At 38.7% G+C, this 65,656-nt stretch overlaps 1 protein-coding gene across 1 annotated transcript; it reads right to left on the bottom strand.

The window, feature by feature from the left end:
- Window positions 1-5,575: 5,575 nt before the first annotated feature.
- smg1 (SMG1 nonsense mediated mRNA decay associated PI3K related kinase) lies at window positions 5,576-54,217 on the bottom strand. Its single transcript, XM_088344828.1, has 64 exons — window positions 54,010-54,217; window positions 52,409-52,554; window positions 51,537-51,689; window positions 51,291-51,427; window positions 51,140-51,198; window positions 48,708-48,921; window positions 48,367-48,492; window positions 48,213-48,285; window positions 47,443-47,540; window positions 47,197-47,370; window positions 45,304-45,525; window positions 42,334-42,435; window positions 40,209-40,499; window positions 39,443-39,573; window positions 38,721-38,882; window positions 37,143-37,261; window positions 36,966-37,053; window positions 36,672-36,773; window positions 35,315-35,455; window positions 34,816-35,042; window positions 32,615-32,814; window positions 32,349-32,510; window positions 30,675-30,829; window positions 30,381-30,514; window positions 29,815-30,126; window positions 29,536-29,677; window positions 29,272-29,422; window positions 28,373-28,493; window positions 27,267-27,512; window positions 26,894-27,045; window positions 26,648-26,783; window positions 25,438-25,582; window positions 25,135-25,273; window positions 24,437-24,655; window positions 24,020-24,200; window positions 23,721-23,882; window positions 23,411-23,634; window positions 23,165-23,319; window positions 22,838-23,060; window positions 22,498-22,744; window positions 21,357-21,586; window positions 20,052-20,297; window positions 19,825-19,963; window positions 19,615-19,724; window positions 19,080-19,298; window positions 18,801-18,994; window positions 18,540-18,712; window positions 17,982-18,261; window positions 17,632-17,904; window positions 17,280-17,514; window positions 16,897-17,108; window positions 16,639-16,795; window positions 16,340-16,529; window positions 15,974-16,251; window positions 15,569-15,778; window positions 15,223-15,360; window positions 14,328-14,480; window positions 14,050-14,229; window positions 12,560-12,787; window positions 12,266-12,477; window positions 12,092-12,192; window positions 11,843-12,016; window positions 11,255-11,361; window positions 5,576-7,091 (listed from the first exon to the last, which is right to left on the bottom strand). The coding sequence occupies exons 1-64, from the start codon at window positions 54,084-54,086 to the stop codon at window positions 7,014-7,016; spliced, it is 10,965 nt and encodes a 3,654-aa protein (XP_088200954.1). The 5' UTR covers window positions 54,087-54,217; the 3' UTR covers window positions 5,576-7,013.
- Between the last annotated feature and the right edge of the window lie 11,439 nt (window positions 54,218-65,656).

Below are 65,656 nucleotides of genomic sequence, written 5' to 3'. Positions count from 1 at the left end.
TGAGAAGGAATGCTGGCCTCTCAAACATAGAAGAAATTGTATTAGAGGGAAACCTCTGTGGCCTATTTCTCTCAAGATCATGGGTGTTACCAACCCATTTCTGGGGTACTCTGGTCATATCCCTTGAGAGGGGTGACTGACAGCAAGCCAAACACATACACAAAAACAAAGAGAATAAAAAAGGGGGAAAAAAAGCAAAAAACACAAACACAAATTTTTGGGACCATGGCCAACCCAAACGCCCAAACACCTCGGCACCCAAGTTGGTCATGCTTCCGTCCCTCCAGTTGAAACTGGACACAAGAAAGCGGCCATGTCACCCGGGTCAGGGTGACACAAAACACTCTTCTGTTCAACAGCAGGGCCCGACAGCTTTCACTGGTTTACCCCTGCCACATCATACAGGTGCCCTGTTCTAAACATCCCACTATCCATTCACAACACCTCTCCACTCATTAATATCACCAACAAGAGCTCTAGCGTCCAATACATTGAGACCTCTTTCCTGCAGTGCACTCATAACACCATCCTTCCACGTCAATCGTGGCCTTCCTCTTGGTCTTCTTCCATTTACTTCTGCACCAAAATTAAAGCATTTTAAATACTTTCTATTTCTTAATAAAGGACAGGATAGTGTAAATACGATACAAAATGCTAGATATATATACACAAAAAGGAAAACAAAACAAAAATGTGAACAACGGAGCATCACAAATTTAAATTTTCATCTTTAAATCAAAAACTGAAATCCTCTCCACGGGTTCAAAGTCTTATTTATTGATTTTTTTTAAAACAACCAATCAGATAATCAAATCAGCTAAATCCATTCAATTAACAATAAATGACACTTAATTTTAAAATACATTAAAATAATCAAGGTAACTTTAATAAACGATAAAGTAATAATACTATAAATCAAAGAAATACATTTAAGCACGAGTACTATTTCTAAAGCCACAGTACTTTTTTTTATCAGGCTCTGTTGGCAGAATTGTGCGTGTCTGTGTGTGTGTTTGTGTGGAAAAAAAGAGGGGGAGGGGAAAAAATTGAGGGGTGGGGAGGAAAAAAAAGGTCATGTTTTGGGGGAGTCCCCAATAATAATAACATTATACTCTAAATGAAATCATAATTTAGAAAAAAATCGATTATTATCCTAAATCAATGTAGCATTTATTTTTGTGACTCACTAATTAAAATCTTGGACTTTTTTTTTCTACTAAGCAACTGTTACATTAACTTCAAACATCTCAAAATGTTCATTAAAGTATTGATTATCCAGTGTGACAACCAAACTATGGAGTACAAGAATAAACTTAACATTTGTCATGTAAAACACAATATAAGAAAAACACAGGGAACATAAATTAAAAAATTTACAGATGTACAAAAAATTGAATACAAAACGATTTCAACCTTTTTTTATACTCCACAAATATAAAGTCGATAACACAAAATCCTAGAAAAAGAATGAAGTAAAGTGTAAACTGCACTGTCCGCCACTGAGACAGACAGACGTGTACTTTACATGGAGGGGATTTAAGTGACGGCTTCAATGTAGCCTAATGAGGAAGAGTATATTTTCTTTTTGACAAATATACTCAAGTAAAAAGTATAGGGATTTAAAAATACTCCTTAAGTACAGAATGTCCCAAACCTTTTGAAGTAAATGCAATAGAGTAAATGTAACTAATTTCTACCCACCCGAGTCCAGATGACAAAGAAAAAGTATTAGATATTATCTATTAACAATACTCATTTCCATCCAGTCACTTATGACTGAGAAACCCTATCACAATGAACCCGGCTTTGAACAGGTACATTGTATTTTGATTTTCTTGTTTTTACTTTCAGATTCCCAAATTGCCATTGTGAACTGTAGAACAAATAAACTCTTATTTCCAGTCTTCAATCTTAGCATCTCAGAGTTATTTTTAAAATCAAAACAAGTGGAATTTTCCAAATTGGCAGAAGAGAGAGTGGGAAAGGTGAGATGGCACAACATTCATTTGGACAGGTAACTTAAAATTAGTTTTACCTGGTTATATCAGTATTAGAAATTATTTTCCCCCCATTTTATTAACACTCCACTTATTGAAACATGAATATTTTGTTTGTTTGTACATGATTCAATTGTTTGTTTGTTTGTACATGATTCAAATTGAATCTTTTCTTCCGGCGCCGTCACGAATGGCAGCCACTCCAGCAGCTCCCGTGTTATTTTCGATTGTTCTCGATTGTTCTCAGCTCAGGGATGCTGCTGGAAATGTGAATTTCCCTTCGGGGATGAACAAAGTATCTATCTATCTATCTATCTATTTTACTCACAGTACCACCTTGCACTGGCCAAATTTTTCCTGTAGTACAAAGCAGCTTGATTAAAAATAGTGTGATGACGAGATTAAATCTGATGCCTGTTCCTTTGTCATCCACAATTCTATAGGGCTATTGGTTTGGATTCTGCCCTCTCACCTTCGTATTCCGGGATTGATTTCCGTTACATCCAAAGCTGAGCAAATGTGGTCATCAATAATTCTCGACTGATCAATCATTGCTAAATTATTTTTCCATAAAACTTTGGTAGAAAGCATTCTCACACTGAGTTTTTTTGGGGTAAAAAAATTGTGTGTACTGTACAGAGTTGGGTAGTAACGAATTAAATTTACTCTGTTACATTTACTTCAGTAAGTTTTGGGATATTTTGTACTTCTGGGAGTATTTTTGAATCAATATACTTTTTCTTGAGTAGATTTTTGAAGAAGAAACTGTACTCTTACTCCATTACATTAGGCTACAATGAAGCCATCACCCAAACACGTAAGCAAGTGTCTCTCCGTCTCTGCTAAGGATCATATTTATTGTCAGAGACCTCGTTTCTTTTTTTCGATTCGACCAGTGACTCAAACAACCACCAGGTGACAGCTGTGGGCATGGTTAACATAGTTTTATTACTGTACTGTGTGAGCAGTTGATATAGCTTTAGCCTCACACATATATATTTTTTAATCCACAGGGTGTTTACCCAAACAAACTGTCTGAGTACACAGACTTGTAATTTATTGTTGAACTTGAATCATTTGATGATCTGATTGAATCTTTGTTTTAAAATCATTTGTTTTTCATAAAAAACAAAATCTATTTTTTTTTTCAGAAAGCTACACCATATATTTTATGACAAAGCGTAACAAAACTGCAAAATCTGTTGGGACAAAACCGAATTCTTCAGCGCATTTATTTCACTGTGTGACGTTTGATGATTTGATAACATTGATCAAATAATGCCAGAGCTTTTGTCCCATTCATGATCAATACACTGTACCACTTAAAATGTGTCTCCCTCCCGCAGTTACTTTGAGTGTTCAGGCTCATTTGAAATTTTTTTGTGTCCTAAATAATCGTTTCAAAGAGGGGCGATTTTAGGTTCATCGCTTTGGGGGGACTGGATAAAAAATGAGTCACCTAGTGATTCAGGCATCAATTACATTCAGGAGTCTTGCTTCATATTTGTGCACATCACACTACACTTAGTGGTAAGCAAAAAACCCATTAATACAATTCAATTTAGCTAAAATTAAGACTAATATTTGTTGATAAAGTCATGGTATTGGGGGGTGAAACAGTTTTTCAACAAAACTAATGTATAACATAGTCTCATTATAATACACTGAAGCCTCTACAGACTGAGCTTTAATGAGCCTTGTAGTTCGATCTGATGTAGACTAGTCTTATTGCCCATGTACTGCTAAAACTTGTATTTTGTATTTTTTTTTTCCAACCAAGCAGGACAATAAAGGCAAAAATTATATTGTTCATAGCACCCATTTGAGTTTGTATAACGTCTCGAGTTGATTCAGGTGTTAAACTGCGTTAACTCAACTGTTAAAATAAACCAGGTAAATCTAAGCTTAAAACACACTTTTGTTCTATAGCTTATGAATGACCTCTATTTCATGTTGGCGATGTCTGTGTATTGTTTGTTGACACCCTTGCAACATTCATTTTGGCCTGGTCATCCTGCTAGGGGGATTATTTCATGTGCGGTCCCTTCTCGAGGTTTTTTCATTTTCCTCATAATGACATTTTGAGCTTTCCCTTGCCCTCATGTAGGTTTTAGATTAAGGGATGGTGTAATAATAGTCCGTACAGCCCTTTGATATTTCTTGTGATTAAGGACTATACAAATAATCATGACTTGACTTGATACACATTTGCATTCATTCACTCATGTAGCTGTACAAGATGCCTAACACCTGCTGCAGAAAACAAGACCATGACACCTCCTCCTCCACCTTTCACTGACATTAGTCTTTCTCCAATGTGCCGCCGAACATAATGCTTCCCATCAGACCTAAATGGATTGATTAAATTTGCTTTCATCACTGAAGTGAACCTCTGGACCAGTTTTCCTTTGTCCACGCAACAAGGTCTTCAGCTAAGCTCAGTCTAGATTTCTGAATTTTTTTTGCCAATGAGAGGTTTGGTCACTGCAGTGTGGGCCTCCAAATGCTCTTAAAAGGCGAGACACTGTTGAGACAGATCTTTACCATGGTCAGCACTGAACTGACGAGCAATTCCAGCTGCACTGAGGAATTGATAACTCATTGATATCCTCCACAGTGACCTGTCCTATCTCGCATTTGTCTTCTGTGGACTGCCAGCCTTCTTTGGGGACTTAAATGAGTTGGTAGTTTTGTAAAAAGACAATATTCCTGAAATCACAGAATAGGAAAGATCAACTTGTCTTGCTATGGCTGATAAGGTCCTCCCTTAAATATTCGTCTAGACAACGTGCTGCTGAAGGGTTTCAGTCACTTTAGAACAGTCCACCATCTTGCAAAGTCAGTAAAATGATTAGTTATAATGCCAGTTAAATAGGGGTTGACCAAAAATTAAGGAAATTAGCATTATTAAGTGGGAGGCACCTAAAAGTGTTCTCTAATTTTGATCTCCAGTGTTTGTGGGCATGTATGTATATATATAATGTATATATTCATCTATTTTCATAAAGGAAAAATAATTTTTAAATTATATTACCTTTTAATTCCTCACAAAAACAAATATATGCAGATTTGGCCATAGGTAGTATCTTGCATTTGAAGAGAAACATACACCTGAAACCAGGGAGACTTAGAATAGCTATGTGTATATTACTGCATTCCAAAGCAGACGAGGGTTTAAAGTTGTGCTTTTTTTCCTTGTGTTCTGGGCCCTTTTTCTAGCAGCATTAAAATTAGTTATATGGATAGCTCACTACACATACAAAAAAAATGACACCAACAAGTTCAACAGGATTGGAGTTACAAATTTGGCTCAGGAGGTAGAGCGCTCGTCTTGGGATCAAGGGATCGCAGTTCGAATTCGGCTCCTCCGTGTTACATGTCGAAGTGTCCTTGGGTAAGACACTGAACCCCTAATACCCCCAATATGCAGGTTAGCGCCTTACATGGCTGCACGGCCGCTATTGGGAAATGTGAAGCACACTGTAAAGCGCTTTGGGAAGTCTTGACTTGAAAAGCGCTATATAAATGCAGATCATTTTATTTCATTTAAATAAAAATCAATGAATAAACAACTAAAATACTTTATATCTACTTCCTTTATTTCAACACAGAAAACAAACTTTCATATTACAGAAAAGGCAAACACACAGGACCGTTACAGGGAAATGTGCATGTCTTTGATTTAACTCATAATATGCTTTCCTGATGGATTATAAAATCCTGAGAATAGTCACTGACATTACTGAGAATTTGACAAATATGGTTGCTGTCTCAATAATTAATACTATAATCGCAATAGCTGGTTTGACCATATAATTAATAAACTGTATTTGATAAAGCTAGAACTTGTTAAAACCGCATTACATATGTGTGTTTGAACTGGATCCGTTTACGTTTCTGCTCGACTGAAAAAAATGGTTGAAAATTTACTCTATTATTCTTTGTCGCACAATAAAATGATTTGGATCCTTGGATTTGAAAACCATGCTTAAAATATAGATTAGGAGTCACAATACTATCGGCAAGAACTTAACTAAATAAAACTAAATTGGAGACATTAAACCTTATACAACACATTCAAACAAATTGAGTAAATACTTTGAAAAACCATTTTGACCATGCCCATTGGAGGGCATATCACCCACTAAAAACCGTAAAACAAGAATTAGATAAATAAAATACTACGATTACAGCTTTTAGGAGGACTACTAATAAGGAAAACCGTAAAGAAGAAAAAAAAAAGCCAATCTACACTTATTTTGCAAAGAAGCAACACAGGTTACTAAAGTTACACACACGGAAAATACTTGAGGATTAGGCCTCCTCCAAATGAACTCGGCGTTTCGCATGCGACAGGCGAAAGCACCAAGAACCATCGTGAAGAGCAAATCTCCAAGTCCGACCCATCAAAGTACAGTTTCTCTTCTTCCTCTCTCGTTTCAGCTTTCGGAAGAATCCTGACAAAGCTCCTTTTTATTCTGGCCTAGAAGCCGTCAATATCACATACCCATTGAGGGCGGAGTTTCAAGGGATCGAAAATGAGCCGCGGATGAGCCCGCCTCCTTGCCAAAATTCCGTCCGCAACTTACCGAAGGGAAACGGCTCACTTCCTGCAACTCGGGTTCGACGGGAGGCGGTGATGTTGGGGGTACGGCTTGACAGTGGGCTGCTGAAGAAAGGGTGGGGGAGGTTGCTTCCGAGGTAGGGCTGAAGAAGCAATTTGCCCTCCTAGCCGCCCCTCCCTGCAAAGCGTCGCCCGGTCGGACCCCAGAAAACGAGGCGGCGGCGGAAGACCCGCTAAGCGAGGCATCTGCACCATCGAGTGTGGCGGTGCTACGGGGGGGAGGCTCGCCCGCTGCCCAGGAGGCAGTCAAGAGGGCGAGCTAAGCTTCGGCTTTCCGTTTCCTCCTCGCAGTGTGGCCTGGTGCTGCTGTTCCGACACCCGAGACCCGCTGGACTAGAGCCGATCTCCATGCCTTCACTGGACCAAAGACGCGAATGACGCTGGTATCGCGTTCACACCCAAGCGGTCCAGCCCTCGTACAGCTGGGCCAGGTTGTCCATGTTTGTGGCGTCTTTGATGACACAGTCCACCTGGGTGGAAATTGAGTTGTCGTTATAGCAATGTTGTGGACACGGTTTGCGACAGGATTAGACATACACGTATTCATTTTAAATACGTTTGTCAGAAACAGCCTGACATAAGGCTCAAAATCTCTTTTATAGCGAAATACAGAACCCCCTCGCTACTTAAGCCTTCAGTATCGCAGATTTGGAATTGAAAAAGGGCTGCGACTAACGATTATTTTGACAATTGATGGCTTGGTTGTTTATTCTTTCAATTAATCGGATTTTTTCAAATGTACCAATTTCATTTCCTCCTAAATTCAAATATTGAGGTTTTGGACAGATACTACAAAAATGCAAAAAACAACAGAACATTCTACAACATATAAACAATAATAAAACATCCTAGTGTTTGTCAAATAACATTGAACAAAATATGTATACTATAGGCAGCACGGCGGAACAGTGGTTAGCGCTTGTGCGGCACAGTTCATGTAATGGGAACCTGTCGTGGGTTCAAATCCAGCTCCAGACTTCCTGAGCAGAGTTTGTATGTTCTCCCCGTGCGTTCCAAAAACATGCATTTCAGGTGAATTGACCGGTCCAAATTGTCCCTAGGTGTGAATGAGCGAATGAGTTGTCTGTCCCTGTGTGCCCTGCGATTGGCTGGCAACCAGTTCAGGGTGTCCCCTGCCCACTGCCCAGAGATGGCTGGGATGGGCTCCAGCCCGCCCCCGCGACCCTAATGAGGATAAGAGGTACGGCTAATGAGATGAGATGTATGCTATACACCTGCGAATGTGTAAGATACTCTTTCTATCAACTTAATATCATATTGCATTTAGACTTATCATACTTATCATATCATTAAGTTTATGCTTAGCAAACCTTTTATCCACCAAAAATTATGAAAAATGTAAACCGACTTTTCTAAATGTCAAATAATTTATTTTTGTTCAAATCTTTGAATATGATAAACATTTCCAATGTGCAAAAACTTTGTCGAGTTTGACTGTTTTATGCAATGTTCATTAAAACCATGATTTAAAAAAAAAAGTATGACACTTTTATAAAAACGGTCTCAAGGCGCCCTCTGCCAGACTAGAGGCACTACAACCCGACTTTACAATGAGATCAAATGCACTTACCTGCGTTGATTGAGGACTCGTTCGTACATCACGCAACACGAAGAATCAATGAGGTAATTACAACGTAATTAGCCAATGCTTTTAACAGTAGATTTTAATTCATTTTATCGATTCGTTTTTGCAGCCCTAAATAAAATGGTATTAGTGGTCATTGATATCAATATATCGTGTTCGGGGCAGACAGCAAATGCTCTCACAGGGGCAGGGTAGGGGGGCTTTGTGTGTTGGGTGGGGCGTGTATGCGCGCAACTGTTTGACTGACAGCAAACACCAGCCTAACAGTTGGGCGGGGGCAAATTCAATGTATCCAACCCCCCTCAAAACATACTGCAGAGCTACAGCAAAGCTAGTACCTTAAGCAACTTGTTAATTTAAATAGAAATACATCAATTAAATCTGACTCTGAGCAAATTTAGAATAACACAAAGAAATGGTCATCACCAACGAGTGCTCTGTGGATTATTAGCGGGTTTGGGAAGCTATTGAGGCGAAATCGGGAGAGAAGCTAATATCGAAACTGCTAGGCTAAAAACTCTCTTAAATCACGCCTGCCGAGCTTGTATCTCACCAACGCCAGATCATTATCTATGAAACGAATGCTCGAGCTACAACTCGAGGGAACCCACTACATTCGTGACTTTTGTGACCTGGCTGAAATTGAGGTTACAATTATGTGTTCTGTGTTTTTATTTGTAGATCTATAGTTGTTATTTTGTTACAGTCGTATACTCTGTCGGTAAGGATGTCATCTCAAGGTAAATTTGACCCTTGGGGGCATTAACAAAAGTGAAATGCTACTTTGCGTTTTTTCACGTTTTGCGATGAGTTCTGGTCCCAATTGACCACAATAACTGAGGGATTACTGTATACACGTATGAAATGTACAATGCATGTAATCAAAACCGTATTGGCTTAATCAGTTTAATATTTCCCTGTTAGTCACCAAGCTACTGCGATGATACGCAGGGTCTGCTTTGCAATCTTTCATTGGCTGCAGCCAGACTAATATAATCCCAAACTTTATAAATGTCGGTACACGTACTATATGATGATGCTGCCATTTCTGTATGTTCATTATACTTGTTGAAACTCTATTGAGCATGTGCCGCTCTCAGCAGGGGTTTTATTCATGTTAATCTTAAGTAAACAGCGCCCTCTTCTGGGGAGCTTTGTTAGGGTAGCTGTCTACCAAATCCTTGAAAAACCCGAGTTGGCATACGATTACCAATCACACTACGTCGTATCGCAATGTCAAATTGCATATTTAATGTTTTATTCAGCACTTTGAATAACATTTTGGAATCTGAAAAGCGTTATACAAATACATTTTGATTTGATTTTAAGACGTAAAAGAGAAAAATAAGATAAAAGCATGTCAGAATAGGCAAACATATTAACATGGTAGTGCTTGTTGACTAGCCTACGTTTTAATAACGGTGCAATAAAAAGTAATGCATTAACTATTAGCACAAACCCAATTTCCGATAGCAAGATAAATACTAAATAATAAAAGTCTTGCACGCTTGTTTAGGTGTCTGAGACTGTTAGCCATTGTTTAAAGGGACCTGTAACGAGGTACTTTACCACAGTGTTTCTCAACCGGTGGTCGTGAGCTACTCTAGGGTCACGAACCCGTTTTCAGTGGGTCGCCAACGCTTGCTTCGGTATAAATAATTGGAAGAAAAAAAAAAGGACAGGGTTTAATTAGATAGATAGATAGATAGATAGATACTTTATTCATCCCCGAAGGGAAATTCACATTACAATATAATATAATTACACTTGTTCACAGTATATGGCCCAACAAATGCGATCTGATCACTCCCTAAAATCCACGGTTAGTTTGTTTGCACATGTTGAACATGGCCAAACACAAATACAGTGGGAAATATATGAGATATGGATTTTACTATATTGAAACTAAAACTAAGGATGTGAAGCATTTATGATTTCGTTAAAAAGGCCGATAATTAAACATGAGAGGGACAGTGTGTATTACTTGAACCAAACCCAAGTACCCAGTAGTAGCAGTGAGTGCACTGTCAATTTACCACGAGACCACCAGTGGTACAGATGGAGATAGTATTTTGTTGAAAGACTTTCTGTTTTCTCCATTCTTTCTTATTCGTTGGTGATGAACTCGAGACTGTTTAACCTATCACATTGCACTATGCAAATCAGTGCACAGTAGGTAAAGAATAGAAAAATAGAATTTACTTTTATTGTCATTCTTTGTAACCATGCACACAGAATGAAATGTCGATACATCTGACCTGTACAAGTAAACTGTAGCGAGCCGATGCAGCCGCAGCCAAAACGGGCGCCGCCATTTTAGACCCAACTGCTGTGTTGGGAGTCATTAAGTGACCAAATCCCCCAATTCCAACCCTTAATGCCGAGCGCCAAGCAGATAAAAAAAAATAATAAATTGGCGGCCATGCAGCCATGTAAGGCGCTAACCTGCTTATTGGGGGTATGAGGGGTTCAGTGTCTTACCCAAGGACACTTCGACATGTAACACGGAGGAGCCGAATTCGAACTGCGATCTCTGATCCCAAGACGAGCGCTCTACCTCCTGAGCAACTGCCGCCCCAGATCGTGTGATAGGGAGTTCAGGACACCCTGTGTGATGTCATTGATGACGCTGGTGGTCTAGTGCTGAAGTGTCGTCAGTTATACCGCCACTTTGCTAGTTCAATTCCCGTTGCATACAATGTTTTGCAATTGCAAGGTTTATCGATTTGACATTCATTGCAAATATTTTGCTCAAATATGGTCATATACCCTAAAACCTTTTAAGGTGACACGTACCTATAAATATTGCATTTCCAATCTCATCCACCTTATTCTGTGGTATATAAGGCGCACTAGAATATAAGGGAAACTTTCTGGTAAAATTGGGGTTTTTAAGTGTGCTTGATAGTCCGGAAAATACGGTGATTTCACAATCAGGCCTTCCGTTTAGGGTAAACGGGCCTTTCAAAAATAGTTTCACACATGACCTCAGCTGCAAAGTTTTTTTGTTTTTTTTTGAAGCCTTACCTGTTCAGTGACACTCATCCTCCGGTTAGGATCGATGTCTCTGCCTTCTAGCTTGGCTTTCACTCGCTTCCACACGCTGACAGCATATGAGTTTCTCTCTTGGACAGCTGCAATGGAAAAGGGAGATTAACAGCAAAAAGGGCTTTTGAGAATTAACCAATCATAACACTGGTAGTTGCTGCAACTTCTAAGTATGGATGTGGGGATGCTAAAAATGAAATGTCATTAAGGGATCTTCATCCTTAGCTTGAAGCGGTACATATTAGTGCCATTGCATGCCATTTTTGTGATAAACATGACAACGAGAGTTGAAAGGAGGACAAACCACGCTGCAATATGTATGATTGTGAGGGAATACAGTGCCAGTAGAAGCAACTATTTTACAAACTTTGAATTCCTGTGACAGGAGTTTTTACAATTACAATAAAAAACATGATTCATTTGTTAGATTCTGTTACGCATTTAAAATGAGTGTTTTGAGTTTCAAAAGAGTATCAGAAGAAAGAGCAAGTTTGTATTTCTGCTTAATACTAAACAATGCGACTAAATATCCTACCTAATGTCTGGTGGGTGCAAGATTTGTTATACCTTTTCCTGTTTTAGGATCTCGCACCGCCCTTTTGGGGCTGGGGTTCAGGCCTTTGTTGTTCATCAGTGTGCTGGGTGGGGTGTCCAAAGGAGTCCCTATATTACGCGGGAGGGCCTTCCGTGCATTCTGGGACATGGATTCTGGCTGTGTTTTCAACCCACTGCATCTAACAGCTAAAGCAAAGAGAACTTCTCTTTCTACCTGCCAGAGTAAAAAGAAAACAAAAACGGATCCGGTGTGTATGATACCTGCTGCAAAGCTCGTTTGTGCTCCTGATACTGGGCTGGCACAGTCAGTTTCTCTGTCAGTCACCAATGGGGAAGCAAACCCCACTAAGCCATTGTAAACGCTGCGTTGAGGCAAACTCAAGCGTTAGCATCCAATTAATACTAGTAAACTTTCTAGCCTGTGATTTGGATTACCTCTGACTCTGGGACTGGAGCTCCTTCACGGTGCCGGGGATCTCCTCAAGCAATTCAAGATGCTCTCGATTACGCGGCTGCCCACTGGCCTGAATGACTGTGAATAAGACCACCTGGATGTTGTCCTGCCATGCTTTGTAATCCATCAAAAAATGGCGGACACTGCCCTCATAGGCCACATTTTCACCATCAGCTAAAGCTCCCTCCTCATCCTGTAAGTCCATGGAAGAAGCAGATATAGTACCAGAATTTTTGACTTCATCACTTTATGATTTTATGAAATTGAGATAGAACCTTAGCCATTGCTCTGAGGAGGTGCTTCACATCACCCAATAAGCGGTTGTGGTTTGATAAAATAGTTTTAATGGAGTCAACAAGGAGTTGCTGTGTTTCGATGCAGGACTCTAGCTGCTGCTCTCGTTCTTCCTGTGTCCTCTGTTCTGTAGAAAGCTCATCTTCCAGATGGCTCAGGGCACAACTCAGCCAATCGGGGCTGCCGATTGGTAGATCCAGCACCGGGCTCTGTCGCAACCGTAAAAAACATTAAAACGAAGTCCCAAATTCTTAAACATGCAAAATGTGTGAATATTGTATGCAGTTTTTGCATTTAACCTACAGATATTTCATTGGTAATATTACAATTATTTTAGGAGACAAAGCATTTGAAAAATGCATGTTTTGTCTTTGTCAGCTTGAGCTGTGACGTCATCGGAGAAACAGCAGCACACTACCTAGCCAAGCACAAACGAAAAGCCACAACTGCCTACCTCCAAGCAGAAATGGGGTGTATGCTATCGCTGTTAACAACAACCGCTCTTTGTTTGCCAAAAATGTTGTGTCAATGGGATCTACCATTTTGAAAGAGATGTGTTCCTTTAATGACATTACAACTCTACAGCAAAAAAGTCGCATGGGTCAACTTTGAGACTTAATTTCTCAAGTCCCTCGGCACGTAGAATATTTTGCAACATATTTTCTTAATTGTGGTGAGGAACATTACACAGTCATTACCAGCTCGGTAGCCTAGATGGTAGGGCGCCCGCTCAGAGACTGGGAGGTCGCTGGTTCAAGCCTCGGCCGAGTCATACCTAAGACTTACAACATTGGTACTCATTGCCTCCCTGCTTGGCACTCGGCATTAAGGGTTGGAATTGGGGGGTTTGGTCACCTAATGACTAAAATGGCTGCGCCCTGTATCGGCTCGCTACGGGTCAGGTGTATCGACATTTCATTCTGTGTGCTTTGTTACAAAGAATGACAATAAAAGTAAATTCTATTCTATTCTATTCTGTGTCTAATTGGATGAAGTCTGATTATCTAACAGATTAGTCTAATATCTGATTTACATTTTTTTAGTAGCAGGACGTTCTTCCCATTACAATTTATCACTGGAAAACTTCATTTTCTACATGGCCCATAAAAATTGTCCACAATTGATGCGCAACCTTTGCACCAATACACATTTCATAGTGCCCTGTTTAGATTTAGCATGCACCTGTCTACTTGGACGCGACCCGTAGGGGGCGATGACGCTTCATAAGGCAATGCTGTACAAACTAATGCCAGCTGCAGTTAATCACGAGGGAAGATGAAACGCAACATCAAAGCAAAATCACTGGGGAGAAGTGTCGGCGTCATTTTTAAGCTGAATTGTTAAGAAGCATGGCAACAATTTCAAGCATTAACAAGCAATAGACCCAAAATTCAAGCACTTTTCAATCCATGAAAACACCTTAGAATCAAACACTTTCCAGGACAGACACTGTATCAATGGCCAAACTCACCAATCTCTGTAATAGTTCGAGCTCCAGTGTAGACACTGAGCTACTAAACTGTGAGGCAAAAGAACAAGTCTGCTGGCAGCGCTTCAACAGCTCAAACAAAGCTGCATCCATGTTGTGCGCTTCAGGGGATCTTGTGCGAAGGCTTTCAAAGTTCAGAATGGTGGAACACAAAAAAGTCACCTTAAAAGGAAAAAGTTGTTTATTAAATACTGAAAAGTGGAAAATACTTGTAGAAAAAGTTGTTTATTAAATACTGAAAAGTAGAACATGCTTGGCACCTGGCTTGCACGCTGGTTTTCCCTGGCCACCGTGGCACGTCTCTCTCTGATGGTCATCTCGAAGTCCTGAAGGACCGGAGTCAGTGTCGGGTTTGCACCTCCAGCCCATTTAAGACGCTGCTCAATGCTAGCCTCCAGGGATGAAAGTTTCTCCTAATAAAACCCCAACCAACAGAAAATTATTTTGTATTCAACACAAGAGAGCTGACCAAAATTAATCACATACAGTAAACGCCGGAAACAACATTCATTTGTTCCGAGGTCCAAAGTGAAATTACCGTTTAGCAATTACAGAATGTATTCCACACTCTCAGTATCCCAGATAAATACCTTATATGACAAAATACTGTTAAGTATTGTAAACTTCAGACTATAAGCCACAACTTTTGTCACAAGCTTTCAACCCTTTTGCATAACTTCAGACCTTGGGACCCATAGCAAATAAATACAATACAATACAGTACTGCATCATCAACTTGCAAATTCTTTTTAAAGCACACAGTATTCTGGATTGAAAAAGGAGTGAGGAATGCATTGTTGGAGGGGGTTCTTCATGATGCCATGAAAAGAAGTACTGGCGGAGAAGAATTTTATACAACGTGGTCCAATAACAGACCGGTATCTTCGAGATGTACAAGGCATGTGACTCACTCAGTCATACGCACAGAGTGTGAGGTTTTTGAACACACAAAATAACTTTGTTGTTAAGTGGGGAAAATGCCGTAAAGAGGGCCAAAAACATCTTATACCACATTGTAAGGCAGGGAACCCATATTCAGGGGGTCTATTGTACATGTAAAAGTGACCTAAAGTGAAAAGAGTAATAGTAAAGTTGGTAATATGAATATTTTCATAGGTTTGGGGAAAAAAAATCAGGATAACAATAAAAAAACACCTGAATTGCGACAATTGCTCCCTCCTCCTGACTCAGCTTATACAGCTTCTTTTTCATGTTGCTTAGAATGACAGAACGAGGGGGAATGTTGACACTTAACGTCTGATTGTTAGGACCCAGGATGTCTTCATGCTGCCACTGAAAAAACAAACAAACAAAAAACAATAAAATAAGTGTTAAACATTTTAGTATTCTGAAATGCTTCAAATTTTTTGACTGGTACTTTTGCATTCTCCAATTGGTATTTGAAGGCAAATTGTGTCTTGAGTAAATGCAATTGATTTAAGTAAGCAGGTGATAGATTACCAAACGCTGAATAGGAAGGTATCTGAATTTCTTGTGCTACCTGAAACATGGCCACATGCAGCTGATTCATCTGCAGGCCAGCCTTTGCAGCATCCAAGTTGCCATCCAACCTCCGCAAAAGGTCCAGCTTCTTCCAGGCAGTGTCGTATGAGGCGGCCAGCACTGTGGCTCTGTTAAGTAGCAGTTGAGAAACTCCACCTGATCCCAGGCTCTGCTCTGCTATATTCTTACACAATTCGTCCAAAGACACCTATAAAAAACAACTTTCTTAAACATGTATTGACCTCAAATGCACATTGTATTGTTATAATAGAATGATTTGAAAATGGGACTTCATTTAATGTCAACTTAGCAAACATAAAACCAACCGTTAACAGGGAAATAATTCACGGTCCACCTATAATGACACAACTTGTTGAAAGTAATAAATTCAAGTAGGTTGTACCTTGATCTCTGCACCAAAGTCTTTAGCCTCAACCTGTGCAACGACATCCAGCCCAAGAGCATAAAGGGTGCTGCAGAGGGCGAGTCCAAGTGCTTGGCTAGGCAGACCCATGAGCATCTGGGAGACAAATTCAGCTGTGAAGGCTTTAATAGGTCGGGTCATTTGCTCCTCGTTTATGATGCCAATGGAGCCTGCAGCATTGGGCTGCCTGTACAACGGTTTTCCCAAACTGACAGGTCCATTGGAGGTCAATAGTTCACTAGTAGAAGGCCCTTGACCTGCAGGTTTAAAAAAAAAAAAAGGAACACCACAGGCTGGATATTTTGTACTTTAAGGTTGATCTTTTTAAAAAGTAGAAAATATTACCAGACAGGGTCTGAGCAAAGCAGGAGCACATTCTGAAAAAGTCTCTGACAGTTTGCAGTCTCTTAAGGAAGAAAACCTCTTCCATCAGCTCTCGCTGAGTTAGTGTGTCAAAGTGGTGGAGCTGTGCTGCTCGTGCTTCTCTGAGAACATCCACTTTCCACCATGCCAATGGAACCTCTAGTGAACTCAGCTGTGAATAAACAATTATATACATATATACACATGTATATGTACACACACAGAGAGCAAGAGTAAACAAATTCACTTTTCTGATTTTTTAATTACAGTGTTATTTTAACCTTGTCAGTAAGTTGTCCAAAAGTTGTCTCTAATTGAGTAAACATTCCATCGAAAGCCACCAGGAGCATCTGACCAGCAGACATCTTTGGTGAGTCCCGACCAGTCCCATCCATGCAACGCGGCTGGATGAGCTCAGAGTACTGGCAACGTAACATCCTGAGGGTGTGAAAATAGCACGTTAAACACAACTTAAAGTAAATTTGCAAGACAATTCTCAATCATGTGTATACCAAAACGACTGCTCAACAACTATTAACCTTGTTATGTCCAGGCATTGGTTGTGTCCATCACGGTCTAGCCCATCAGTGGCCAACAAATTATCAACCAAACCCTGCAAACCGAGGCCATCGGAGCTTTGCTCCACCAGCTGCTCTAATTCAGCCAACATGGACTCCAAAGTGGGCTCTCCTTTAATCATACAGCGGAGAGCCTCAGGAAAGATAATTTGACGAAAATTGGTGTTCAGTTCCTGCAACAAAAAGAGAGATAGTAACTTGATTGGGGACTAAATAATTCAGATTAGACACAGTTTAATACAAAATCAGTGATTTGGTTTCAAAATAATACAATTTGATAAACTACAAAATGAGAACACAAAACAGCTAGGTTTGTGGGAAATAACCAACAATGACATCATTACCTGCAAGCAAGTATACACAGAGTTAGCCAGATAAACAGCCTGGATGGTGGCAGAAGGGGGTGGGAGGTCCAGATCATTAGGCAGAATTTGGCAGCGCTGCAAAAGTGTGGCCAATGCGCTAACATTTCCGATCATGCTACAGAGCTCCTCCAAGAACCAAGCTCCATCCCTGGACATCAGGTCCACCAACGACTCGCCTGCACTGGCTGCTGCACTCTCCATCACCAGATTGCGCCTAAACAAATGAAATGAAAGTGTCCTTTAATTTATTCACCGGGCCAATTATATGATATGGTCCGAATTCTGGTGGATTTTCCAAATGATCTATCATGCATGCATTGCGTATTTGAACCTGCAGAGTGAGCAGAGAGCAGAAGTAATGATGCCAGCTAGGCTGAGTGAGCCCGGTTCGCCGTTTTCCTGCAGGAAGACCCCGATGCAGTGCTCAATTTCCTTCAACTGCTCCTCACATGCTGCTGCAGTTGTGCCTTCGGCTTTCAGTCGCTCAGCTTGACGAATCACGCGCTCGTTGGTGTCAGATACTTGCCGTTGGAGAGCCAGCTCCACATTGGAAACAAACTGGCAGGAAGCTGCATTTGACTGAGGGCTAAACAGCACCTCATATCTGCGCAGAGAAAGACATCGGGAGGTTTAGTTTATTGAGTTTATGTACATTTTTGTGTGAATGTGTACTAAACTTACTGTCTGTAGATATTCTGGCAGTGCTCAACTGTCATGACCCTCAGCATTTCCTCCAACCAAGCTTTCCACTGGTGGGTCCGATGGCGCGACAGGTTGGCTCTTGGGTAGAGGAGTGCAACTGTTGCATAGCTGTGTAGCTGCTCCAAGCAGTTACGGAGGGCACCACGGCGTTGCTGGAGCAAAGAGCTCACCTCTGCCTCCAGGCTCTCACACTGACTGATCAGATGGGCTTGACCTGCATTCTGCAGGAAGGCTGTGGCTGGAACGTAGCTGGGAGGACCTAAGAAAGAGTGTGATTAAAAAAAAAAAAAAAGTTTTTTTTGCTGCAACAACAATCCTATTATGAGTTTAGATAAACAAAATAGTTTTAGTCTGATCCCTTGGCTATTACCCTCGTTAAAAAAAGGTGTGTAAAAGAATAATAAATTCCCATTGGGTATAAATGGCTGCTAGCTACAAAAGTCACATTAGAAAGGGTCCAGAAAATTCATTACCCTGCCACAAGATTATATTAATGGTATAATATAATCTATGCAAGATAAAAATAAATATTCCAACCTAGATCTATCGGGGAACTGATATCTTGCAGCAGAGCAGCCAACTGAGTTGTCTCCAGGTTGGAAAAAGCCGCCTGGTACTGGGAAATCCATTGATCGAGGTCAGCCATCTTGTTTTGAATGGCTTCTTGCACAGTCCTCTGACGGGATTTGAGCTGTGTGTGTTCTGTGTACCTAGAGTGAAAAAAAAAAGACAAAAGTAGATTGGTTGTGGCGTTTATATTCAAACGTAAAATACACGTTAAAAGAGCGTCATTCTTACCTCTGCTCCAGGGTAATAATTCGATGATCTGGATGGTTTTGTGCTCCCTCCAGAAAAGTAATTTCCTCCTGCAATTTTGCCTGTAGTTTCTCTCCCTGGCAGAGCAGATCCTGAAGGACCAAGTAATCTTCGACAGCTTCTTCCACTTGTGGCAAGACGGCCAGCATTTCGTCACGATTTTTAAACCAGTTAACCTTCAGTCAAGTATTACAACTTTTAATTTAACTATAACTGATGCATGCCAATGTCCATCTTCATCTTCCTTCAATAATTACTTACCTTAATCTCAGCTACTCTGGAGGAGTACAGTGAACGTGTGATTTCTCTCTCCATCTCTCTCTTACTTTGTTTGCAGTCAGCCTGTTGGCCGCCTCCTCCATACACAGCACCAGCAAAGCCCACCTCTCCCCCTGCAGTCCAATCCACAAGGGGGTCATAGACAAAGGCTTCCAGTAGGGTCAAGAGGGTCTCTCTGCCTCGCCGCATCATCTGAATAACCTATGAAAGCAATATTTATTAAAAAGAAGCATGGGTGAAAAGACGCCTATAAATACCTGTAAGTCAAAGTGGGGGTAAAATTGATCAATAAATACAGCTAGACCTACTTGTAAGCAACAGAAAGGCAACAATCAGCTTTTACACTGTACTCTTTACTCCATTACACTGCAACAGTGGGGCTTTGTAAAAAAAAAAAAGACTACATCCTACAATACAAGGATATGTGCCATCATGCTGCAGGGCATGGAATTGTCTAATCTGCGATATATGCGTGCAAATAATGAAAATAATGAAAAACATATTTGTACATATTTACCTGTTCACAAGAAAGCCTGAAGGTTCCCTCCACCCCAGTAACACCTAGTGCACTCTCAATGTTGTGTGTCATTCTGAAAGGCACCTTTTCTGGGACTCTGAGACTCTTTCCTAAATCACGGGGAAAAAATGATATAGAGGATATTTGTCTACAATTGCACTTTGACAAAAATCTTTCAGAACTGAAACAATTGTAATTAATAGTCCTTGCCTTTTTCAAAACACACATTGTAATCAATGTGTACAACTTCTCCAGTGGTCATGTCAATGAGTACATTGTCGAGGTGTCTGTCACCAAGGCCAATTATGTATCCCACCATTGACATGACAGCAGTAGATCTGGCATAGGACTACAAAAAAGAGGTAAATCAATAGCCTAGAAGTCGTAAAATAACTATTAAGTGTAAAGATGTTTTTTTAAATGGCCAAGTTGCTCACCTGAGTAACCCTCCACCATTCGCTAGGGGTGGTGCATGAACACCACAACTCCTTGGCCAGTAAATTAGAAGGCGTAGCCTCCATCAAATCTTTCAGCACCTCCTTCATTACACTTAAAGGCCAATCACGCCTTGTTACATCCAGACTGAGGCCGACTGCTTTAAGGGCAGGACCAATGTGACTGTAATAGAGCTCACTTGGGCGGGGGACAAGAGGCACTGGCTGTTGTTGGAATGAGTCTTGGGCCTGGGCCATAGAAAAAAAACAAAAAAACAAACAAACAAAAAAAAAACTGCATTTTTTTTTGCAACCAGACATCACAAATATTACTGCAGCATAGGCCAGTCATGATGATTGTAATTCAATACTTAAGTGACATGGTGGAAAAAAAACATTACGACAGACAATCCAACCATTTTGCAATCTTTAAGATCACTATCTCATTATTATTTATTCAATCAGAGGCACAGCAGCGCCTGTACTTCCTGCGGAGGATGAGGAGAGCCCACCTGCCCCCACCCTCCCTCATCACATTCTACAGGGGCACCATAGCGAGTATCCTGACCAGCTGTATCTCTGTGTGGTGTGGAGGCTGCAGCGCTTCCGACTGGGGTAGTGTGAGGAGGGTGACGAGGACAGCAGAGAAAATCATCTTCTCTCCCCTCCATTCAGGACATTGGCCAGAAGCGCTGCCTATCCCAAGCTAAGAACATTATCAGGGACCCCTCTCACCCCCATCATGGACTGTTCACTCTGCTAGCCTCTGGGAAGAGGTACTGCAGTGTGCGGTGCAGGACCACCAGGTTCCACAATAGTCTTGTCCCCCTGGCCATTAGACTGTTAAATGGTCAATCAAACACATAGTAAATCTAAACTGCTGCTAATCTGTACATCTGTTGGTTTTGTTTGACTTTTTGCACTACTGGCAGTTCTTTATAGCTAGCCACTCCTTGCACATCTGTTTCTCTGCACTATTGTACTTACAGTGTTATTGTTACTGTTTACCTGACTTGTTTACCTGACTGCCCATTTTGCACATCTGGTTAGATGCTCCCCTTGCACTATTTGCACTACTGTAAAATACTATACATAGCCATAATTATTTAGTATATTATTAGTACTCTATACTCCAACTCAATACAACATTTCATTTATATCTGTACATTCAAGGAAACTGTGCGGGTCAGATGTATCGACATTTCGTTCTGTATACACGTGTACTAGAATGACAATAAAGTAGATCTGAATCTGAATCTAATATCTCCTCCACATTTATTCCATACCATTCAATAAGTAATGTGTTACCTTTTGAGCCTGCAAGACAGCATCCCTCTGCTGCCAGCGCTTGTATAGGCCAAAGAGTGGTGTTGCTCCGTCAACCCACTGGATCAGACCTGATCGTGTTCCAAGGGGTGTGACAGAATAATGGCGTGCATGGAAGCGGGGCTGCTCATGCTGATTGATTTTGGTGAACATCGTGTTTACGATCGACAAGAACTGCATGATGCGCTCATCCAAATGTAAATCTTCGAGACCTTAAGCATAGAAAAAATACTTGGGTACAAATGGGTCATTTGACTAAATAGTCATTGCAGTGTATATTAAAATGATTCAAACTGCAGTCTTTCCATTTTAAAAGGATAATGCAAGAGGACTTTAATGTGTAGTAATTTTCATCCTCCCCCTTCAAGAAATGCCCTTAAAAGCTGTCTGAAAAACGTTAACTCATCAGCTGTCATTTCACTGAATAGGATACAAATTAACAAGGGATGCTCAGATCCCAACTTTATGGTATCCGAATAGCTCTTTGATTTTAAGAAGTATCTACCGATATGGAGTCCCAATCCAATACCTCGAATGAGCAATAGGGAGACTTACTGGGAATTAATTTTTACTTTGTCGGCTCTCCTCATTTCACGAAAGGTAAGTGCAAAGCAAAGAGGTGGGCATTGTTGTGTCTAGATTTCACATAACCCTTTAAAAAATAGTGATGCCGTGGTATGTAATTGGCACATTTGAATGGGAAAACTGTGGCAGTATGGACGTAAATTTGAATTTGTGACATCTTACCTCGTGTTTACTATTCTGTGTACAGTAATGCTAATTGTAATTCACCCTGTTCAATCCTGGAAGGGGGATTACCACATGTGAGGTCCTTTCTCAAGGTTTCTCTTTTCTCCTCACACTGAGGTTTTTGAGTTTTTCCTTGCCCGCATGCTGGTTTGCTGGTTTAAGATCAGGTAATTGTGTAATTTTGTAACTGTAATCCTGTGCAGTCCTTTGAGACATTTTTGTGATTAAGGGCTATATAAATAAATTTGACTTGACTTGACTTGACGTGACACCGGTCCTGAAACATTTATGATGCAGTTGATTTCTGCTTCTGAGCCGAATGTACAAAAATAAAATAATAATAATAATATTAAAGCTTGAAACAATTTTGTACCTTTGAAAAGGTATGGGTAGTTGTGACCATTAGAGCCCTGGAAAAATAGCTTTTTTGGCTTGGTCTTGGTAGGTAGAATGGTTATGGATTTGCCAATGCTCTGAATGGTGACAGTATCTGATGCAGACACTTCGCCTGGCAGGGCCATCTCTGTTGCAGTCATAGATGCCAGGTGTGGACTGATCTCATCCAAATGGAGAAGATAGCTGGCTCGCTTCTGAGCACGCTGCTGTAGGCTTAACATAATCTAACCAAGAAGGATAAGATAGACAGTTGAATGTTAAAAACGCACACATTAATTAAAGAGGTTTACTTTCTTATGTACCCAACGATATCACACCTGCTTGAACGGGAGCCAGCTGCTGGCGGGGTTAGCAGGGTTGTGGGGGGTTCTCAGCCGCTCCATGGCAGAGTTTATAGCATCACCATACGTTTGTTGGAACCAGGTCTCATGAGGTGTCTCTGCTGGGGCTGATGTGATGCTGCAAACATGTTCCAGAGCAAAAACAACGGGACGCATCAAAGCAGAGTGCTTCTCCCGCATTATTGCTATCTTCTCATCCCTGAAACACAAAGAACAAAAACCAATCATCCCCAGTAGAAAAAAAAATAAATGGTGATAATGGTGGTGAGTAGTAAACTCATGAGCCAGGATGGACATGCACACCTTCGTAGTGTGTTATTATTTTGAACCCTCTTCACTTCGTCCTCCAGTTGTTGGATCCTACGCAAGACATGCATGTGCTGCTGCTGCAACACACCCAGCCACAATTCATCCCAGAGTAAAGTCACCCTGCGCAGCTCACTAACCAACTGCTGGACCTGGTGAGAACAAATTGGTTAAAATATCAATGACATTATCAATACTATAGAAAAATTTAGAAAAAAATCCTCAAGCTGTAATGTTCACTACCTGGAGCACCATGGTTGGGTTTGCCAAGGACAGCTTTTCCACAATCTTGCTGTAACAATCCTGCATCATGGCTTGGTCTTGACTGGAGCAAAACGTTGATAGTTCTTCTGGAGTTTCTGTTTTTTCACCACCCTCTGGCTGGTCCTCCTCCTCACCACCACCACCAAGACCATCTCCTTGGATGCTACCCAAAAATGTTGGGAGTGCTGATGACAGTTTGCTTCCTGATGTAAGAAGATTTACTGATTTTATGAACCAGTCAAATTTGCATGTATGATATGATTATGCAAAATGAGACATTGAGCCCTGCCTGAATTCTGAGCTTCCCCTCCAAGGGAGAGTGAGCCAACAATGGCAGGGTAAAGGATGAGATGTGGAGAGTCCTGGGCCACACGGCAGAGCAAGCTACAAATGCTTTGTCGTATGTATGCTTCTGGATGATTCAGACGTGAAAAGAGCTGAGGTGTGATACCTGAAAACAAGACAAAATCAGATTATAAATAACTAAGATTTTAGGAAATTCTACTAACTAAACTATTTCAAATAAATACATTTAGGTGAAAATGCAAAGAGTACTTTGAAACATTATTATTACTGAGTTTGGCATACCTCTCCAGGGTGCTGTCGGAGTGGAGGCCAAACCTAACTCCAGCTCCTCTCTCAATTCCCCAGCATGCTTGACCAAAAGACGGAGGAGACGAAGGGTTGCCATAACAATCATGTCATCATTACTCTGTTGGCTGCTATGGCAGGATAGCAGGAGTTTGGGGTCATCTTCATCATAAGGGACCTGAAACAACAGAAACTGGATAAAGAACGTAACAAAATGTTGTCCAGAGCTAAAAGTCTTCTTTCTACCTGAAAAAAAAGTGTTGTGCATATTTACATTAGGATTTGGTAAAATAGGGAACTTTCTAGTTGTTGGTTGTTGAAAAAAATTCAAACAAGGGGTCTTCCACATTTCCAAAAAGTATCAGATCATCTTTGGGACACTTTCAGGTTCAAATAATTTGTCCTAAATCTTACCTGGCCAGCATTAAGCTTCAAGAACGTGAAATAGGCCTGACATGAGATCCGATAGAGGCCAAATATTCGGTCCACCACACGTCTCCAAACACGAATTAGACCATCTGCAACAGGTTGGCCTGCCTCTGATAGCCAAGGGCACGATGCAGTTAGCTGTCGCCATATCACATCAACCATGTCATCCTCGTCATCGTCCTGCTGGAGTGCTATTTCCTCATCCTAAAGCAAAACACATGTATGGAATTCCAACAAACTTCATTTTCACAGTACTTCAAACTAAAATGAGCTTGTTCAAACATATTCAAGTTTCAATTGGTTGGATTCATACATTAAAATCTTCCCTACAACATAGGTACCTTGTGTTGTGCTGCCTTTCTATTGTATGCATTTCCCTTTGGTGGGCACAACAAATTAAACTTTGTTTTCATCAACTTGTTTTATTCACCAAATGTTAGTATAAAACAGAAAATAATTTGTCCATGAGCTATTTTTTTTGTATTTTTTTCTTGGTTAAATGAATTGCATGGTCAGGTCCAACTCTATCATGCCCTTCAAAAAGTGCTATCAAACCATGCCAATGGTGACGATTGAAAACAGTTTTTATATTCCAGCATGACTGCTGAGAATTATGCACGATAAAACATGTTAAATATTGCACTTTGTCTTAAATTGAACAATATTCAAGTGACCACCATTACCTGTATGCCAGTTGGCCGACACATGGCTTGACCAAGAATGCTAAAAATTGTTTCTTTGTCCTCTTGACTTGTAGTCGCAGGTAAGAGCTCTTCAATATCCCTCTTTTCTCCAATAAGAAGAGGCAATCCCTCAACTTGGCTGTAGGGAAATATATTTATTCATAGGTTTATACAGGTCTTCAAGTAGTCATTATAATACTGCCGAAAGTAATGACATAAAACAAGACTTCAAAATGTATATTGAAAAGTTAATCCACCTCAGAATCTATTTCAATTGAAAAATTTCAAGCATGAACTCCTCACCTGGCATTGTCAACAACCTTCCTTCCCCAGCGGTATGCCCAGCTTGCCAAAGCAGCCCAGGATTTTGCCACTTCGGGGGCTAAACTGGTTGAGAGCTGGTACAACTGGCCAAGCACATAGTCTGGCTCCCCAACACCAACACTCACTACTCGTGAGACAAAGAAAATTTAGGGATTATTCAACAAGCTGATATTTTGGTGGCATTTTAAGACAATTTGAAGTTTGCAATTATTCACTATTAAAAAAGCGCTTATCCATTTCTGTGTCAATAATTGTTTTTGTTGAGTGCTTATCAAATAAAAAAAAGGTGACAAAAAAATCCTACAGTTTGCTGTTAATGCAATCTTCAAAACATAAAGCGCTATTCACACTTTAACTTTTCTGTAAAATTCACCTAAAACTCTTTTCCAATATGTACCCCAAGTAAATTGAATGCCGTTCTTGAACCGTTTCTTTTGTAAGGTAACACTCTGAAGTTTTGTCACAGACTGAAATAATTACTGTAAATGCTACTCACATTGAGAAATCTGAGTTGGAACACACAGAAATAGGTTTTTACTCTCGCCTGAATTATTTGTTTTAGCAATTGAACAAAAAGTGTAGCTTGGGCGTCTTAAGTGAGACAACTTGCCAAGAGTGATCTCAAGCAAAAGATCAGAGGCGGAAGTATTGAAAATAATCTGATGAGCCTGTTTGGTTTTAAAAGAGAGTAATGGAGCAAACCTGACAGATAAAATGAAGATCATCAAACAATGGAGGAATGTTTATTGGCGGATCTGTCGCGTTTATGTTTTGGGATAAATATTTTACATCGTTGGATTCACTGGACTTTCCTGAATGTAACCACACCATATTTGTGGGGAATCGTGTAATGAGTAGAAGTTCCGGGCACTTTTGGGTGAGTACTGCTCGCCTTATAGTTTTCGGGTTCTTTGTTTCAGACCGATCATGAAGTTCCAGGATGAGTATATTTTGTTTTGAATCTCAAGAGTTGAGGCTTCCCACTGATATGTAGTATGACATATTTCAGTGACTGGTGACATACTGAAGACACAACTTAGTTTACCAATGTTCTGACGGCGGGCCCTCGGAACACTAAGGGGTTAGGTTTTGCAGCTTTTAAAAATGAAAAACAAAAAAACTGTATTGTGAACTGTAAGTAATGAACTCTATGAATAACCTGGATGTTTACAAGTGACCGCAAAATTACCTGAGGTCTCAGTGTTGATGTGGTGAATGTTCTGATCCACGAGAGGAACCTCTAGCAGGGCAGAAATGTTCTGACACAACGGTGACATGTTGCACACAACATTGGAGGAATTTAGAGCCCCTGACATCTTGACAACCTAAAGAATAGTATAAACATTTGTTTATGCCACTAAGTAAAGCCTGGACACTAACAACTTCCACACGATCATACCACAAAAAAAAGTTTATTTAAAAAAGAAAAGTGTACCTGTTTTAGTTGAGGTACCATGTCCTTCCAGTCAGCCAACAGCCATTTGCAGAGTGTAAGCAGTGAGCGACAGGCAGCACCTTCATTCTTTCCCACATAGCAATATGACAGAGCAGCTCTGCTTAGCATTTCCATGGCTGTGATGGACTGGCCTATGAAATTGATTAGGAACATGATGCACACATGAATAATCAAATCTTAAAAAAATATGCTGTATATATTTTATATCTGTCATGAATTTTGTTACAGATAAGTTATAGCCTAAATATTATATTATGCAAGCCTTGACATCATCACATTCCAGCATAAAGGATTGCATAAAAATATACTTTCAAGTCTAAGTTACCTGTAATAAGACTGCATTTTGTCCTACCTGAAGTCCTCACCACTTTGGCTTTTTCTATCTGAAGCTCTGGCTCCCACTTTTCTTTAAGCGTTCCCTCTAGAGTAAGGCGACGGAAGGCGGTTATCAATTCGTCACCCTGCTCTTTATCTTGGGTTCCTTCACAACACTGACTAAGCAAACGTGATGCCAAGGCAATGTTGCCTTTCTTTCTAGCAAACTTAACAGTTGTCAAACAAAGCTCCATGAGATGGGCGTCTGTGGTGGGAGAGGAACCTGAGAGAAGATAAAGGAAAAAAAAAGATGTTTCTGAGCAAATATTCAGTATTGGACTGATATAGAGAGTCAATGTCTGATTTGCTGTTATTTAATTACCATACTCCCAAGACCACACTTACTGTTAGGGAGTAAGTTATGTCAAGCACTGAACTACAATTAAGAGAAATATGGGGAACCAAGAATCATAGTAGAAATGTTTTTTACATTACAAAGATTCTACGAACATTAAATGCTCATAAATAAAATTATGGCAGTATGTATGTTTGTGCCTAATAACTGAAATATACACAAACTTAACAACAACATGCGCTTATTTTTTAATGTCATAAACACTTTTCAGAATATTTGCATTTGTAAGTGAAATTGATGAACTTCGTCATTTCATGAAAAATAAATTCAAATGCATTCATTGTATATGAATTCTTAATAGTCAAATATTCAAATGGTCCCAAGAACAAACATATATATATATATATATAAAATCAAAAAATTATACCTCTCATTTACAAATTTCATTGGCAGCATATCCCCACAAATACAAAGGAACTGATAAACTTTCCCTTGATCAACCAGTACTTCCTAATGAAGACCCCCTGTTGTAGATGGATCTTGGTATTAAAAACTTATAGAATCCTTATTTTTTGACAAGATTAAAGCCAAAAGCAAAATACTGCCACGTAAATGGTCATAACCTGGAATCTGGTTTCATCCAGAGGAAATGATTGTTGTATGAGAATTATTTTGCAGTGAATTGTATGTTTCTGGATTAAACAATTATACAAAAAGGATGAAAGACATTCTCTTTAAGAAATGTACAAATATAGACTGGGTAAAAAGAAAAAAGACAAGTGTAAAACCTCTGAGTTTGTTGAGTAGTTGTCTCTGGAACATGGTGTATCTGAGAGCATGAAGGAAAGGCTGGACATCTTGTTGTTTACATGAACTCAGGGCCTCACTGTTTAAAGGAACCAATGAGTCCTACGAAGAATTCAACAGCAGACAAAAGAATCAAGCACAAACAATTTTGCCTGGAATCCTCATGTTAATGTCATCCTCTATTTAAGAGGAGCAGTAACGTTTGAAAAAGACACATAATTATAGAATCTTGAATAATTGGTCCTCTTGAATCAGCCTCAATTTTTAAAACAAGATCACACTTCTCTGGTGACTGTAGTTACTCAGTGCATTGGGAAGACTTTCTAGACTACTGAAGTTGTGTTTTTAATATTGAACACCTGAAAAGGAGATTACATGCAAATTGTTCATTGTTTTGACTATTATGAACTGTTTACATCATTGTCACTATAGGCCAATCATGATGCAGTTCTTTGATATCCACACCCTTAATGGTGGATCTTATTTTGTGACGTTTTGTGAGATTTAATGGGAAAAAAAATGACTTATGGGACAGCTTTTTGAGAAGGACTGCAGCATCAGAGAACAAGTTGTAACAAGTTGGAATTTCTTATTTGAGGTTTGGGGGCTCTCTCCTGTTTACCTTGCAAGTTCAAATGCCATTGATTTCTTCTCTCCTTATTTTGAGTGTCTAATAAAACCATAAACTCATCAACTACTCTTCCATCGTCGTAACTCATGAGGACATATAGAAGTGAAAAAAACATAGCCATTTCATGAAACAATCAATTGCAGTTGGTTGTGCTAAAATGTTTCAATGGGTAGGTGAATTAGTTAACTTGTTGTCAGGCCAAAATGCTATGGATAAAGAGACATACATAAAAGAGGGGGTTGTACATGCCTCTTGTCCTGAAAGTGTGTTCTCCAGAGTGGCAGTGCAGTGGAGTTGTAAAGTGGGAAGGGTGGGCAAAGTATCGGAGAGGGTCAGAGTTGACAGTCGAAGAGGACCCAGGCAGATCCGTCCAGTTTGTTTCAAGCAGCGCACCAAAGTACTGCATAAGAAAAGTGAAAAATTACATGGACTAAACTAAAAAGTGAGTAGAACAAATAATGTAAGACTTCACTTAATCTCGAAATGTATATTTCAAAACCTGTAGAAACTCACTCTTGACTGCCAGGGGTCCTTTGCTCTGGAGGCTGGTCACATTTAGCAAGGGCGCTAACAGATGTGCGGAGGAGCTGTATCTCAATGGCCCGCTGAATTTCTGTTGGATCAGGACTCATTAAGGGTAGAAGCCTCTTCAAATCTACACCAGACAAAGGTACATTCAGACACATTAGATCACTGATAATGAATTACCAAACAGTGAATAAAAAGCTTTATGATACGTATCTTGTCTCAACATATTTCAAATGAAAATGTTAAGGAAAAAAACAAACTTGCCCATCTTGTCCTTGCTACTGGAGAAGGAGCTCAAGTCTTCTCCAGGCAGAAGTTCCAGTTGAGCACCACACTCAGTCAAATCTCCTTCCTCAAAGCGGCTTAGGGCCTGAATGTAGTTGAAGTCGGCCCTAAGGTTGATGTTGAATAGATTGGTGGAGTTCTGTTTCAGGGAATGAACTGTGGCCTGCCATTCCATGACTGAGGGCCAATCACAAAGCGCCATATAACATTGACATGCTTTGTTGGCCACCAGGTTCACAACCTCAGGAGAGCAGTCATTTGACTTCAGCAGAACAGTTTTTCGGTTATCCCCTTTTTCAAAGAGAAACAGGGGAAAACATTACTTGGTCAATAACTACTGATCGGTCTTTACAGTAACAACAACATAAAGGAAGAACGGAGTGTGGTTCTTTCGACGAAGAGATACAAAACTTCAACTAATGCAAAGGCAACAAATTACATGTTATGTGATATGCAAGTGTGTTATATATTGTTATTGAAATGCATCAAATGTGACATGCTGTTACTAAAAGTACATATCAATAAAATTCCCATTTGATAGTCACCATTGCTCGTATGTTTGGGGCTGCTGGTACTACTTGAGAGTTTGAGCAGATAACAATCAGAGCTTTTGATGCTGCAGTCCATCCCTGAAACTGCGGACAGCTGATCTTGGTAATCAAGCACTGCTTTCTCAAACCTAAAACAGGAACACATAAGTATCTCACTACAATGCACAAATAAAGAAAAGATGGATAGTTTTCTTACATGGCATCTCCAAACCCAGAGGTTAAACATATGCCATGCAATGTTTAATACAGAAATGTATTTCTGCATTGAAGGTTGGTTGTGTTACTTACCTTCCCTCTGCTTGTAAAGCAACTGACGACAACCAGCTGACACTCTTGCCAGTGTTAGAGAGGCTCCAAGCAGCAAGTCCTTGAATAGCATCAGGACATCGGAGCTCACAAAGCGCTTCAGCCAACAATGTTAGAGGAACCTCTAATTCTGGGCCCTGAAATTGGCAAAATACAAGACATAAGTATAATATACTTCATAGTTGCTTACCTAAAATGTCTTCAAAATGGGGTGAAGAAGTTTTATTTAAATTTTCCCCAGTAGAGTTTCTAAATAATTTGATGCACTTCTTTTTACAAAGGTGCTACAGTGCATGTAGTGTTATAATTATTGTAATGTGGACCCAGATAAAATCACTAAATTGGAATCTGTGATAATGGCACAGTGATTTAGCAGGCAATCCACTGTACTGTGTATCAGATGCCCCGTAAATTTTTCCTGTGAGGGGCGAATACATTTTTCCTTCTCTGCTTGAAGTTTATAGACTTCTGGATTCTTCACAAAAGTCCAAAAATAAATAATGACACTAAAAATGACAAAAAAATCAAATAACATCTTGTGTGTTCCTTACAGAAAAATAATTTAAAGGAACATAAACTTTATTCCAGCAGTCTTGATGGGTCCGTGATCAGCTAAGCTGTCACAATTGTGAAAAGGCAGATTGTATCTCATTAACACACTTTTTAGTCGCAATACAGACACAAATGTTAATTTTGTTGTCTCACGTGTTACAATGACAAATGCCATTTTGTTATTCTATTTTACTATAAGCATTGTAAGTGACTAATTTATTGTCACTGTGAAATGCACAACAAAATCATCATTTATCTCTCGTACAGGGACTAACGATAGTTAGATAAACCCCAAAGTCTTTTCATGTTATCTATATAGTATAAGTGTTAAGTGGGGCGGCAGTAGCTCAGGTGGTAGAGCGCTCGTCTTGGGATCAAGGGATCCCAGTTCGAATCCCGGCTTGTCCGTGTTACATGTCAAAGTGTCCTTGGGTAAGACACTGAACCCCTAATATTCCCGGTTAGCGCCTTACATGGCTGCAAGGCCGCTATTGGGAAATGTGGAGCACATTGTAAAGTGCTTTGGGAAGTAATTGACTTGAAAAGCGCTATATAAAATGCAGATCATTTCATTTTTAAGTTTGGTGATCGCATCTCTGCAACCCAGGTTCGAAACCAGTAACAACCAATAACGTGCAAGATCTTTTTAAGGTAAAAGAAAAATGTGCATAAAAATCCTTTCTGGCATCTTCCTGGATATTACCTTCTTGAATCACTAAGGCTTCAGGAAAAAGTGGATACAATGAGTTTGTGGGTGATTTAAGATCTAAGACTCGTAAATGTCGAATCAATCTAATGTCATCATACCCCCCCCATCCTTATGTTATAAAGATAGTATTTACTTGTATATCATTTACACAGCATGAATACATTTCCTTTTATACCCAAAGTTTTTATAACAGGACATTTGCTATCAACAGCATCATGATTCATAAAGATCAAGAAATTTACACGACAGGAAAAGAAATGTTCAAATTATTGTTGGATTACAGCTAAATAATTACCAAATACCAATAATAAGTAAAGAATGAGCACAATGTGTAACTGAATGAAACTGAAATAGATCACCATCACTTTTCTTGATTATGTAATCACCTGACAAACCTGGTTAGTGCTGTTCTTTATTTCTGCAAGAAGGTCAAAGCCGTGACGTACAGTCACTGCTGGTTGGCCAGATAATAGACCAACCCTCATTAGAGAAAGACGGATCCTTGTCAACCAGTCTTGGCATGTCTGACGGTTCGTGTAGAAGAATGTCCTGATGGCCTATGTAAAATGGAGAAAATTTCATGATTCACAAGCAAAGGTAATTGTCACCACTTCAACTGGATAATGATCATTTTAAATGAGCAGTGTACTTCTAGGCTTACCTTTGGTGGCGCAGTGAGAGCATTAGCACAGCCCTCATATGCATTGTACATAAGCTTCTCCAGGTTCTCAAGATACTGAAGCAGGAGAGTGATCCGGAGCTGATTAGAATGGTGACCATCACAATCACTTCCAGCACCAGCCCATGTTCCAAGATCCTGCTCCGGGTTTAAGCTGTGAGAAGCAAGGCTGCGGATAATTCCTGGAACATATTGATAAGGGTAAATGAAGCAAAATGTAGTTAAATGTTGCTGTTCCTTTTCAGAATAAACGGATATTCTATGAAAATGAGTACAGCGGTATGGGCACTTTAAGGTTTATAAGGTGCACCCCCCAAAAAGGTAGTCTTTTGTGATTGTTTTCCGATATAAGGAGCACTGGACAATAAGGTGCAGGAAAATAAAACTTTCAAAATGGGCTAGGGTTGCACTAAAATATAAAAAAGTACCATATTTGTGCATTCATTGATCAGTCCAAATATATCACTGATCACGATTGCATGAAGTTGGATGAAACAGAACTCGAACCCAAATCCCACCAGGGAGCGCACTAGATCCTACCCACCAGGCCAATCGCACAAAGGATACAGACAACACATGAAAAGGTATTCGCTTAATCTCATTACTACACTATTTTTAGTAATTTACCAAAACGGGAATATTGTCAGACATTAAACAAATCCTTGGTACAGGAAAGGTTGTAGACTGCCGAAAATACAGTATTGTATTGCCAACTTGCAATGTTTTAACAAACCACACGAGATTCGCACTAGATCCTACCCACCAGGCCAATCGCAAAAGGGATACAGACAACACATGAAAAGGCATTCGCTTAATCTCATTACTACACTATATTTAGTCATTTACCAAAACGAGAATATTGTCAGACATTAAACAAATCCTTGGTACAGGTAAGGTTGTGGACTGCCGAAATACAGTACTGTATTGCCAACTTGCAATGTTTTCACAAACCACACGAGATTCTGAACTGTATGAAGAGAAAGGCATCTTTGGAAGTAATTCCATTGTTCTGAACTGAATGAAAAGAAAGGCATTGTGTGTAAATTTATGGCCGCACATATTCAAAATGTTTGTCACTCACAATGCTTAGATTGAGCAGTGAAAAAGAAAAAAAATTTTATAGAGATATTTTATCACTTTGTTTTTTCATTTCTCCGATATATCTGGTACCATGACTAAAAGTTTGATAAGACCTAATGCATTTTCATGTATTGTCTGTATTCCTAGTGGTCTGGTGCCACGTTTCTCAACTGGTGGGTGGGCCTTTGCCTTGTAAAAATAACGCTAAGAAAAGAAAAATAACTGAGAGTCATTTAACTCCTTAAGAGTGGATAGCGACAATTCCCTGCCAATGCAATATGGCGCCACCCCACATTTCACAAAAAAAAGCAAAATACCGCTAAAGTTTGTTTACACATGTATTATACTGTATTGAAGACAAAACTACTGAAGAGAAGACTTTATTTAAAAAAATGCAGCTAATTGAGCAACTTAAAAAGGGATTATTATCACTTGATGTTGTTTTCTTTTTGCTGTTCATTTTAGAAGAAATTCACCGATCTCTGGTTTGAACTTCATGATTCTATCATTCAATAAGGTTGAAAAGTGGAAAGTTTTTTTCTTGATTTGTGTCGTGGTTCGTAATTAGGCGTAAAGGTGGGTCCTGAAGTCGGACCAATTCATAGGTTTTGGCGCTCTCACCATCAGGATCCGGGTTTGATTCCCATTGCATCCAAAGTAATGCAATTGTGAACAACCATGCACGTCTCTAGCACCATGGTGGTTAGGATGTGGTGCTCTTACCATATCTATCCAATTCGATCCCTGTTGCAATCATTTTACGCAATTGTTATCAACAATAAAATGTATCAACTACTCAGTTATTGCACAAATGTTGTAACCCATTGCAAATTGTGCCCGCATATAAGGCGCAAATTGTTGTCCAGTTTGGGGTGTTTGGGTGCAACTTATAGTCTGGAAAATACTGTACTTAGATTTTTTCCAATTTACAATCCTAATTGGGCGGCCAGGAATAAAGGAATGTGGGCAAATGTTGTGGCCAATAATCATGCATGTAAATACAATAACTCGAGGGGCTATGATGTCTCACAACTGATCCCCCCAAATCAGCCTGATGTGTATACCAACTTCTTGCAAACAAGTACTTAGAACTTTAGTATCACCTTCAATGGTCTGGAAGGTGTCTTGAGCTCGCCCAAGTGGAGTTCGGAGTTTGGACAAAACTGTGAACTGTGCTGCTTCCCACACAGCCCACTGCCACAGCACCACTTCAGTTTTCAACAGAGCCCTGGGCACAACCCCCGGACGAATGGAATCAGCACTCCCTCGACCGTCTCGTTTCTCAAGGCGCTGACAGCTGTAGTAAAGTCGTTCCAGCCATGGATCCTTGCTGTGGGACAAGAATGAAAAAGTTGGAATGTATCAAAACACTAAGATTGCAGTTCAATCAACAATAACACATTGACTAAGAGGCTTTGGGGATTGTTTATCATCATTTAATGTGATTTTATTAACAATCGACTAAATCATTAATAAATAATTTTTTTGCTATGTGAAACTAGGAAACAAGACATATAGAATAACTTTTCAAAATTGTGAATTGATAAAAAATATATTTTATCGATTAGACATATTTAATGCCTTTTCTTTTGAAACACATACCCTCCGCGATGAAGAACTCCATACAAGATAAAGCTTATCAGGTCACTGAAGTCCTGGGGGTGGAAGGTGCTGCTAGGTGCTCGATTCATGTGGTGGCGAATGGCCAATGAGATTTGAGTCATCTCTGGGTGACTGTAGTTACTAGTAAACAAAATAAAAACATGAGACGAAAGACTTGACAGAGGAATTTCAAGATAATTGCTTTCGTGTATGAAAAGGCAGGACTACAAATGAACAATAATGATTTAAAGCAAAAGAAATTAGGGTTACTCTGAAATGGGTCCGAAACAGAACACCGAATTTGTGTTACGCTTGGCCAAAATACCGAAAGCACAAAACCAAAACAAAAAATATTTAAAACGAACGTTCTTGTTAGGGATCGTTTGAAATGAAAAATAACAGGCATATTAATGGCTGCTGATTTTAAATACATTTATTTAGGGATGCACATCTCCGTTTTTTTTCTACAGATACCAATACATCATATTTTGCAGTTATCGATCCAATAATTATGAGCCTGATAATTAATGTCAAGTCATGTTTTTTATAGCCTTTATTCACAAAGAGTCTCAAAGGGCTGCACAGACCACAGATGATTGCAAATGTGCATCCCTTTTCTCCTTATCCCTGATTAATCAGGGGTCACTCCCATACAGATTAGTACAACTGTGCACAGTAAATGATGTGATGATAGTTCTACCCAGGCTATGTATCACAACACCTGACTGTGGGAGTCATTCTGTGACCAAACCTCCAATTCCAACCCAAGCAGGGAGGCAATGGGTACCAGTGTTGTAAGTCTTAGGTAGGACTAAGTTGAGGCTCAAACCAGGGACCTGCCAGTTTGGGGGCGGGCACCCTACCCTGATGGCCACCGAGCTGGTAATTAATGTGAATTCCTACCTTTATTAAATTCACATGAAAAAAAAAGGCATTAAGGTGCTTTAATAATAAAATAAAAAAGATCCTGTTGGACGACAAAAGATGAAGAAAAATGCTAAGAGATCTAGAATTCAAAATAGCACAGACCATTTGACTTAGCTCCTTAAGAGTGAAGTGACTGGTTATGAGTAAAAATGAATAGCTTGAAGCTGACACACTATCTTTGGTAAAAGCTTGACAGCATTTTCAGTCTTCCTTTCCCTGTGAAAAATTGTCAGCTGCACTGTGCTGTTCCCTTCTGTTCCACAGTTTCTGTATAGTCCAATCAGGGCCAAAACGACTGAGTCAGTAATGATAATTATTATTATCAAAACAGTCCCAAGCTATGAAACTAAAATATAACATAAATCCTCAAATTCATGTGCAGTCTAGATGGACGAGAAGTAATGAACTGAAACCATGGGGCCAATTTTACCTCAAAGATACATCCAAAGGTATAGTCCGAAGGAGTTTACCATAGGCCTGCCTCACCCTCACTGCTGAGTGGACTAGCAGGATTCTGCACACATCAAGACACCTAAAACACAGTTTTCCTCATTTTATTATTATTATTATTTATTATTCATTCGTTTTATGGTGAAGAAACAGTACTAGTAAAATACATTGGATACGGTTGCAATATGATCAAACAAGAAATCAGTCCACACAAAATTAGGAAAGCTTCCCCAAAGACACTTCATTTTGTGTGGGGAAAAATATCGGCATTAACCTTTGCAGAAGTTCCACCGACAAAGATGAAGAGAGAATGAGTAGGCTGTTGCTGGTCTGAAGGCAAATATTCTGATCTTCATTCAGAGCTGTTGTTTGAAACAGTAAATGTAAACATTTCCTTTGAAATGCATGTCAACAATAAGGAAAAAAACAATATTTGATATAATGAACCAACCATTGGACAGCAGGCCACGACAGAACTTGTTAAAAGAAGGCAGGGAGAAGAGAAGGCTGTAGGTGTCTGACTTCTTCATCAGCAGAGAGATTTCTTGAGCCCATACCAGCAGCAACCTCCTAACACAGAAACACACCAACTTCAGCGAGTGATGTTAACCTCATACTCTTGTTTTCTCATCCTTAAGGGAGAATACTGTATGTGAAAAAAATGTAGTTGCGATATTTTGGACCAGTGTTGGACCAGATGTGATTTTCGATTTTTTTTAAAGAAAATTGCATTTTTCCGTGCCAGTATTGCTTTTTGTGAGTGCTTGAACCTCCTATTGTCCTCAGGCCCGCCACTGTGTTGTTAACCCGGAAAAATCATCTTGAATTATATTTTATTTAACTTTAAACGTGGTTACTTCTCCTAGATTAGTGGAGCCCTAATTGGGACCATTTACCTAAACCTAATAGATATCGCGATGAGATATGTTGTAATAGTGTTTGCATGTCACTATGTTTAAGTTCTCACTAAAAACAAAACAAGCAAAGAAATCCACTTTTCTTTCAAAATCAAAGATCGCATCGAAATTGCAATACAGGTCTGAAAAATTGCAATTCCTTTTCTTTCTCTAAAACGTGCTGCGTTAGTCCCAACAGTAGAACAATTAAATGTTTTTATTTTTACATTTCCTTGTAAGCAATATAAAGATGTACAAATGGGGTCCTAAAATTAAGTCAATACGAGCGTTAATCATATTGACATGCATTAAACCAGTGATTTTCAACCACAGTGCCGCGACACACTCGTGTGCCGTGAGAGATCATCAGGTTTGCCGTGAAAAATTATCCAATGTCACTTTTTAAAATTCAAAATTTTATAAAACACTTATGAAACATTTACTGCAAATATGTCATTGTCAAGTGTCTGTGCAGTAAAAACTGTGAATATTAAAAATTACATTGTAATTAAACAGTGTCATTTTATAACATTTTTGTTTAGTGGTGTGCTGCAAAATGTTTTCGATGTAAAAAACATGCCCTGGCTCAAAAAAGGTTGAAAAACACTGCATCAAATCACAGATACCAGCGCCATCTTCTGGGGAGCTCTATTATGGTTATCGTATGTTCACACGTGGACGTGTGGCAGATTGCAGCGCGTGCAAAAATTGCTCACTTTTATTCGGTAGTGCCATTAAACCTTACCTCTGATTGGCCAGTGCCATTTAAAGTTGCAACTGATTGGCTAGCGCCGTTAAAACCCGAACTGTGGGACAAATTCAGATGGCCAAACACTTTTACAAACATGGAACTATAAATCCTAAAAAAATAAAATAAAAAAAAATACAATACAATACAAAAAAAACAAAAAACAATGCAGTGCCTTGCAATTACACAATCGCACTCTGTCACATTGCAACATCTATTAGATTTCAGTTAATCAAGCAGCTCTGTTAAGGGCTAGACAAATAAATCTGACTGGACTTCAGGTGTTATCATACACAAAGCCAGTCACCCATGTGTATACTACAAAGTTATCAATTCCTCTCATTTTTTTGAAAGTGTTGACGTATAAAGAGAAAAAAGAACAAACCTGACTTCAGGGTTGAGATTCTCCTTCACCAAAAGTCCTCCGAGTAGGTTAAGCAGAGTGCTGAAATGTTTCTTTGTGGCTGTTGTTACAGTGCTAATGACGGCACCGTCAAACAGTGAAGGGGAAGATGACGACAAGCTGGAGGAGATGAAATGATCGTGTCTAGTAGAGATGCAGAAAGGATACAGCACCAGTTAGGAAGTCCAGGATTATTTCAATATTTCTGAAGTTTCAATTATATGGCAAATATTTAATTAGGAATAATCCTTATCCTGTTTACATGGATGAGTAGATCCAGAGGTAAGTACAATTGGAGGTCCAAAGAAATGTTTCAGATTTACATAGAATTACCAAAAGGGGAGGAAGAAAGAATATGATGACTTTGACAGGAACATGGTATCTCTAATTATAGAGCTAAATAATTTTGGTTATTTATCTTTACTTTCAAGATAATGAGTCAGGCGAAAGAAGCTGCACTGAATAAATGCTCCACTGTGACTTCTATCAACCTATAAGCTACAATTTTAAAGAAAGAGGCATCCATTTTTAAAATGCTAAGTACATTTTTTTTCCATTGTTGTAGCAGCAATCGCCATAACTAGCTAGCGCCAATAGATATAAATATTTAGTGATTAGTAGTTTGTAACTGTACAGGGTGATACTTAAGTGACTTAAGACTGTTGGGTAGATATGAGCACAATAAACAACTATTTTTATGTTACCTGGTGCAGTGGGAATAGAGTGTGTAAAGCACAGCATACTGGACAGCAGGATAGTAAATTGCCATCTCAGAGTGCACTAGCATCAGCTTGTGACTTAGCAGGGCAAAGACGGTGGGAGACAAAGCCCACATCTAAATTGATAAAACAAAAGTAAATTAGCCACAATTCTAAAAATAGTCTTCTCGTTTGAAAAGGAAAATATACGTCCAAATACTTCATTGCTGTCCAGATGAGGACAGTTCATTGGTAATTATTTTTTTTCAATTGAGAGCAGTAAGAGGACAATGTTTACAATGTACATGTTCCAAAGAGGCAAAAAATGTCCCACCCACAATATTTACATTGATACTGTATAATATTTGTTTGGATATATATATATATATATATATATATATAGGGAAATTGGTTTTCCTGGCAGCCAAATGTTTAGCACAGGCATGGCAAAATTGAGGGTGAGTGTAAAGCGTTGTTCTTGATTAAATTACATAAAATAAAATAGTGATTTGTTATTTTTCTAGTGTGTGATAGTATAACAGCCAAAAAAAGAGCAACTATTTTTAGGGTGTATCGGTCCAACATTGAATAATATAATTGGAACTCAACCATCTTTTTTAATTACTCACCCCTTTAAATTCTTGGAATCAACAAATTTCAATTCAATTAAGATCTTGTTTATTGGGTCCTTGATTGCCAACGGTCTACAAATAATATCACATCTCCTGTCTGAAAAGAGTACTGTACAATTGAAGGATCATTTTGTGCTTACCCCAATGAGGGAGTTCTTGGTGTTGCCAATGGTAGTGAGAGTGCTGAGATTGAAAATGACAATAAACTGTGCCTTCTCTGGGTTAAGGGAAACTGAGGCAAAAGCAGGGTGCTGGATTTCAAAGCACGGACTTTCAGATGCCTGAGTCCCGCTAGTCAGTTCCAGCGTGGCCAAAATACTGGAGAGGGCACATGACATCTCTCCCAATACCAATTTATAAGTTGCCTCCAGTGTAGGAATATTTTTCAGACTCAGAAGTGCCTGGTACACTCCATGTACAGCTGAAACCACCTGTGCAGTGCAAGAATGAATTCATTACATGAATCAACATATATCACTTAACCAAATTACATAGTAGACAAAAAATAATTCATCACATATATAAATTAAATGAAAATACTTTTGTCTACTATCAGAAGGAAATTAGATCAAACACAAGATTAGTTCTTAAGGCTTGAGCTAAACAATTAAAAAAAAAAAACATTAAGCCACTTTAGATCCATTTAGAGGTGTGTACATCGAAACGCTGTTCACTGTTAAAACATTTTTTACCCATATACCGGTACAGTGGGTACAGTAAAGATTCAGACTCCTTAATAATTTTCACTCAGCTTGGCTGCAGTCACTACACATGCTTCGAATGTGATGACTTAATTAACCCCACAAAATAAATTATAATTTTATGTAATATATACACAAGTGCTTTAAGGACTTCTGTTTTTTTTTTAAATTATTATTAAAGCAGCTGAATGGGCTGATGGATCACTGCAATTTGACCAGTGTGTGTATATTTCAGTAATGATTACTGATCCATGATCAGTTTTAACCAATGTCTAGTTTGGAACACAGGTTATTTATGGAAAAAAATGCAAAGTTTAGGGAACGTGCAATTTTCACAGAGTAATGGGGAAAATCGGAGGTGCTTTAGAAATTTCTCGTGTCATTTAAATTACAGGTGTAGGTGCATTTTGGCTTCCCTGTCAAATATAGAAAGAAGTCAATAGATAAACTTATTGTATATGTTATTGTATAATGACTTGTTTACCTGACTGCACATTTTGCACATCTGGTTAGCTGCTCCACTTGCACTCTTTGCACTACTGTATAATACTATACATAGCTATAAGTTATTTAGCATATTATCAGTACTTCAATACTCTAACTCAGTACAACATTTATTTATATCTGTACATTATCGACATTTCGTTCTGTATACACGTGTACAAGAATGACAATAAAGTATATCTGAATCTGAAGTAACTGTGTGTCTCTGCACAGTCACACAAAAAGTCTGTATCACAGTGAACCAATGACCACACATTTGAAGCCACATCACAACAGTGTTTCAATTACAGGAGTTCAAATGCTTTTGAATCAGCTTGGGCAGAAAAAGACAAAAGTGTTGGTCAGTTATCCCGAACTTCATCTATTGCTATGCAATGATGGTAAGAGAAATGATCAAAGATCAGAAACACTGAGCTCCTGAGGGGATGAAAATATTAATAGAAAACAAAAACAAAAACTAAAGTACCGATTAACAACAGTTTTGAAGCCACGGGTAGTATATGCTTTGACTTGTTATGTCAACTTACTGGAAAGTAATGACATCAAATAAATACTAAAACAGTAAGGTTAATCCCTCAATCTCTTAGCTTACAAACATTCATTCATTATCCAACCACATAGCCAAACTAAGTTTAGGTTTTAGGGAGCTGGAAGCCATCCCTGCTGTAGTTAGAAAATTATTAATAAAAATCATTAGTTGAATTAAAACCCTTTCATAAAAATAAATAAATAGCAATAGCTATACCAAAAAGATATCGGGCCGTGGGCAAGGGAAACCATGGAATGGTTGTCAGTCTGTTGCAGAGCACATCCAACTGCACACTCATACCTAGGGAAATTTCGGAATTGCCAATTAACCAGTGTAACATGTTATTTGAATGGGGCAGGGAACTGGAGGGAATATCATCCTAGTCACTGGAAGAACATGCAAAATCTACACAGGGTACATGGAATTGAACCCCAGATATCTAAACTGTGAGACAGACGTGGTAACCAGTTATCAACCGGGCTGATGCTATTACACATATCGTTTATGTCACATTAACACCTGTCAACATACCTCCTTCTCTCGATGGAAACGCAATTCAAGCAGCTGTGAGTCTGGTGCCAACAATTTTTCTACGAAGGATGCAGGCAACTTTGTGTTGATCTGTTCCACAATCTAAAATAGTTACAGAAAAGTGTTATAGTTAAATAAATAAAAAAATATTTATGACAGCAGAGGGATTTGTAACAATATTCCTACTTTTCCTTTTCTAGATAATTTGATAGCTAAAGTATAAAGAATCATGGTAAATCAATCTTTTTTTGCAAATAAATATTGTTTTGTTTATCTGCAACTTGACTTGACCAACTATTGTGATGGGTTTGCTATACCTTTAAGTCAAATGTTTAATTTCAAATACACACACACATATATATATATATATATTTATATATATTAGCGCTGCAACAACGATTCGACAAAATCGAATAAAATCGATGATTAAAAGCGTCGGCAACTAATTTGATCATTAATTCGTTGTATCACGTGATTTATGAGCCACCAAAAACGTTAAATCAATGCAAATTAGAGTGCAGACCATTTTGTTGAGACGCTGGGAATCATAGTACCGATTTGGTCCGGCAGAAGGCGCCATGACATTTTTTATAAAAAAAGCTATGTTAAATTTTGTCTATAATACATTTTGAACATTGGATCATTTACAAACATAATTGACATGATAGTTTCAACTTTGTAGTGTTTGACTGTTTCATCATGACACAAAGTTAACAATTTTCAAGGGAACATACAGAAATACAAAGAAAAACAATCAGAAAATCAGTATAAAATAAATAAAGTAAAAAGAAAAAAAATAATGACATGTATTTTTCATAATGGCAATGTATCAACACTCCACTTATTGAAACATAAATATTTTGTTTGTTTGTTTGTTTGTACATGATTCAATTGTTTGTTTGTTTGTACATGATTCTAATTGAATCGTTTCTTCCGGCGCCGTCACGAATGGCAGCCACTCCAGCAGCTCCCGTGTTATTTTCGATTGTTCTCAGCTCTGGGATGCTGCTGGAAATGTGAATTTCCCTTCGGGGATGAACAAAGTATCTATCTATCTATCTATCTGTTTATCATATTCCAAAATGTAATTTTCTTTTTACTGTTTTATATCATAGAACATTTAGTTTTGTGCACTATCCTCTATCTGCCCAAAACTTCAATATTTGAATAAATAGTAAGGAAATTATAAATCCGATTCATTGAAAAAAATAAATCGACCGATTCATCGATAATGAAATCAATCGTTAGCTGCCCTAAAATATATATATATATATATATATTATATATATATATATATATATGCCTCATATATGGCCCTTTGTTGGAAGCACAGAACAAAAACAAATCAATTTGTACAGCATTCTCAATACTGCAATACCAATTAACACAACAAAAACTGAAAAAAGCATATTGTTGGTGAAATTAATGCGACAGTCTTTGAAGTCGCAGCTTGAAATTATTTCCGAATGAATGGTTACTGGGACTTAACCTGTATAGTTGCTCATTAAGATAACAGGATTACTCTGTTTTGACAGATGGTGCCTATTGTGAAGAATTTGAGCCTATTTTCTCAAGTTCCACTGTGTTTACAGTTGTATTTAAAAGTTAAAATTTATCCCTATGTGATTATACCCCCATTTATTTGAGTTTTGTTTCATTTTAACCATTATATATAAATATAGATCCAGTATGTGATGAATTTTCATAATAGAGTCGTGACAGCAAAATAACAACAATAACAAAGTGCAAAAATAACAATAAGTTGAACGTTCATCAAAATCTGGATGTATATTTATATGTTGGTGATGTTGGAGCTGATGGTGAAAACGAAACGGAAACTAAATAAATGGTGATGCAATAACATAGAGATACATTTAAATAAGAACACTAAACAGACACAGTTAGGGCAAACAAGTGGGAACTTTTTCTGGCTCAAGCTTTTTCTTAAAGTTATCTTACATTTTCTTAAATCCTAAATATTGAACATTGTATCATGGCAAACAAAAATTGCATGAAAGTTTCAACTTTATAATGTTTGACTGTGGAACAAAGTTAACCATTTTGAAGGAAATAGAAAGTGGTTTCATAAGCACAAAGTCAAAAAAAAAAAATTCGAAAATAAAATTAAAATTAAAAAATAATATGAACATGTTTAACTCTACACAAGCGGCAGATTCAGATAATTTTCATATCAGGAGTGTTTACCACATTCCAGGATTTAACCTCCCCAAAAAATTTGTTGACAAATTTTGAAAAATGGGTTTGTTTGCATTTTGGATATAGATTTTTGTTGATAGAAACAATTGCAACACATGAAATGAAATGCATTGCTCTTTCTTGTTTGTCTTGCAGGATGAGTCCAAATAAACAGGAACTTTGGATAGGGAAGGATGGATAAGGAGGGAGGAAAAGAGTATCTTACATATTTGCAGGTGTATAGCATACCTTGTTGTGTGTTTTTGTTTATTAAGTCAACTGACACAACACTTGTATTTTTTATTGTTTTATATAACAGTATATCCTGCTGTTTTGTGCAATTTTTGTAGCTGTCCAAAATTTCAATATTTTAATAAAGAGGAGAAAATGAAAAATGTCTGATTTATCCATTAATCCAAAAAATAATCGTCAGATTCACCAATTATGAAAATAATTGTTAGTTAAAGCCCTAAAGCATATGCTACTTCCTATTACTTTTTGTACACGTTAGGTTAATATTCTTTTTTTTAACTTGTAGTTGTTTTTTTAAAAAACATGTTCGAAATAAAGTTTGGTTGATAGATTCATTCATTCAAAAGTTTGTTTCTGGAATAAGTCATGTTTATGTTGGGATGGTAATTAGAGTGATTATAATATAGTTCATTTTGGTCATAAAAATTAATTTGAGAATAGACATCCATTAATAATACGATTTTTCAGTTTAGCAGCTAAAAGAACTCTGGTCAAAATATGGTAAATTATTGACGATCATACCAGAGTAAGAAGGCTGAGGACTGCTAGGCTGTAGTCCGAACCACATAGACTGCAGCAATCCAATTGGTCCAAGCCATAGGCTAAGACTGTCTCCATTAGTTGGCCACAGGGTTCCATGTTGGCCAGCAACACACCTACACACTCATTCCCTGCAGTTAAAACTCCCTCAGAGAACTGAACTTGCTTGGCTGTGGTCACACATGCCAAAACCCGGTTGAGAATCTATTTAAAAAGAGAAGAAAACAGAATTAGAAGTCAATATATGTGGTGCAGCACTTGGATTTGATACTCAATGTGTTGAATTATGAAATTTCCATTCATATAGTTTGAAATGCAGAACCCATGTGCCTATTCTTTTTTTGACTACAAGGCAAACATAAATTTTCCTCAAATGTGTGGCGCGCCCTACAGTGTGAGTGCCCTGTATGCGCGTGTGCATGTTGTAGACGTAGTAGAGGACACATCACACCAAGATTTAAGTGGTAAGAATGCATGTTGATTAAATATAAAAACAAGTACACGCATTATGCAGAACATTGTGTTTTATTCCACGCATCACCAATGAACTGCACTTCTTGTTGTCCAAATTTTAAGCCCCGTGCACACCTGATGCCACCTGCAATCATCGCCACTCATAATCTGCATTTTGCTATGTAACTGATGTTGCCATCTTGAATGATCTCGTAATCTCAAACATGTGATCAATAATACCGAAAACATCTCTGAAAATGCCATGTTGTGTGCAGGGGACAACGCTCTTTGACAATACCAATGACCAACGGCATCTCGCAAATGGTGCCTCATCTGTCCGGGGCTTCACAGCCAATGTGGAAATAAAAAGAACTTTGAGCTTTCTATAATGAAAATGATGAGGACTTCAATGGCTTTGATTGAATGACAAATACCAGTAAAAATGCTTTGTTCATACTCTTTCTTTGTGATTTTTCTATCCATGTTATTTACCATGTCCACACTTAATGATTTGGATGGTTGAGAAAGACTTGTATCGACACAGCTCTAACTGGCTAACCTGGGCGGCCTGCTTGGGCCAGTGGGATCAAACCATATGTGTCAGAAGGGGTAAACCAGTTTATGCTGTTGGGCCTCTCTGCTGTTGAATGGTTTCATGACATAACTCCACACCCCTTGATGTGCAGTGGGCTTAATGTTTTGTGTCAGGTTCAGAAGAGCGAAGTGGAATGAATGTTTGGGGAACGTTAACGTGTTTTTGACTCTAGCCCCAACCCACCAGGAAGATATGGCTTTTGTATATAGATAGACAGATAGATGCCAATTGATAATAAATATCGTAGTACTTTGTCATAAATACTTGATAAAGCATAACAGTTCCGTTTAAACTCAGTTTTACTCCTGCTCCATTATTATATACCCATGTATTTTTTTCAGTCCCGCATTATTTTTTTTCATTAAATAAACATGCTTGTGCTGCTCTAGCCCTATTTTTGAACATGCATGCTTATGTGTGTTTGTTTGTTAAAGGTGGAGAATGTTAGAGGGTAAAGAGCTGGCACACATAGTGTATATAAAGTCTGCGCCCTAATATGAGGTGCATCTTGTGTGTGTAAAATAAACAATGGCAATGATAACAGACTGCACCTTCAAGTAGTCCGCCAATTTGCCTTAAAAATACCAAATGTACATACAGATAATAAGCATTTCAAAATACCTGTTGACATATGATCTGAATGTTTTTAAAACAAATACCTTAAAAAATAGAATGTCAGGTTAAGGATATTTACATTGTGCATGATAATAATTCCCAAACATGTAATGTGATTTTTTCACTGCGACTTGGCAGGCTAAATCAACAATTCAATATGCTATTTATCGCTCAAACACAGACTAGTGCAAACTCGTGTGTGCTGCACTCACATCAGTGACATAAGCTTCAGTTATAGGTGGTCCTCTGATGGGGCTGAAAAGCTCTCCGATGCTGCGAACGACTGTACTGAACACTCTCAAAAGAGCTGCCAACTTTGGGAGAGACACTGCAGGAGGCGGAATGTCTTCTTCCAGCACTTCACCTGTGACAACGTGGCTGAGATCCTAAAAACAACACCAAGTCCGATTGCTGAGTTGATCAAAACATTGTTAACAACACATGCATTCATATTTTACCTCTGCATATGCCTCCATGTCCTCCAAGAACTGCCCCAGCAAAGTGGTGGAAAAAGTCAAATCTGCCACCCAGAATTGCTCCAGACTTTGAAGCCATACTTTAAGAGGGGAAAAATGTAAAAAGAAATTCACATAGTTATATTATAGTACCAAATGTCACATTTGTCACAATGTGAGATCCAAGTACTGTGGCATCTTGGCTTTTAGACTGCCAAATTTAGGCTTTTTTGTGTCGTGTCCCCTGGGTTATTTATCCAGTTTTTCAGATCAAAATTTTAGTAACAAGCCAAGTGGGACTAAAAGGGCGAGGGGCATTCGTCAACAGCGTTTTGCAGTATGTATACGAGTTAAAAGGTGAGTTTTTCCAGCACCCAGTGCTACAAGTGAAATTTCATTTTAATGTGAAATGTTTAACCTTACCCCATGTTCAAGATCAGTGACTTCACAGCTACCTTTATCAGAAGTTAGATTTTGATCATTACTCTGCTGTCTGCATCCTCGCCCACACTCGCCTTCAGAAATATATTACCCCTCTCCTCTAACAAACGTACTGACTCCCTATTTAGCAACTCATTCACTACAAAGTTTTGTTAAATACTTTAAAGTGACACTACTGTATGGCCCTTCCATATCATTGACCTTCAACGACGCAACTTTCCCACTCGGTCCCCTTACTCTACTGACAAAAATGTCCTTATTCTCATCACCCGCACAAAATGCCAGCCTGAACCTTAAACTCCTCCTTTAAAAAACAAAATAAAAACACTGACCTGACACCTGCTGAGTAAGAGAATGTTTCTGGGTGTGGTCAATGTGCCAACCCACCAAGATATCAACTGTGTCCTATTGGAAAAAACAACCAAATGCAGGGATAATAGTCACAATGTTATACATAGTTATAGGCAAAAACGTCAATAATCTCACCCTGAAATTGGTGCTGAAGACATGCGGGTAGCAACGAGCAACTTGCAGAATACACTTTACACTTTGGCATAGCAGCTCTGGAGTGTCCACATTCTCCAAAATGGACTGCAGATTTCTCATCACAAGCTATTGCACAGAAAATAGGGCAGTAGCTTCATTTGATGCCATGGACATTAAATCAGTTTATATTTGCTAGAAAATGACAAAAACCTCACAGAGTAAAAGTCAATGCAGATTGACAACAAATAAAAACTGGATCATATGCAGATTCCACATTTATAGCTATAAAATGCTACCACAACCCTGACAGATATATGCATCATAAAGTTGATTGCCCATACCTGCATGACTTGAGTAAAGGTCTTTCTCTCTTCCGCAGCTTCCAATGCTCGCTGCGTCGCTAACAAGTATAATAGCTTCACCTCATCACGATTGCTTGAATTAAACTTGAGAAATATCCACTTAAAGATCCGTTCCGCTTCATAGCTGAGAACTGTGCAGAGCAAACCCAAGCAGGATGCAGCGTCTTGACGCAACTCCCAGAGCAGCTTACTACTGTAACAAATCAATAATAAAGAGAAGCCTATATGTTAGGAACAGTAACAATAATTACTAGTTAATAGGAATGCACAATTTTGAGAAAAAAAACTAATTCCGATTTTTCAGACCAGTATTGCAATTTCGATGCGATTTCTGATTTTAAAAGAAAAGTGCGTTTGCTGTGCTAGCTTTGCTAATTTTCTAAGTACTTAACCCTTGGATGCATGACCTAGCAGTACATACATTGTTTCATGAGTGGAGCTGGTAATTAGTGGAGGGGTGGAGGGAATATTAATGGCATCATGTCATACACATGTTCTATGAGGATTACTTGGAATATGACAGTATTACAACTTTTTAGTTTTACAGACCTTGAAGAATAACCACCTTGGGGGTCTTTTTTAATCTTACTATGCATCCAAGGATTAATACTAGTGACAGGGTAATCAGTCTGTTGAGAAGGAAAGACGTGTGTATACGTCGTAACCTGTCACGCCTAGACATACCCTTAGAAAATGTATGAAATACTAATGTTTAGTTTTTCAGATGGTGATCAACTTTGACCTGGGACAAGGTAAGGCTTCATGGTATTGTCCTAGTCGTTTTAAAGCCAAGATGCTTATGCAACACTCATCTGCAGACATGTGATTGCAAAAGAAATTCAGGGAAAATAAATGCCTTCCATTTATTTGTGTTCCAACTTAAATTACTCAATGCTAGTAGCACTTGCAGTGATTATTCTTGTTGGGAACAAAACTTATACTTCCTTTCAAACGAGACCACAACTGTCCAGATTCTCCAAATGGTTCAACAATGCATTTAATTTACTTTGGGTACAACTCTGATTGAGATTTTATGTGAATTATACAGGGTCGTTAAATGTTAAACCTAAGTAAACAGCGCCCTCTTCTGGGGAATGTTATGGTTGCTGTCGATAAATCCTTGAAAAAAAAAAAAAAAAAGATGTCATACGATTACAAAAAATTTAGGACAGGTATTTCTGCAAGGAAATAATTCAGATATTAGACGACAAACGTAGTGATCATTTAAATTCCTCATTGACTTGCTTATAGTTAGGACCTCCTTTTTCTGTTAACAATAAAACAAGCCAGGCTGGTTTATTCAATACAATGAAAACATTGCACAACTTATTCAAAAATCCAATTGTTCAATGTGCAAATTTACTTTTGTTTAAAAAAGTAATAATAACAATGACATTATATATATGCAGTAAAATTTCTCCGAAACGTAATTTGAGAGACTAGAGCTAGACTTGATGAAAGGTGCTGTCTGGAATTTGAAAATGTTCTACTTGCTGGTGCCATATTTTGGCTCAAATCATCATTGCAGCCTCTGTGAAGCTGCTTGTGTGGCGCGTGCAAGTGACTGCCTTTCCGAGACGCAAACGAATAAACATCTTTTTTGAGGTTTGGGTTGGTGTAAGGACACCATCTAAAACCGGCCTTTTCTTACTTTCACAATTTTCATTCTTCATTTACAGAAAACCGCGAGCACAAGCATGAAAATCACTCCCCACCTATTGTTTACTTTTGAACTTGTGTTCAACCATTTGCTTTGTTTTTTTTCCCAAAGTTTTTTTATTTTTACAACAAAGTGGCATAACAAAATGGTTGTAAGTTTGTTGTGAAATGTAAAACGATAACTTGAAGCATTTGGCATGACATATTTCAACTGTTTTTTAATTACATCAAGCAGAAAATTAGTTATTGATTCTCAACACTTGTCAGGGTCTTAAGACTGTAACAATGTAAACAGTGTTAGACCATTTTTTTTTTAAACTAAATTATATAGATGTATTAGATAGGTTAAACTTAAACTAATAAACAGTTGGAACCAACAATATAGTAATACGAGTGTATTGTGCATTGTGTAAAAATAATTTTACCAGAATACAATGCAATGTATGCTATCGATGTGCATACCACATCACCAGGTACACAAAAATGTCTACCCCTAATGGGGAACATAAGTGCTTAGAATCTTTCAAGTAGCATTGGATGATTGAATATTATAACATGGCTCAAAGTGACTGTCGGGTCCACTTCTTTTTCCATCAGGAAGATAATTGCGACGTCATATTATGCAGTTATTAATAGCAATTGGCCTAATTTATAATCACGCAACCCTAAAAAAATGCATATTAAAATGCTTCAAAAATGAAAACTTGCATCTTTTATTCAGGGTTTCAAGTCACAAAATCAGTTTGTCTTACCTCTCATTCATAATATCATTCAATGAGCTTAGAATGGTGTCGAGCTGTTTGACCAAGTTCTGTGGGGGGAGAGAAATACAAACACATTTACAAAATTAACCTTTCAAACTTCCTTTTTTTTTTTTAAGACAAGAAGGACTTTATTACTGACCACTTTGTTCTCGCTGTGACTAATGAATTCTTTTAACTGCTTCAGGGTAGACAACCTTCGATCCCGATCATCCTCCCTTGAAATTCTGCGCAGGAGGTTGGCCAACCTAGACTCATCTGAGTGAGCCATCCCTCTATCTACAATGCAACAATGACAACATTACCTTCACTAAAACTAAAATCAAAAAGTGTATGATACTGTTTTTACAAAATTGTATCAAATTTCAGACAAGAAGTTGAATCTCACCCTGCGATTTCCTCATGTCCTTTGAAACTAAAGCACGGTTTCCATGCTGCAAAGAGTTTAAATCCACCGTCACATCATTCGGCCTCAACTTTTGCCCCAACGACTTCCAACTAAAAGTAGTATCACAGACAACTTGACCAGCTTCATATCCACCTGTCAGATATGACAAGATTAATCACATGAACATAAAAGTGCATGATTATCTTTCCTCAAAGGAAAATCTCAATTTAAAAAAAAATATGTTTGGCTCCATGAAAATGCTGAGCTTAAATACTAGGTATGAACATAAGGTGTACAGCAGGGTTTCTCAAATAGTGTGCCTCAGCACAATAGGGTGTTGTGAGACTTTGCCCCGGAAAATGTTATAATTGAATTCAATAAGAACTAAAATCATACGCAAAAGACAAATGTCCCTGTGTAAGGTGCTGTGCCTTTAGAGATGACTCGAGGATGCCTTTGCGAGTGAAAACCACTAAGTACCATTTAGCTGGGATGTCATTATTTAGCGGGCTGTTTTCTGAAGTTAGTTCAAAATGTGGTCTTTGAAACACACTTGTGGATTATTTTTTTGGAAAGTCCATGACAAATACAATAATTTATAGAATTTGATTCACACAAGGGGTTGTAAATCATCTACTTACTACTAATACTACCTATACAGGATATTTTTCATGATACTTAACATATTTTAGTTTGCTGCAACACTATATACTTAACGCTATGTCATGAGAATATAAACCAAAAAATTTAAATCAAAAGGCACAAATTGTATTTATTAAAGCTTCAAATGGCGAAGCTCCTTATTATATTGTCTCTTAAAAAAGTGTGCAAGGCTCCAAAAAGGTTAAGAAACACTAGCGTAGTAGCCTCACCCTCTTCATGAAGTGCCTCTGCACCAGTATAGGCATTGCTGGGCACCACTGATTCCTCAGCCAAGATCGATGGTAATGTTTCAAAAATCGCTACTGAAATGAGCTCTCCGGACTTCACGCTGTCCTCAAATGACACACTATCAACTCTGAGGAAAGGAACAAACAAACATTTAAAATGCTTGGATCTAATGTTGACAAGTGACAATTCTGCCATTTGGGTTTCAGAAAAACAAAATCGGAAGCCCTGTTAATCATCAATAAACCAGAAGTTATTGCCATGAGCACATAAAATGCAAAGTGCTAGCACTCGGAAGTCAATGGCCTGGATAACACACTCTAACCCAGTAATAAAAACAGTGATGACAAGAGAGTAAACAAGTTATTGTTGCATTGAAAAAAATATCTTTCCTCTCATTATTTTTACTTGCTACCGCAAAATTATCATGTGGAATGCTTTGCAACATTTTAAACAAGTCACAGGCCCTAAAGGAAAGAAAAGTTGGCATACTGGGAATCAAACTATTGTTTCGCTCAACCATTGAGCAAATATTATCAGAGCTTTATATCGTTTTAATTAATCAGACATTTTGTGACATATTTACTAAGGCTCAATTGGTTGAAATATTGACGCACCAACGTCGATGTTTTTCGCTTGTAGTTGAACAAATTTTGACAACCTTCATCGTCTGTCTTGAATCTACAAATATTTGCAAACATGACTAAAACCTTTGTTACTGTGCTAACTTACATACATTACTATTTTAATCTTGCAATTTACGACAACACAAAAAGGTTTACCCATTCAATCATTTGGTTTCAAAATTAGACACATGTAAGTAAAAAGGGGTTCAATGGTGTAATAAATTGTTCCGATTCATGACACCATGCACATAGCGCCGTCAAAAAGTTACTGCAGCTCCCACATGGTCACTATTCCAAATGCAGTGAAGACACCTCGTACTCATATATCGGAAATCATCATCATTTTGGTTTACAACTAAATGTCAATCTGAAAATTCCGGTAGACACAACAGATGTCTTCTAGGGCAGCTGCAATATTTCGTAATATTGCCCATCTTTTCATACGGATTCCCTAATTTAACATGATCGCCCGTACGTGATTGTAGGCCCTTTATTATGTTCTATATGCCCTTGTCAATAACGGAACAACTAGGGTGCAGCATTTACGCGTAGAACGCAAATGAACACACCACAGAACCAAACAACGGAACTTCTGTCGACAATCTTGACAATTTAGCTTTGCAATCATAAGTCCCAGGAAAACTAGGACGATTTCGGTGGTGTTTATAATAAATCGAAGTGATGTTCTTAGGGAGTCTCATGCAATCGTTTTGCTTCGTTTCACCAAGTAAATTTGGGGTAGGAGACTCGCACAACGCCTAAAACAAGACTGGTGACGGGCATGTGAACGCGTACTCTTTTACGAGGCTAACACTAGGCCACGTATAGGTTTTCAATGTAATAACTGAGAGGGAAGAAAAAATATATGTAATTTCCGCGCAAAGAGCCTTTCGCAAGGAAAATGGGCACAAGCCATAACACGCAGAACATTAGATTTACTCCAGGAACAGAGCACCAACCTGGGCTGCCAGTCATTCCGGTGTGGCTGCAGTTTGTGGGCACCACTGAGCCGAGACTTCGGGGCTTTCCGGCTCATTACCTTCTGGGCGGCTTCATGGCCCGCTTGCAGCGGTAACGTTAGCCTTATTTCACGGGCTTCTCCTTTACTTGTATGATATTGTCAAGAATTGAAATTTGGTAGCAACTCGTTGTTACTGTTAGCTTGAGCCTGTGTTTGGCTATCCTTCTTCGTACTGGAAAGAGCAGCCTACTTGCGCTTATTTTTTGCTAGCGCCTCCAATCGACTGGTTTCATCAACTGCAGTTTGCCACAAATTGTTAGCAGGATTAACAGAACATTGTGTATTATCCAGTGTTGGGTAGGGTTACTTTAACTTGATTACTTTCAATTACTTTTGGATTACTCCAAAACCAAATATGCTAATAAAAGACAAAATAAACTAAATATGAATACATTTTGTGCAGGCTTAGGGAGTAACGGAACACATGGAACGGCAAAAATGATGTTGGCAAGCTGTTTGGATTTATTTTCATTTCGTTTCTGTCGCATTTTATGTTAGTTTTGCCGGAGATCAAAGAGATCAAAGCCAGGAGAGAAAGCTTACCACGTGTTGTGAGTCATAATTTTATTCATATTTAGTTTCTTCTTTTGTCTTTTATTAGCATATTTGGTATTGGAGTAATCCAAAAGTAATTGAAAGTAATCAAGTAAAAGTAACCCTACCCAATTCTGGTATTATCTAGCACTTCCGTCTGGTAAAACCAAACACATAGAAAAACAAAAAAATATTGATTTCAATAAAAGCAACAATGCATGAAATCTAAAACTTGGCATTTTTAAACTACTCGTATAAAGCAAATTGTACATATTTTTTATATAATAAGGCTGAAAATCAACATGCTGCTCTGGACCCTCCAAAAAATAAAATCTCTGTTAGAGGCTGGGCAAAAATATATATAAAATACAATGAAATTATTTGGTCAATTTGAGTCTTTGTTGTTTGTAATATTCATCGTGCTCTGTAGCATCCGTTTTAGTTGCAATACAACAGGGGTGTCAAAACTCTTTTTAGCTGGTAGAAAACGCACCCTCACATGGGCAGGACTACTTGATTAAAGAGAAAGAGAGAGTGTGAAATAGAGAGGGGTTGGGGGCAGAAAGAAAGTGTGAGAAAGAGAGAGAGAGAGAGAGAGAGAGAGAACAAGTGGGGAAAGACAAAGAAAGAGAGAAAGATAAGAGAGACAAAGAAACAGACAAAGAAACGGATAAATAAAGAAAGAAAACGGAAAGAAGAAAGTGAGAGAAAGAACAAAATTGGGAACGAAAAAGACAGAAAGAAAACAGTGAAAGAGAAAGTGGGAGAGGGAAAGAGAGAGAGAGAAAAATACAGAATGAACTAACAATAAATAGCAAAAGAGAGGGATAGAGAGAGGGAAAGTAAAGAAATAGGAAGAAAAGAGAGAAAAAATGAGGGGGAGGAAATGTGTCAGCTTTGTCCCTGTTATCCTTTATGAGTCTAAAAATGCAGAAATACTGTGAAATTACCACAAAACTAAACATTGAATTTAGTACTATGTTTTGCTTTCCTTCTAAAAATGGAAAAAGAAATACGACAAAAACACTACTACAGTTATTGAAATGAAATGAAATGAAATGATCTGCATTTTATATAGCGCTGACTTCTTTACAATGTGCTCCACATTTCCCAATAGCGGCCTTGCAGCCATGTAAGGCGCTAACCTGCTTATTGGGGGGAGTAGCGGTTCAGTGTCTTACCCAAGGACACTTCGACATGCAACACGGAGAGGCCGGGATTCGAACTGGGATCCCTTGATCCCAAGACGAGCGCTCTACCTCCTGAGCTACTGCCGCCCCATGAGAAAGTCTTCGACCACTGAGCTGATCTTGATTCATTATCAGTGTGAATGAGCCTCCCTCAGTTACTTTTCCTTACATGGTTATTCTTTGTCTTACCATAATTGTATTCATTTTATAATTGTATTGTATTATTATTATTATCAAGGCGCTCTCCTTGGGATCAAGAGGTGGCAGGTTCGATTCCCTACTCCTCTGTTATATGTCGAAGTGTCCTTGGGCAAGACACTGAATCTGTTATGTAAATGTAATGGACTGCATTTATATAGAGCTTTTGAAGTCACTTAAGACCTCCCAACACGCTTTACAATGTCCTTCACACTTACCCACTCACACACACTCACATACCGGTAGCAGTATCAGCCATACAAGGCAACTACCTGCTTATCGGGAGAATTAGGGATTCTCTCACTTTCTTTCTTTCTTGCTTTATTTCTTTTTTATATGTTTCTTTCTCTCATTATTTGTTGTTCCTCTCTTTTTTTCTCTTTCCTTCCTTTTTTGTTCTCTTGTTCAATCTCTCTCTCCCTCTCTCGCTCTCCATCTCTCCCTCTTACTCTCTCCCTCTCTCTCTCTCCCCCTCTCTCTCTGCCCCCCAATAAGCAGGTAGTTGACTTGGCTGACGTATGTGAGTGTGTGTGAGTGGGTAAGTGTGAAGCATATTGTAAAGAGTTTTGGGAGCTCTTCAGTGACTTAAAAAGCGCTATATAAATGCAGACCATTTACATTCACATTTATTATTCTTGTATTTTATTTCAACTAATGTTTGTGTTTGTGTGTGTGTACGCCTATTTGGATGGGGAAAAAGAGGGGATTTTATTTTTATATTGTACACTGAATGTTTTTATAAAGCACATTGAGTGGGAATTCATAGGCTAAAAAATGCTTTACAAATATCTTTTTTATTTTTCTTACTTGATTTGATATTGAATCATATTCCAGGAATCTTTGAGTATTTGTTTTCACTTTATGTTATCTCTCTTTGCACTTTTCTCCATTGTAATTGAGAGAATGATATGAAGTTGCAATTATTTTTTCCCTCTTTTATTTTAGGCGGCTTCTTTCGTTTGATTTTCGTTAAATTGGGAATTTTACATAAAGGAAATTAAAGATTACTGACAGAGCTATAAGAAAAAATAATTTTACTTCTGATCGTATTGAAATAGATTTGTTAGCTTTTCAACAATTTCGATTGCGTTGACTAGAATAGTGTTTATCAAGAAGTGGGTTGGGACCCAAAAGTGGGTTGCAAACCCATTTGTAGTGGGTCCCGGGCCATTGTATTGACAAAATAATGCTGAGGAGAAGAAAAAACGAAGGGTCAGTTACACTCCTTAAGAGTAGCTGGTGATAATGTTCTCCATGATCTCTCCAATCTTGTCAGTCAATTGCTGCATTTGAGATGGATCACATGTCATTTTATTGTGATTTTTTTGGTTTTATTTCCCCTTTCTGCATATAACAATGGGTCCCAATAAACTTTGTAATAAGGGGAATGAGAAGGGGAAAACAGTGACAACAACGATCAAGTCGAAGAAAGAAACAATTGCTTGATACGAAAATAGTGTACAAATTTCTGCCATTGAAGCGCTGCTGGAGGGTATGGTAAAGGGTTTTAAAATTTTATGTTTTTAGCTTTGTAACAGTAAATTAATATATTTTACTACCCAATCTAATAATGATCAACGTTTAGGGACACACTTTATTGATATTTGGAATTTCTTTTTGTATGTTGCTATTTTAAAGCAGTTTAAGGGTGGCACTTATATGCGATGTAAGCATATATCATACCTGTCAACCTGTACGGTTTTGCCTTACAAAGTACGTTTTTTATGCATTTTAAGACAAGTACGACGTACAAGGAAATCTGTACGGAAAAACGCAAATTTGTCAATCGCATGCGTCTGCCGCCTGGGGATTTCCCAATCGTGCATCATTCAGAAAAAAAAGATATAGTGTACGATTATTTTGTACGGGAAAATACGACAGTTTGTACGGGCATGGAGCCGTGGAGGTTGACAGGTATGATATATGCAACTTTATACAGTACTTGAAGTTGTTTTCGTTTTGCTGGTCATTTTGTTTTTCTCAAAAACAAAAAAGTGAATATACAGTATGTCACAAGAGTGAATACACCCCTCACATTTGTGCAGAGATTTCATGATAATGTTTAATAAAACATCACTGAAGAAACATCACTTTGATGCAATGAAAAGAAGTCTCTCAACAAAGGCCATGGCTTACTGGAAAGATATCCTCTGGTTAGATTAATTTATTTAGCCCAGATGCTGTGAAGCATATGTAGCGGCAACCAGGTGAGGACTACAAGAATGTTTGTGTCGTGCCTAAAGTCAAGCATGGTGTTGGGAATGTCATGGTTTGGGGCTGCATGGGTGCAACTAGAGTTGGGGTGATGCATTTCATTAACGAAAACATGAACTCAAGCATATACTGGGAAATACTGGAGCAAGAAATGATCCCCTTCCTCCAGAAACTGCCACTAGGCAATGTTCCAGCCTGACAATGACCTCAAATACATCTCTAAGATGCCCAAGGCTTTCCTAAAGGGGCCAAGGGGAAAGAAGAAGGACTGCAAGCATGTATCCCGATCCAACCCCAATAGAATATCTTTGGGGCATCTTTAAGCGGAAGGAGGAGAAGCACGAGACCTAACATATCTCTGAGCTCTGTCATGAAGAAGTGGAAGAGCATTACAGTGGCAACTTGTGAGGCTCTGGTGAAAACCTAGGCCCAAAGGATTAAGGAGGTTCTGCAAAATCATATTGGCCACACAAAATATTGAACTTCAGGGACTTTTACTTTAGGGTATACTCACTTTTGTTACCAGGGGTTTAGCTACTAATAGCTATTTTTTTGAGTTTTTTAAGGGGAAAGACATTACACAGCTGTATAAGCTTTACATAGACTACCTTTAATTTTGTCACATAGATGTTTCTTCAGTGTTGAGGTGTACCCACATTTGTGACATACTGTATTTTACTATATCTGCTTCAAGCTGCACAATCCTTTCCATTGATAAACTTGGAAATATTTTCTTGATTTTGGCCGCTGCTTGTCAATAGGGTATAATGGTTTTCAACATTCAATCTTTCCAACCCTTGCCTTTTAGCAAAAAATACTTTGGGCCTTTCCACCCGTTTGACTTTCACACCCCTGTTTTAATGCTTACCAAATTTAGACTAGTTATTAAATTTTTGGGGATGGAAAAACCAAAGTCTTTTAAACCACAAAATCAATCTGAAGCAGTTGTGTTGGAATGGCTGCATTTCGAAGCATGCAATTTGGAACACTGCTTCGTGAAGCACCTAACGTGTGGAGCAATTGTGTTGAAACGATTTAGTGGGTTGAAAAGTTTTACAAAGTTGAGCTGAGTGAATCACTACTAGTGAAATCCAGTGTTTGGAGTTACGTGTCAAAAAGGAAGTGGTTCCCGGAACGCAATTACTTTGCTCGGTAACAAGTAGTGTTACACGTTTTTGATCAAATTTGTAACTCAAGAGCCGTTACATCATGGTGTGTTACTTGCTACTTTTTAGAAGCAGGTCATGAATTGCAATGTCGTCCGTTCTTTGGCCATGCCTCCACCACTCATTAAATGACCTACAACTCTCAAACTGCCAGCAACACAACACTAAGCAGAACTTCTGAGAAGGGTGGCCGTGTTTATATATGTACAGTACTTAAAAATACAATTTTTACAGCCTCAAACACGAGGCCGCTGAATTTCTCTACTACTACTTCTGTACTCGCATCCAGCCCTATTTACAACTACAAAATAAAATACTGGAATCAGAGTATATGCACATATCTGGATGAGTGTCACCAGTGGGAAATGTTAGGCAGTGCATGGGGGACGTGCTCTATACAGGAACAACAACCTAATGGGAAATCAATGGGGCAAAGGTGAGCTCAGAATCTACTGTAAAAAAGTGCTGAGTTTTGCTCGTTTTGTTTATAAAATTATTTTTGCAATACACTGGAAAATGTAAAAAAGAAAAAAAGAAAGTGTCTAGGACATGACTCAAAAATGGATGAATACTATTTGAAGACAAAAGACAAAAATGGATATTGAGTGTCCTGGCTGTGTAAGTTTAAATTTCTCAAGATTGCACAAGCCAAGCAATATGAACAAGAAACTGTGTACACCAACAGTTTGGTGTACACGTTTTATACTTTTCATTTTATTATGTGGCTGTTTTTAAACAGTTTTAGGTGTTGACTAGGAGTACATACGTAGTTTGTTGCTAGATAGTTACTTTGAGAGTAGTGCGCTACTTTTGGATGTCAGTAATCTGGAAGGGTAACACAATTACTTTTTAAATAAAGTGACAGGTAACTGTCACTTTATTACTTTTTTTTAGTTACACACCCCACACTGCTTATGTGTCATTGCTCATGTCGATGTTGACTTTCTTTGTATAGTGCACAAGTGAATTGGCATGTGTATCAAGTAACATATGCAAACATTACCTCCCATGAATGCTGAGTGTGCACCATTCTCAGAGCTTTTATTGAATAAGCCACATCTGAATCACAATATTCAGAGATTCATTCATGAAGGGCCCATTTCTCCCCTCCCCTCCCTTCCCTTTCTCTATTCTTTTTGTGTATCTGTCACTCTGCTGGCTAACATAACGGCTGTTCAAAGGCCCGCCGCCGTTCAGGCATTTTGAGAGTGCTGGACACCCAAAGTTCCTGTGCGTCAGCCTTGACGTCAATCCATCCAAACACTGTGATCGCTGTTTGGAGGAGAAGCTTTCAGTGGGTAGTGAGGTGGGCTTGTTAGCATAGTTTGGTAGTGAAGCACAATGAAAGGCATGAACAACATGAATGGAGAAATGGGTGGGAAGCGAACTGGATAAGCATGGGCATTTGTTCAACAAACAGCTTTCGATACTCTTTCATGCACAGAAATAAATCAGCACTCATAATATTAAGTACCCAACATTCCATTAAGATTAGATAAACGTCAAATTTCTATTTCGACCAAATTACTTTTACCCTGTGAAAAATAAATTTCCATTTTCATTTCGTGAAAGAGTGTTCTTGAATACATTTTTTTCATGATCAAAAACATACACTGCCAAGCGGAAGTATTGGCCCAAACCGAGAACATTTTGACATATTGCCATATTTCAGGCTTCAAACTTATAGATGAAAAAAAACCCTCAACATATTGTTTAAGAATGAACAACATGCACGACAGAATTGTGAAATGGAAACATATTCTTTCAACATTTTATATAATATTTTTGACGAAAAAACTGAAAAGGACGAATTGCAAAATTATATGCCCCCTGTTCTCTCAGCTCAGCCAACCAACTCCAGAAGTTACAAGATTACTTTTGAATGAGCCAATGTCAACCTAAATGAATAACAATGACAAAAAGAGTGCACTTGTGTATTGTTAAGCCTCACTTTAAATGCACCTGTTTTGTGTGACGTCTGTGAAAGGAGAAAAGACATTGGGATTTAGTTGTGGAAAAAAAATCACACCAGGAATGAGATACAAGACAATTTCACATTTACACATCCCCCGGAGCACTGTGCAAGCAATAATATCCAAATAGAGAGAGCCTCAAACCACTGCAAACCTACCAAGACCTGGCCGTCCCTCAACTATAGAATATAACTGTGTCTTGAGTCTAGATTAAAAAACTCTTACACTGAGGTTGCAGATCTTATCTCCCGGGGTAGAGCATTCCACATCACCGGGGCCCAAATGGAAGACGCTCTCGAGCCTTCAGATTTCTTCTTGGCTCTTGGAGTCACTAGTAGACCAGCATTTTCCGAGCGGTGGGTCCAAGCAGGAACGTAGGGGGAAATTAAATCAGAAAGATAAGAAGACTTCAATACAAAATATTGTATGTAAGTAACAGAACTCTAAAGTCACATCTTAAACCGACAGGGAGCTAGTCCAAATTGACTAAAATTAGGGTGATATTACTAAACCTTTTTCACTTAGCATTGTGACGTCAGATAAAGTGTGTGTGTCATCCTGTGCGTGCGTATATTCTCACTTTTGTTACCATCTTACAGCCTTTTTCAGGATTTTTACTCTCATTTTGAAGACCAATAGTCCTTATTAGGAGCTTTTGGTGGACCTGATGTGGCCAGTTCCCTTTTTGGGGTTTTAGAGTAAAATTTGAGTTAGATTTTGGTCAGGGTTAGGATAAGAGTGGTGTCAGGCCAATCGGGTAAGGGGCTAAAAAATGCACTGTCAATGGAATGCCTCAACTAGGATAGAAATACCGAAATGTGTCTGTGTTTGTGTGCGTGCCCATGTGTTTTTGTATGTGTGTGTGTTTTTACCATGTTTCAGATGAAATGCTGAATAAATAGTGTTTAGTCTGTATCAGTAGATGTCATGGTACCCATAACTGGATGTGTCACATGAGCGCACACACGTTTTCTGTCCTCAGCAACAGCACTGTTACTTAGAGATTGATTGCAAGGAGGGTGTGTTTCCACGGCAACCCTTGTGGCTGAGTCATCTTCACCGCAGTGCCTGTGCTTCATATGCACACGTGTTTCCATTTTCATTCAATCGCTCATTCACCTTCATACTGCTTCAATCAAACTTTAAAATTGGTGAGCATTAGCAGGTTTGAGAGCCAGAGATGGTCCTCAGCTCTGAGGATTATTTGACCGTTTGTTTTTAGCATTGCATTGTTGGCTATCATTATCCAACATGAATTGCGTATTAAGGAATGAATGAGTATTTCTCTTCGTCTTTTTAACGGCCTGTCTGAGAGGTCTGACCTGGAGCATTTATTGTCCGAAATGCAAATCAATTTTCAAGTTGAAGGGTCAGCCTACATTCAAACAAGTACTCCTTTCCATCCATATGTTTGAAATTACCTTTGTAGGAGAATCAAGTCCTCCTTTAACAAGCTTATTTGTTTATAGTCAGGCTTGGGGAATAATGGAACACACGTAAAGGCATTACTTTATCAGGATACAAAAATAATATAGTGGTATTCTGTTACAGTTACAGAAAAAAAGAAGTAATCCAATTACTGGAACATTTTGTAAAAATAAGGATTACGGTACTTTGCAGGATTACGATTTTATTTGAAAGGATTTATATATATATATATATATATATATATATATATATATATATATATATATATATATATATATATATATATATATATATATATATATATATATATATATATATATATATATATGAGTCTAGACTTGCCTGCCAGCAGTCCCAGACATGTCTTCTTATAAAAACGACTGGCACGTTGGGATCAACAAAACTTAATCAAATAAATGATATTGTTTTTTTAAATAAAGTTGGATATCAAGCACACTTACAATTCACTAACAATAACACGATATAGGTCACCATACTAATAAATATTCTGCAGACAGCTGTGGTACAATACTAGAAGTCTCGGCGAGTCACGGCAAGCAATTGAGTGAGATTAAGTGTATAAGAAAAAGACTTCTGGCAATGTCAAATTGGACCAAAAATATTTATTCTACCCAGAGCTTTGTGAGATCCGGAAACGTAAAGCCTTTTGGGTGGGCCACTTCCGCATTGCAAGAACCATGAGCTTATTAAATGTATTTACAAAGACCACTTTTTTTCTCTAAGGCACAGAACATGTAGTTCTCCTCCCCACAATTATGCAGATATGTTGCAAAATATTCCATGCAGTAGGAGAAATTTAGTCTCAAATTTGATCTATCTGGCTTGTTTCCTCTAGAACTGTGACATCATTGAAGGAAAACAAAATGTCGAATCCCTTTAACACAACAAGTGAGGCAGCCCCAAAACAGACGGCAGATGTAGCAGGCAACGATAACATACTGCTCATTTCTGCTTGGTAAGATGGGAATTTTGCTTATCCTGTCATTGGGGGCCTTGTGACTGTTTTTTTCCAAGTTGTATGCTTAAACCTCCAAAAGATTCATGTAGTTAGTTAACCTGCCACCGTTTAAGCGTGCGTTCCCTTTTTGCCTTCGCCTCCTTCAGCCATTGTGGCTTTTCCCTTGGGTTTTTTTGGTGCGTGTGTCACGGTTATTATTGTCCAGCTAGCTACCTGTTTGCGTTGGCGCTTCCAAGGCCTTCCAGTTTAGTTTGCTCATGGTTGGTGCTCGTTGGTTGCTCACCATGTGTTGTTTGGCTGGTTAGCCTGGCGTTAGCACTGGTTTTGCGGTATCCTTCAGTTTATTCCCGGCCGGCTTTGCATTGTCGCAGTAGCCATTTTTTGTTGTTGGTTACTGGTTAACCTGGCTGCTCACTGCGTGTTTTAGCTCTTTGTGTGTTATTTTGACCAGTTAGCCTCATTTTGGCCACTCTCCATTTGTTGTACCATTACTGCACCCACAACGACACAATGCCTAGGGATTCCCTGCCAGAACCTGGCTCAAAACCTTTCTGACTAGTTAACGTGTAAACCAATAGGGTGAGTGGCTTGATGGGCTGTCGGTGTACTTCACATGACGTCACAGCTGAGGAGGTCAAAGATGAGACAGTCTGTCTTCAAAATGCATTATCTAGCTAAATTATTGAAATATACAGAGGAAATCTGAACAGATTCTATGCAAAAAACATGTACTGTAATTTTCCAAACAATAAACCAAGACTTTTGTTGCAAGCTTTCAACCCTGTGGCTTATGCGATGATGTAGCTGATTTATGCATTTTTTAACAGCAGCAGTATAGGTAAAAGTGAGACAGGTGGAATATACTGTATGTGTCAAGAAAGACGCAAGTTTAATGTTACTTCGCACTCAATGCATGAATAAAATTTGCATGAACAGACCTCCATCCTTAAAAATACCAAAATAAATGCATATGACGCAGCTTTTAAGTTAAAAGCAATCAAAATTGCTGATAAAGAAGGAAACAGCTGCTGCATGCAAACTTGACATAAATGAATTGATGGTGAGAAGCTGGAAATGGCAGGGTGAAGAACTTGAGCAATATAAAACGACAAAAAAACTTTCAGAGGTAAGAAAACCAGGTGGCCCAAAATGGAAAATATTTTAGAAAACTAGCAAACTGAACACACAGAGCAAATGGCCGAGGTGTTTCTACTGTGCAGATCAGACTGAAAGCAAAAAACACTCGCCATTGAAAGAAAATTCAGGATTTCAAGGGAGGACCATCATAGTGTCAGAGAATTATGAAACGAAGATCTGTCCATGATGGCATGAAGAACTCTGTCTCACCAAGTCCATTCAAACCATGATAGCAGATAATTCAATCAGGCCAGACGGCATCATATGCCATGTTGCTGTTGTGTTATTGCTGCGTCACAGGCACGGTTTGTCACAAGCCAGAAACGGAGAAAGGACCCAGTAGTGTTCGTTTTACTCAGTTTTATTGATAAAGAGAGAGAGCAGTGCTTGCTTCCACGATCCGATGATCGACGGACACGGGTAGCAGGTGGCAGGAACAAGGAAGTGGCACTTCCGTGTCAAGCGAGGATAATCGTAGGCAGCAGGGATACTGGTCGATAGCCGGGACGGGAAAAGAGGTCGGCAACAGGTATCAGGCGGGAATCAGGGCAAAACAGGTTGATGGTCGGGATGGAAGAGCAGGGCAGAAACGGGTCTAGAAACAGGTCGGCAACAGGTATCAGGCAGGAGAAAACTGGGCAGGAAAATGTCGGAAGGTATGGAGCTTGCCTAGCTGGGAGCATACGTCTGAAACGGTCAGACAGCTTTCTCTTGGAAGCCAGGGGTTTAAAAAGAGTCTTTGAACCAATCAGCGCTCAGGGCTGTT

This window comes from Urocampus carinirostris, chromosome 1 (genome assembly GCF_059441175.1).
Source record: "Urocampus carinirostris isolate Australia breed hairy pipefish chromosome 1, RoL_Ucar_1.0, whole genome shotgun sequence".
Classification (NCBI taxonomy): Eukaryota; Metazoa; Chordata; class Actinopteri; order Syngnathiformes; family Syngnathidae; genus Urocampus; species Urocampus carinirostris.
The sequence above is the reverse complement of the archived record's forward strand: the minus strand, read 5'-3'. Positions and strand labels throughout refer to the sequence as shown.

Bases quoted from the DNA above. Each gene is read 5' to 3' on its own strand.
- smg1 (XM_088344828.1), bottom strand. From the start codon at position 54,086: ATGAGCCGGAAAGCCCCGAAGTCTCGGCTCAGTGGTGCCCACAAACTG. The intron at 25,274-25,437 runs GTGAGGAGTTCA...ATTTCCCTACAG, and splicing joins AAGGTTGTTGACAATGCCAG to CCAAGTTGAGGGATTGCCTC. The intron at 23,883-24,019 runs GTATGCCAAACT...TCTTGTTTTCAG, and splicing joins TCCGACAGCACCCTGGAGAG to GTATCACACCTCAGCTCTTT.